This window comes from Sus scrofa, chromosome 13 (assembly GCF_054392235.1).
Source record: "Sus scrofa isolate SSC_HxYL_T2T_F1_AM1 chromosome 13, Sscrofa_HxYL_maternal_Yorkshire_Landrace_v2.0, whole genome shotgun sequence".
In the NCBI taxonomy this organism is placed as follows: Eukaryota; Metazoa; Chordata; class Mammalia; order Artiodactyla; family Suidae; genus Sus; species Sus scrofa.
Genome location: NC_139395.1, coordinates 94,498,007 through 94,564,949, shown reverse-complemented (window position 1 = coordinate 94,564,949; position 66,943 = coordinate 94,498,007). Strand labels below are relative to the sequence as shown.

At 39.8% G+C, this 66,943-nt stretch overlaps 1 protein-coding gene and 1 pseudogene across 1 annotated transcript; one reads left to right on the top strand and one right to left on the bottom strand.

Moving 5' to 3' along the window:
• Positions 1–24,000: 24,000 nt before the first annotated feature.
• On the top strand, positions 24,001–30,101 carry LOC110256523 (proline-rich protein 23C-like). The gene has a single exon (XM_021071252.2). The coding sequence runs from the start codon at positions 27,360–27,362 to the stop codon at positions 28,149–28,151; it is 792 nt and encodes a 263-aa protein (XP_020926911.1). The 5' UTR covers positions 24,001–27,359; the 3' UTR covers positions 28,152–30,101.
• A 21,283-nt stretch (positions 30,102–51,384) lies between these two features.
• LOC100739361 (citrate synthase, mitochondrial pseudogene) lies at positions 51,385–53,040 on the bottom strand (annotated as a pseudogene).
• Between the last annotated feature and the right edge of the window lie 13,903 nt (positions 53,041–66,943).

Here is a 66,943-nt window from a genome sequence, read left to right as displayed (position 1 = left end):
CAAATGGGGTTCCTTTATTCCCCCCTTTTTTTATATTGATCAAGCTTTCTCTGCATGTTTCCCTAAAATAGTGCTTCCCAATTTCTTTTGCATTATGGCACACATATACAAAAAATAGTGTTTTGTGGCATATTCAGTAAACTAAAGAAATATGAGGGTATATAGGGCTTGGTACAAGACATATTTTCTCGTATTACAAATTATGATTAAAGTATATGATAGTTGGGAGTTTCCATCATGGCGCAGTGGAAGCGAATCCAACTATGAACCATGAGGTTGCAAGTTTGATCCCTGGCCTCACTCAGTGGGTTAAGCATCTGGCGTAGCGTGAGCTGTGGTGTAGGCTGCAGACGAGGCTCAGATCTGACATTGCTGTGGCTGTGGCATAGGCCAGTGGCTACAGCTCCGACTGAACCCCTGGCCTGGGAACCTCCATATGCCACGAGGGCGGCCCTAAGAAAAAGCAAATAAAAAAAGGTATATGATAGTGAAGAAGTAAAGTTGAGGAACATTTTAAATATTGAATTTGTATAAAGCTTCCAAATGAAATGTCCTCATGTGTTTAATAAAAATTAGCTTGCTCCTTTGGAGTTCCCCAGTGGCACTGTGGGTTAAGGATCCAGCATTGTCACTGCTGTGGTGCAGATTTGTTCCCTGGCCCCAGACAAGCCAAAAAAAAAACCTAGCTTTTTCCCATATTCTTTTATTTATATCAGATTTTATGCTTAAAATAACTACACAAAGTTCCTGATCAAAATCTTTCATAATGATATTTTCAGTTTTTCATATGGATCTTCAATGAGAAATTTTGCTGGTACAGGTTGGTAATAAAAACTTAAGCATTTTTACAATTGCTTAAAAAGTACAAGTTTATATTTAAAGAAACTATCAGACTTTTTTGTTTCTTTTAACTTACGGGAGAAGTGTTACAATTTTTTGAGGTATAGTTGATTTAAAATACTGTATTATTTGAGTTCCCGCTGTGGCACAGTGGGTTAAGAATCCAACTGCAGAGACTCAGGTCACTGAGGAGGTGCGGGTTCCATCCCCAGCCTGGTGCAGTGGGTTAAAGGACCCAGTGTTGCCGCAGCTGAAGTGTAGACTGCAGCAGCAGCTTGGATTCAATCCCTGGCCAGGAAACGTCTATATGCTGTGGGTGCAGTTACAAAAAAAATACTGTATTACTTCCAGGTGTACAACATAGTGTTTCAAAATGTTTATATAGTATACTCTGTTTGAAGTTACTATAAAATATTGGTTATAGTCCCTGTGCTATACAACATATCCTTGTAGTTTATTTATTTTATACATAGAAGTTTGTACTTCTTAATCCCCTATTCCTGTATTGTCCCTCCCTACTTCACTCTCCCCACTGGTAACCAAGAGTTTGTTCTGTATATATGTAAGTCTCTTCATGTTTTATTATATTCACTAGTTAATTTTACTTTTTTGATTCCACATATAAGTGATAACACACAATATTTGTCTTTGTCTGACTTATTTCACTAAGTATAATACATGCCAGGTCCATCCATGGTGCTACAAATGTCAAAATTTCACTTTTTATACTGAGTAATATTCCACTGTGTATATGTGTGTATAATAGATGGATAGATAGATAGATAGATAGATAGATAGATAGATAGATAGATAGATAGATAGATAGGTAGATATAGGTTCTGTATATGTATATTTTCTGAATACTATATATATATATGTATATATGTATGTGTGTGTGTGTGTATATCTCACAACTTCTTTATCCATTCATCCATTGATGGCCATCTAGGTTGCTTTCATATCTTGACTAGTATAAGCAATGCTGCTATGAACACTGAGGTGCATGTATGTTTTTGAGATAGTGTTTTCATTTTCTTTGGATATCCACCCAGGAATGAATTGCTGGTTCACATTGTAGCTCTGTTTTTAGTTTTTTGAGGCACCTTCATAATGTTTTCTATAGGGGCTGCACAAACTTACATTCCCATCAACAGTGGACAAGGATTTCCTTTTCTCTTGCTAATATTTACTATTTGTGATCTTTTTGATGATAGCCATTCTGACAGGTGTGAGGTAATATCTCACTGTGGTTTCTGTTTGTATTTCTCCAATGATTAGTGATGTTGAACATCTTTTCATGTGCCTGTTGACTCCTCTCCGTATACTTTAAATCATCTCTAGATTATGCATATCTAATAAAATGTAAATAGTTATAAATATAATACAAATGCTATGTAAATAGTTGCAGGAACATAGAAAATTTAAATTTCACTTTTGGAAACTTTCTGGAATTTTCAAAATATTTTTAATTCCACAGTTAGTTGAATCCAACTATACTTTAAATTTGTGTAGAGGGTAGATCTTACCCATTCTTAAATACAGTAACTATGTAAGGTGATCATACATGTATGTTAATTAGCTTGATTACGGTGATCATTTCATTCTGTGTACATATATCAAAACATCAAGTTGTACACCTTAAATATATGTAATTTTTATTTATCTATTATACTTAAGTAAAGCTTTTAAAAAAAATAGAATCAGGAGTTCCTGTCATGGCTCCGCAGTTAACAAACCCGACTAGTGTCCATGAGGATGCCAGTTCAATCCCTGGCCTCGCTTGGTGGATTAAGGATCCAGTGTTGCCATGCGCTGTGGTGTAGGTCACAGATGTGGCTTGGATCCCACCTTGCTGTGGCATAGGCTGGCAGCTATGGCTATGATTTAACCCCTAGCCTGGGATCCTCCTTATGCCATGGGTGCAGCCCCCAAAAGACAAAAATAAATAAATAAAAATAAGTAAATAAATATATTCAGACAGCTGACTGAAAACTGTCATAACCAGCCAATAACCTCTGATAGCCTACAGCCTCTGCCCAAGACATTAGACCAAGACTCCTATGCAATTCCTGCTTTGCTTTGTATCTGCTTGCTTACAATCATTCTTCTCCTTTTCTCTACATCCCCAGTGTTATCCACCCACAATGGCCCTTTTTCTCTTTGTTTCCCTCCTTATTATAATTGTTAGGTCAAAGAAGACACATTCAAACACCATTCTTAGATTATCCCAAATGACAGTCACTGCCCTTAATCTTACTGCTTGCTCTGTATGCCATCCATCACCAGATTTCTACGCTAAAAATCTCTGGGCAATTTAAATCTTATCAAATGAGATCATAATAAATTACAGTCAATGGAATTTCCACTTACACCCACATGGACAAATTACCTTAAATCAACCAATGACTTTGCTAGTGTCATGATCTCCAGAAAGAGAACCAATTATTATAATCTACTGAATAAACCTTAGGGAATTCTAAATTTGAATTCAACAACCTTGATGGGCCAAATTCTTGATCACTGGAAGAAACTAATAAAAATCCAAATATGTAATCTAGGCTAAAGTGAGGCCTTGGTTCTTTTTTAGTACTGCACCTGAGGCATATAGAAGAACCCAGGCTAGGAGTCAAATTGGAGCCACAGCTGCCAGCCTATGCCATAGTCACAGCAATACTGGATCTGAGTCGATCCTGCAACATATGCAACAGTTCACAGCAATGCCAGATTCTTAAGCCACTGAGCGAGGCCAGGGCTCAAACCCTCTTCCTCATGGATACTAGTCAGGTTCATTACCACTGAGCCACAATGGGAAACCCAAGGCCTTGGTTCTGACCTTGTACACAACTCCTTTTTTCCTATATCTCTATATGACCCTACTAGATACTATTCCTCTGTAATCAGGATACCTGATCCTGTCTGTCTCAAGCTAATCATAACACACTTTAGGAGCATATTCTGACACTTGTCTATACACTGAGACCCTAATCCTATAAATCACCATGGCTTCCAATGTAAGCTCTAAAATGAGGCCACACTTGATTATTAGGCATTCAACTTGGGAGAATTATTGATTCATAGTTTATGCAAATAATGCAAACAGTGCTCCTAGTGATCTAATCCACTGGTGAGGATCAAATGATACAAAGTCCTAAAGAAACTTATCATTAACTCTGGCAAAATTATTAATTATATCTCCTCCATCCTGGATGGAATACAGATCAGTTTCAACTTTTTTTTGCACAGGTAATGATGAAAAATGCACTACTATAATTGGGTTTTTTTTAAGCTTTGTAGGGCTACTACACCTGCAGCATATGGAGGTTCCCAGGCTAGGAGTTGAATCAGAGCTACAGCTGCTAGCCTATCTCATGGCCACAGCAACACAAAATCTGAGCCACATCTGCAGCCTACACCACAGCTCATGGCAACACTAGATCCTTAACCCACTGAGCAAGGCCAGGGATCAAACCTGCATCCTCAAGGATCTTAGGTTTGTTACCACGGAACCACAATGGAAACTCGTAGATTTCTTATTAAGGTCATTATGGCATTTGTACCATTGCTAATATTTCCTGCTATACTTGAATCAATAAAAGACATAAAGTTGAACAGACTACCTATCACCTTAAAGAAAAAACTACTTGGCTCTCTAAAGTTGTGGGATTTGTTTTCTTGGCCTGTGTTGGGCCACTGGGGTCCCTAATAAAGTAACTGTTGATTGCTTTTGTTTTTGTCACAGTGGTTATGATGCTGGTTTGTTGTGTTATATCCATAATCTTCAATGCTTCCAAACAGCCATTCTTTCATCAGAAGATGGCCAATGGTACAAAAAGATCATGAAGATCTTGAGATACAACAAACTATGAAGATGAAGGAACAGTCCATAAGCAGTGAAGACTTCTTGCAGGCAAAAGAATGATCAAAGTTGGACAGAGTGGGTAGGCTGAGAGGCTGAATATACAAATCAACGATGACCAGCTCATACGTGACAATATAACATTAACCCACAGTCTCTGCAGCAACCAGCCCTGGAAGCCAAACCTCTACAGCTACCAGGCCCAGGACTTGGTCAATAACTGCCAGACAGGGGGCAGAATTTCAGCCCTCTCAGAGGAGCTGAAATTCCAGCTGCCATTACACGTTTTGAGATTTACTTCCTTCACTGAACCCCAGTGTCACCTGTGCACTTAAAGTTTTAAATCCCACTCCATTTTTGAACCTTGTAAAGTTTTTTAGTTATTTTGAGAGCTGACATTTATGTGTGATATAATGCCTGTCAATATTAACTGTCCAAAGGAGAGTGAATATTTCATCCCCATAATAATTAAAACCTTGACCAGAATTCACACTCACATACACACACTCACACTACACTATGTTCTCTCCCATCTGGCAGTTAATTAGCCTCAAGTTCCGGCCCAGGATGATGATTCTATTTCTTCAACCAGTGACTTCCATTTCTCCAGAGTATCACACCCTATGCATAAAGAATAACTGAAGACTTCCATTTTGGACTAGAATGGCCAAAAAAATCCTCATGAACAAAACATGGAAAAGTGCTGGATACATTTTTTTTATTACTCAAATGAATTTATCATATCTGTAGTTGTATAATGATCATAACAATCTGATTTCACAGGATTTCCATCCCACAGCCAGTGCTGGATACATTTTTAAACAGTCTTTGGAATCACCAAATATCTGGCTAATAAAGAAATACTGAGAGACCAAAGTGGTTACAAGTCCATGATGGCTTAGAGCTTTGATTTCATGAACCAAACGTGGGGATCAGGAGGCAAACCTAAGTGTAAACACAGGATGGGAAACTGCATTGGAAAACTCCTGAATAGATCTCAAATGCCCAATATGACTCCACCAGGAGGTAAGGTAAAAGAACCCAATCACCAGAGGGAAATGGTACCAAATTTTGCCTAACTCAACCTTGTCTTGAAGGAAGAGTGAAATTAAGGCTCCTCTGAAAATTTCAGTGAGGGCAGGGAAGAATATGCTTAAGACCAAGATAATCCATTGTTTACCAGGATTTCATTCTCCTTAGGAATTAGGGTCTTGGTCACTGACTAAGTAAGCCCCTTAGACCAAGAGAGGTGCAAACCAAGGGGGGTCTCCTCATGGAAACTTGGTCTAGATCTCACTGTGTATGAAAAAAGAAAGAGGGAAGTAAGAAGGAGAAAAAGAAAGAGGAAAAGTGAAGGGAAGGAAAGGAAAGGAGAGGTGAAAGAAGGAAATGGCCAGGAGAGACAAGAGAGACAGAAACAGAGACAGAGAGACTAAGAATGTAGTGGAAAGACTTCCCTCCTTGATGCTTCTGGAAACTTGCTCTGGGAGAATACTCCTTATCCCTAACCCTCAAAGTCCGTTCAAAAATACTCCAATAGATGGAGTTCCTGTCATGGATCAGTGGTTAACGAATCAGACTAGGAACTGTGAGGTTGCGGGTTCGATCCCTGGCCTTGCTCAGTGGGTTAAGGATCTGGCGTTGCCGTGAGCTGTGGTGTAGGTTGCAGGCGCGGCTAGGATCCCGAGTTGCTGTGACTCTGGCGTAGGCCGGTGTCTACAGCTCTGATTCGACCCCTAACCTGGGAACCTCTATATGCCACAGGAGCGGCCCAAGAAACGGCAAAAAGACAAAAAAAAAAAATATTCCAATGACAAGGAGGAGTGGGAAGGAGTGGGATGGATTGGGAATTTGGGGTTAATAGATGCAAACTATTGCCTTTGGAATGGATTAGCAATGAGATCCTGCTGTGTAGCACTGGGAACTATGTCTAGTCACTTATGATGGAGCATGATAATGTGAGAAAAAACAATGTATACATGTATGCGTAACTGGGTCACCATGCTGTACAGTAGAAAAAAAAATGTACTGGGGAAATAACAATTGATCACAATTTAAAAAAATAATCCAATGAGCACAGTCTCACAATCTAAAGTGGGACTTAGGTAACAAACCAGTGTAAACAAGAGAGAACTGAAAGAAAAAATAGTAAAATCATCTCCTCAAAAAATGAGATATATACTAGATCCATAATTTTTTATTTTTTATTATAGTTGATTTATGATGTTCTGTCAATTTCTGCTGTACAGCAAAGTGACCCAGTTATACATTATATATTCTTTTTTCCACATTATCTTCTATTATGTTCCATCACAAGTGATTATAGTTCCTTGTGTTATACAGCAGGATCTCATTGCTCATCCATGCCAGATGCAATAGTTTGCATCTACTAACCCCAAACTCCCAGCCCCTCCTACTCCCTCCCCAAATCCATATTTTAAAGGTACATATAATTTTTTCGACAAAATAAAAGGACAAAGTAAGGCTAAGGAACAAGAAACTATCAAAACTGATAAAAACTTTTTTAAATTGGTCAAAATGGACATCCAGATATATGCTATATAAATATTTTATTTTTTATATAAATATTTTAAAGGAATATAATTTATACATTTAAATAGATTAGAAACAGCTGAAAAGTTGGAGAAATTGCCTATAATTTATCATAGAATGGCACAGACACAAAAATAACAAAAAGAGAATACGAGGTATCAGAGGAAAGGAAGTTCTAACATAAGACTAGTGAAGCTTCAGAGGGTGGAAATAGAGTAAACATTATATTGATAAAAGAAAAAAATCATTATATATATTTTTGGAGGTTCCCAGGCTATTGGTCAGATTGGAGCTGTACTTTCTGGCCTACACCATAGCAACACTGGATCTGAGCCACATCTGCGACCTACACCACAGCCCACCAAAGCACCAGATCCTTAATCCACTGAGCAAGGCCAGAGATCGAACCTGCAAACTCTTGGATGCTAATCAGATTCGTTTCTGCTGAGCCACCATAGGAACTCCTCAATATATATTTTTGAGTGTCCACTATACAGATGAGAGTGTTCCAAATTTGGAAACACAGCAAAGAGTTAGTTAAAAATCACCGCCATCATGAGCTTATACTCTGGTGAAGAGAATACAGAAGGTAAACAAGATAAATAACGAAAATGCACAGTATGGTAAATACTTAAAAGTGCTAAAAATTAAAGGGAGGTAGAGGGTCAGAGATTACCATTTTAGATGGTGTGCTTGGGGAAAGCCTCAGAGATGAGGCCTTTTGAGTCATGGTCTAAAACAAACGAGGAACCATGCAGGTGGATGGGAGAATAAGAACAACTGCAAAATCTGGGAGTATGCCTGTCAATACTGACAAATTCTAGGAAAAAGCACAGAGGCTAGACAGCTATAACAGAAGGAGTAAGGGGGAGAGTTTTAGGAGGTACTCTCTGACATAATGGGGTGGGGGGAGTCCAGATCACATAGAGCCCTATATGCCCATACAAAAACACTGGCTTTGACCCGGAGTGAAATTGGATATGTTTGAGCAGAGGAGTGACATGATCTGACCTACGGTTTAACAGAGCCACTCTAGCCATGGCGTGAAGACTAGCCTGAAAAGAGACAAAAGATGAAAAGAGGCCATTTAGGAGGGCTCTACAGTAATTCACTAAAGGGATGAAAATGACAGCAGAGTGGCAGCAGGAAGGATGGTAATAAGTGTTGCAGTACAGGATATGAAATGTGAAAGAAAGACTTTCAAGGATAAATACAAGTTTTTGGCTTTGAGCAAAAGGAAGGAATTGCCAACTACTGTGATGGGTAACATTTTGAAAGGATCAGGTTTGGGGAAATATGAGGAGTCAAATTTGGACATAAAGTATAGGCTGCCTACTATTAGATTGACCTGTATAAAATTGGTAATAGTCAATTATTCTGATCTACAAAAATGAAAACTGTATATGATTCAACATAACAGATATCCAGGAGAAAATGCTGACAATGTAGCTGGATGTTCATGGAAAAGGTGTAGGAGGGAGACTCAGATCTGGGAGTCACCAGATCTGACTCCTACAGATAGCACTTAAAGGAAGACATAAAGTTGATTTTAAAAAAAATAAAGTCAACAATGGGGTCCTGGGGTAGGGCAACCTTCAGAAAGAGGAGAAAAGAGCTAAATAATGTGGGGGTCACTGATGAAGTAATGAGAGTGCTTATAGATGACTGGCATGGACAGAAGTGTAGTAAGAGTGGGTTCAAGAGAGAGTGAGAAGAGAGAATGCAGGCATAGGTGACTAATACAACAGTTTTTGTGTATAAGGAAGAATAAAATTGATGGAGAAACTGGAGGAAAAGGACAGTTTTTGTTTTGATGCATTTCCTGGTGGCTCAGCAGGTTAAGGATCCAGTGTTCTTACTGTTGTGGCCCTGGTCACTGCTGTAGCATAGGTTTGATCCTGGGCACAGGAACTTCCACATGCTGTGTGCATGGCCAATAAAAAAAAAGAGAGTTTTTGTTTAAGATGGAAGTGTTTACCTCTCAATTACATATTGAAGGGAGATGGGATTAAAATGGTGGAATAGAAGGACTGGAGCTCAACTTCTCTCCTAAAAGCAAAAAACTACAACCAAATGCTGAACAATCTTCAACCAAATGGACTGGAAACTTTCAAAAAGGCATCCTACTCCAGAAGACAAAGAGGAGATCACATCAAGAGGTAGGAGGGACAAATACACGATATAAGCAACCCCATACCTCCCGGGTGGGAAGCCCCACAGACAGGAAAGTAACTGTACCAGAGACTCACCTACAGGAGTGAGAGTCTGAGCCCCACGTCAAGTCCCCAATCCTGGGGATCTGGCATTGGGAGAAAGAGCCCCTGGAGCATCTGGCACTGACGGCCAATGGGGCTTGTGTGCAGGAGCTCCACAGGACTGGGATAAAATGAGACCCCATTTTTAAAAGGTGCACACAGACTTTCACATGCACTGGGTCCTGGGGTAAAGCAAAGTCTCCATAGGAATCTGCATAAGACCTGACTGCAGTTCTTAGAAGACATCCTGGGAAAACAGGGGGAGAATGTGGCTTCTTGTGGGGGAAGGGCATTGGAAGCAAAGGTCTTGGGAATATTCATCAGCATGGCTTCCTCTGGAGGTGGACATTTTGGGAAAACATGGCCCCACCCATCAGCACTGAGAAGACCTACAGCAAACAACAATCCAGGTGGGATCACAGCCCCACCCATCAGCAAACAGGCTGCCTAAAGACCCCCCAGGCACACAACTGCCTCTAATCCCATCCAGAGACAAAGCCCCAAAAACCAGAGAGATAGGAATCAGCTCCACCTACCAGTGGGCAGGCATCAGCCCTCCCATCAGGAATCCTACAGTAAGCCCTTGTACCAACTTCAGCCACAGGGGGGCAGACATCAGAAGTAAGAGAGGCTACAACCCTATTATCTCTAAAAAAAAGTCACCACACCAAAAACCTATAAAAATGAAAAGACAGAGAACTATAACTCAGATGAGGGAGAAAGGAAAAACCCCAGAAAAACAGCTAAGTGATCAGGAGATTCTCAGCCTCCAGGAAAAAGATTTTAGACTGTTGATGCTGAAGATGATGCAAGACATTGGAAATAAACTGGAGGCAAAGATGGATAACTTACAGGAAACACTGACCAAAGAAATACAAGATATAAAACTTAAAGAAGAAGAGATGCAAAATACAATAACTGAAATAAAAAATTCATTAGAAGAAGCCAACAGCAGAATACAGGAGGCAGAACAAATAAATGAGGTGGAGGACAGATTAGTGGAAATCACAGATACAGAACAGAAGAGAGAAAAAAGATTTAAAACAAATGAAGAGAGTCTCATAGAATTCTGGGATAACATTAAATGCACCAACAACCGTATTATAGGGGTGCCAGAAGGAGGAGAGAGAGGAAGGGACAGAAAAAATATTCAAAGGTATAATAGCTGAAAACTTCCCTAACATGGGAAAGGAACCATGGAAAATCCAGGAAGCACAATGAGTACCATACAAAATAAACCCAAGGAGGAACACCCTGAAATACATATTAATCAAACTGACCAAAATTAAAGACAAAAAGAAAATATTGAAAGCAGCAAGGGAAAAGAAACAAATAACATACAAGGAACCCTGATAAGGCTATCAGCAGACTTTTCAACAGAAACTCTGCAGGCCAGAAGGGAGTGGCATGATATACTTAACGTGATGAAAGAAAAAACCTCCAACCAAAATTACTTTACCCAGCAAAGCTCTCATTCAGATTTGAAGGAGAAATCAAAAGCTTTACAGATAAGCAAAAGCTAAGGGAATTCAGCAACACTAAACCAGCTGTACAACAAATACTAAAGGAACTTCTCTAGGCAGAAAAGAAAAGACAGCAGCGGGAAATAAAGTTCCACAAATGACAGGCTCACCAGTAAAGGTATATATACAGTAAAGAAACAAAATCATCCACACACAATTATGCCACCAGAATCAGAAATCATGAGAAGAAGAGGGTATGCATGCAGGACGCTGGAGATGCACTTGCAATTAAGAGACCAACAACTTAAAACAATCTCATATATATAGACTTCAGAGTAACTGCAAAACTTCAGAGTAACTGCAAACCAAAAATCTACAACTGATACACAAACAAATAAGAAAAAGCAACTCAAATACAACACTAAAGATAGTCATCAACCCACAAGAGGAGAGAACAAGAGAAGAAGGGAAGAAAGAAGAGCAACAAAAACAAATATAAAGCAACTAATAATATGACAATAAGAACATACATATCAATAATTACCTTGAATGTTAATGGAATAAATGCCCAAACCAAAACACATAGACTGGCTGAATGGTTACAAAAACAAGACCCATATATATGCTGTCTTCAAGAGACCCACTTCACTTCTAGGAACACATACAAATTGAAAGTGAGAGGATGGAAGAAAATACTCCATGCAAACGGAAATCAAAAGAAAGCTGGAGTAGCAATACTCATATCAGACAAAATAGACTTTAAAATGAAGCCTATTTTAAGAGACAAGGAAGGTCACTACATAATGATCAAAGGATCAATCCAAGAAGACGATATAAAAATTTTAAATAGCTACACACCCAACATAGGTTCACCACAATATATAAGGCAACTGCTAATAACTTTAAAAGGACAAATCAACAATAACACAATAATAGTGGGGGACTTTGACACACCACTTACAGCAATGGACAGATCAACCAGACAGAAAATCAATAAGGAAACACAGGCCCTGAATGAAGCATTAGACCAGATGGACTGAATAGATATTTATAGAAATTCCATCCAAAAGCAGCAGACTACACATTCTTCTCAAGAGCACACAGAATATTCTCTGGATTTATCACATCCTTGGCTACAAATCAAACCATGGTAACTTTAAGAAAATTGAAATCATATCAAGCATCTTTTCCGACCACAACCATATATGACTAGAAATCAACAATAAGAAAAAAAAACTGCAAAAACACAAACATGTGGAGAATAAACAACATGCTACTAAACAACCAATGGATCACTGAAGAAATCAAAGAGGAAATTTTAAAATACCTAGAAGCAGATTACAACAAAGATACAACACTCTAAAACCTATGGGATGCAGGAAAAGCCGTTCTAAGAGGAAAGTTTATAGCAATACAAGCCCACCACAGGAAACAAGAAAAAGCTCAAATAAACAAGCTAACTTTGCATCTAAAGCAGCTAGAAAGAGAAAAACATACAAGACCTAAAGTTAGTAGAAGTAAAGAAATCATAAACATCAGAATAAAGTCAATGCAATAGAAACAAAGAAAACCATACAAAAGATCAATGAAACAAAAAGCTAGTTCTTTGAAAATATCAAAAAAATTGATAAACCCTCAGCCAGATTTACCAAGAAAAAAAGAGAAAGGACTCAAATCAATAAAATTAGAAATCAAAGGAGAGGTAACAATGGACATCACCAAAATACCAAGGATCATAAGAGGCTACTATATGCAACTATATGCCAATAAAATGGGAAACCTAGAAGAGATGGACAAATTCTTACAAAACTACAATCTTCCTAGACTAAACCAAGATGAAATAGAAAAGATGAATGGACCAATCATAAGTTTTGAAATTGAAACTGTGGTTAAAAGACATCCAACAAACAAAAGTCCAGGACCAGATGGCTTCACAGGTGAATTCTATCAAACATTTAGAGAAGAGTTAACACCTATCCTTCTGAAACTATTCCAAAGAAATTGCTGAGGATGGGACATTCCAAACTCATTCTATGAGGCCACCATCACCCTGGTACCAAAACCAGACAAAGATTCCACAAAAAAAGAAAATTACAGACCAATTTCACTGATGAACATCAATGCAAAAATCCTCAACAAAATACTAGCAAACCACATCCAACAATACATTAAAAGGAGGAGTTCCCGTCGTGGCGCAGTGGTTAACGAATCCGACTAGGAACCATGAGGTTGCGGGTTCGGTCCCTGCCCTTGCTTAGTGGGTTAACGATCCGGTGTTGCCATGAGCTGTGGTGTAGGTTGCAGACGTGGCTCAGATCCTGCGTTGCTGTGGCTCTGGCATAGGCCAGTGGCTACAGCTCCAATTAGACCCCTAGCCTGGGAACCTCCATATGCCACGGGAGCAGCCCAAAGAAATAGCAAAAAGACAAAAAAAAAAAAAAGGATTGTACATCATGATCAAGTGGGATTTATCCCAGAGATGCAAGGATTCTTCAATATCTGCAAATCAGTGTGATATACCACATTTAAAAAATGAAGAATAAAAGAATAAAAAAATGAAGAATAAAAGAATAATAGACACAGAAAAATCCTTTGACAAAATCCAACACCCATTTCTGATAAAAAAAAAAAAAACCTCCAGAAAGTGGGCATAGAGGGAACCCACCTCAACATAATAAGGCCATATATGACAAACCCACAGCTAACATCATTCTCAATGGTGAAGAGCTGAAAGAACTCCCACTGAGATCAGGAACAAGACAAGGATGTCCACTCTCACCACGACTCTTCAACATAGTTTTGGAAGTCATAGCCACAGCAATCAGAGAAGTAAAAGAAATAAAAGGAATGCAAATTGGAAAGGAATAAGTAATATATCACTGCTTGCAGATGACATGATACTATATCTAGAAAATCCTAAAGACGCTACCAGAAAACTGTTAGAGCTCACCCATGAATGTGGCAAAGCCACAGGATACAAAATTAATACACAGAAATTGACGGCATTTCTATACACTAACAATGAAAGATCAGAAAGAGAAATTAGGGAAGCAATTCCATTTACCATCACATCTAAAAGAATAAAATACCTAGGAGTAAACCTACCTAAAGAGACAAAAGACCTGTACTCTGAAAACTCTAAGACGCAGATGAATGAAATCAAAGATGACACAAATAGATGGAAAGACATCCCATGCTCTTGGATTGGAAGAGTCAATTTTGTCAAAATGACTATACTACCCAAGGCAATCTACAGATTCAATGCAATCCCTATCAAGTTACCAAGGACATTCTTCACAGAACTCAAACAAAATATTTTAAAGTTTGTTTGGAAGCACAAAAGACCCAGACTAGCCAAAGACATCCTGAAAAAGAAAAATGGAGCTGGAGGATCAGGCTCCCTGGCTTCAGACTATACTATAGAGCAACAGTCATCAAAACCATATGGCACTGGCACAAAGATAGACATATCGATCAGTGGAACAGGATAGAAAGCCCAGAATTCAACCCACGCACCTACAATCAACTAATCTATGACAAAGGAGGCAAGAATATATAATGGAGAAAAGACAGCCTGTTCAATAAGTGGTGCTGGGAAAACTGGACAGCCACATGGAAAAGAATGAAAGTAGAACACTCCCTAACACCATACACAAAAACAAACTCCAAATGGATTAAAGACCTATATATAAGACCAGATACTATAAAACTCTTAGAGGAAAACATAGGCCAAACATTCTCTGACATAAACCACAGCAACATCTTCTCAGATCCACCTCTTAGAGTATTGACAATAAAAACAAAATGGGACTTAATTAAACTTAAAAGTTTCTGCACAGCAAAGGAAACCCTAAACAACACAAAAGACAACCCAAAGAATAGGAGAAAATCTTTGCAAATGAATCCACTGACAAGGGATTAATCTCCAAAATTTGTAAACACCTCTTACAGCTTAATACGAGAAAAAAAACAACCCCATCAAAAAATGGGCAGAAGATCTAAACATACAATTCTCCAAAGAAAACATACAGATGGCCAAAAAACACATGAAAAGAAATTCAACACCACTCATTATTAAAGAAAAGCAAATCAAAACCACTGTGAGGTACCACCTTACAAGAGCCAGAATGGCCATCATCAAAAAGTCTACAAACAATAAATGCTGGAGAGGAGGTGGAGAAAAAGGAACCCTAGTACACTGTTGGTGTGAATGTACATTGGTGTAACCACTGTGGAAAACATAATGGAGATTCCTCAGAAAACTAAACATAGAACTACCATTTGATCCAGCAATCTCACTCCTGGGCATCTATCCAGAGAAAATCATGGCTTGAAAAGACACATGTACTCCAGTGTTCATTACAGCACTATTTTCAATAGCCAAGACAATGGAAACAACCTAAATGTCCATCGACAGAGGAGTGGCTAAAGAAGATGTGGTACCTATACATGATGGAATATTACTCAGCCATTAAAAGGAATGAAATACTGGCATTTTTGGCAACATGGATGGACCTAGAATTTATCATGCTAGGTGGAGTCAGTAAGACAATGAGACACCAACATCAAATGCTATCACTTACATGTGGAATCTAAAAAAGGGACACAATGAACTTCTTTGCAGAACAGATACTGACTCATAGACTTTGAAAAACTTATGGTTTCCAAAGGAGACAGGTTGGGGGATGGAGGGATGTACTGGGGGTTTGGGATGGAAATGCTATAAAATTCGGTTGTGATGATCATTGTACAACTATAAATGTAATGCATTCATTGAGTAATATAAAAAATTATATATTGAAGATATTGATGCAGTGCAGGTAGCTAAAATTTGATAATGCTGGAGAGAAATGGGAAAATTGCTAGAGTGATGTTCTTGAAGAGGCAAGATGAGATGAGGTCAATTGCACAAAGGAAAGGAGTGGCTTTTACTACTAGGAATAAGATATTTCATCTACAAGAACAGGAGGGAAAGCAAAATATATAGTCCCAATGGATTTTGGTGAGATGTAATTTGGGGAACTGGAGAAAATATTTTCTGATTGCTTCTTTTGTGTCAGTGAAAAAGAAGCAAGCTGACTATCCAGGAGATAAAATAATGGATGATATATTAAGAGGTCTGCAGAGAGAATAGAAAGCACGTGATATTCACCTAAAAGAGTGAATGGAGTAAAGCAACATAGTAAGATCAGTGGGCAGCATTAGGAGCCCACCTGATGTGAATGATCATGAATATAAGGTGAGACCAGTCAATGGGGTGAGGCTTTTTCTCCAGCCCTCTTTAGCTGCAAAAGTCCAGACAGAGAGTAGCAGATATATCAACTAGGAAAGCAGGAAAAAGGAAAGGGAGATGAATACATAAACATGAGTAAGACTGATATCAAAGAAAGTACTGCTTATGTTTTCTCTAAGAGTTCTATGGTTTCAGATCCTCCATTGAAGTCTTTAATGCATTGCGAGTTGACTTTTGTGTATAGTGTGAGACAGTAGTGGTCTAGTTTCATTTTTTTGCATATGACTATCCAATTTTCCCAACATCACTTATTGAAGAGACTATCCTTTATCCATTGTATGCTCTTTGCTCCCTTGCCACAAATTAATTATCCATTTATGTGTGGGTTTATTTACAGGTTCTTAATTATGTTCCATTGATATATGTATCTAATTTTCTACAAATACCATGCTGTTTTGATTACTTTGACTTTACAAGTTTTTAAATCAGCCTTGTTCTTTTTTTTTTTTTTTTTTTTGTCTTTTTTGTCTTTTCAGGGCCACACCCACGGCATATGGAGGTTCCCAGGCTAGGGGTCTAATCAGAGCTATAGCTGCCGGCCTACACCACAGCCACAGCAATGCCAGATCTGATATCAAAGAAAGTACTGCTTATGTTTTCTGTGACCTACGCCACAGCTCACAGCAATGCCGGATCCTTTACCCACTGAGAAAGGCCAGGGATCAAACCTGCAACATCATGGTTCCTAGTCGGATTCGTTTCCACTGTGCCATGACGGGAACTCCCCAGCCTTGTTCTTTTTTTTAATCAGGTTTGCTTTCACTATTCAGGGTCCCTTATGGTTTCTGTGAATTTAAGCATATTTTATTCTGGAGTTCCCATAGGCCAGCAGCAACAGCTCCGATTAGACCCCTAGCCTGGGAACCTCCATGTGCCATGAGTGTGGCCCTCAAAAAGACCAAAAAATATATATATATTTTATTCTATTTTTGTGAAAAATGTCCTTGGGGTTTTGATTGGGATTGCCCTGAATCTGTAGATTGCTTTAGGTAACATGGACATTTGAACATTGTTATTTCTTCCAATCCATGAGCACAGAATGCCTTTCCACTTATTTGTCTCCTCAGGCAAGGGAAACACAAGCAAAATAAACAAACAGAACTACATCAAACTAAAAAGCTTCCAGACAGCAAAGGAAATCAGTAACAAAATGAAAAGAGAACCTACCTAACAGAAGAAGATATTTGCAAATACTATATCCAATAAAAGATTAATAGCCAAAACATAGAAAGAACTCACAACTCAACAATGACTAAAAACCAAACAACCTGATTAAAAAACGGGTAAAGGACATTTTCCAAAGAAGACGTAGATGGCCAACAGGCACATGAAAAGATGTTCAACATTACTAAGTATAGATTGATGCAAATCAAAACCACAATGTCTTGGAGTTCCCATTGTGGCTCAGCAGGTTAAGAAACCAACTAGAATCCATGAGGATGTGGATTCAATCCCTGGCCTCTCTCACTAGGTTAAGGACCTGATGTTGCCACAAGCTGCAGCATGAGTCACAGATGCAGCTCCAATCTGCTGCTACTGTGGTACAGGCCAGCAGCTACGGCTCCAATTCAACCCCTAGCCTGGGAAATTCCATGTGCCATGGGTTGTGGCCCTAAAAAGGCAAAAAAACACAATGTCTTAGAGTCTATATTTCTTAAAGTCTATTTTGTCTGGTATGAGTATTGCTAATCCAGCTTTATTTTGATTTTTATTTCATGGAATACCTTTTACCATCCCATCACTGTCGGTATATATGTGTCTTTAGATTTGAAGTGATTCTCTTGTATGCAGCATATATATGTCTTGTTTTTGTATCTATTCAACTGCTCTAGGCTTTTTTTTCAAAGCAAAACCTTTTATTGAAGTACAGTTGATTTACAATGTTGTATTAGTTTCAGGTGTACAGCAAAGCGATTACAGTTATATGTGTTCTATATTCTCCTTCAGATTATTTTCCATTATAGGTTATTACAATATATTGAATATAGTATAGTTCCCTGTGCCATATAGTAGATCCTTGTTTATCTATCACCCTAAGTCTTTTGATTGGTAAAGTAATTACTGATGTGTATGCTCATATTGACATTTTATTAATAGTTTTGGTGTTGTTTTATACTTCTTTTCTTCCCCTTTCTTCTTCTTTTATTCTTTCCTCTTGTGATTTGATATTATCTTTAGTGTTATATTTGATTCCTTCCTTTTTTTGTTGTTGTTGTTTTTTTTTTTTTTTTGTCCACACCCCCTGGCATGTGGAAGTTCCCTGGGCCAGGGATCGAATTTGCACCACATAGCAACTGAAGCCACTGCAGTGACAACACCAGACCTTTAACTCACTGCACCACAAGAGAATGCCTCCTTTCTTTTCTTCACATGTGTATCTATTACAGGTTCTTGGTTTGTGGATACCACAAAGTTTATATGCAATTGTTTTAAATTGCTAGTCTCAAATTTCAAATTCATTTTGACAACCCTGCAGCATTCATACTCTCCTCCCATCATGATTTGTTTCATGGTTTTTTTTTTCTTTTTTGGCCATCCCATAGCACATGGAGTTCCTGGGCCAGGAATCAGACCCAAGCTGCAGTTCTGACTTATGCCGTAGCTGCAGCAACAACAGATCCTTAACCCACTGTGCCAAAACAAGGATCAAACCTGTGTACCAGCAAGGCAGAGACACCGATTATCCTGTTGCATCACAGCAGTAACTCCTTATGATTACTGTTTCTGACATCATATTTTACATCTAATTGTTTTGCATGCCCCCAAACTGCTTATTGTAGATATACATGATTTTACCACTGGGGGTTTTAAACCTCCTACTAGCTTTGTACGTGGTTGATTTTTTTTTATCTTTACTGTATTTTTTTATCTCTCCTAAGAAAAGGGAAATATAAGCAAAAACAAACAAGTGAGACTTAATTAAACTTAAAAGCTTTTGTACAACTAAGGAAACCATCAACAAAATTAAAAGATAACCACTAAATGAGAGAAAATATTTACAAATGAAATAACCAATAAAAGGTTGATATCAAAGATATATAAACAGCTCATACAATTCAATAACAACAAGAAAAATGATTAAAAATGAGCAGAAGACTTCACAAGACATTTTTCCAAAGAATATGGTTGGCTAACAGGGACATGAAAAGATGCTCAACACAACTAACCATCAGAGAAATACAAATAAAAACAGCTGTGAAATATCACCTAATACCTCTCAGAATATCTAACATCAAAAAGACTACAAATAACAAATGTTGGATAGGTTGTGGAATAAAGGGAACCCTTCTACACTGTTGGTGGGGATGTAGTTTGGAGCAGCCACCATGGAAAACATTATGGCAGTTCCTCAAAAAACTAAAAATAGAACTACCATATGATGCAGCAATCCTACTCCTTAGTATATATTAAAACAAAATGAAAACCTTATTTTGAAAAGATACATGTACCCAAATGTTCACAGCAGCATTATTTACATTAGCTAAGATATGGAACAAACTTAGTGTCCATCAACAGATGAATAGATGAATGGCTAAAGAAGATATGATGTGATACATACATACACACATATATGTAGTGGAATACTATTTAGCATAAAAAAGAATGAAATTTTGTTATTTGAAGTAACATTGATGGACTTAGAGGGTATTATTCATAGTGAAATAAGTCAGACAGAAAAAAACAAATACTGTCATGTTACCACTTAAATGTACAATCCAGAAAATAAAACAAACTAGTGAATATAAACAAAAAAGAAACAGATTCACGGATATAGAGAACAAACTAGTGGTTACCAATGGGAAGAGGCAAGGTAAGGGATTAAGAGACATAAACTACTATGTATAAAGTACCTAAGCTACAAGGAATATAGCCAATATTTTCTAATAACTATAAATGGGACATAATCTTTAGAAATTATTAAGCACTATGTTGTATACCTTAAACTTATATAATATGGCAAATCAACTATACCTAAATTTAAAAAACTAAAAAAAAACCACAATGAGGTATCACTTCATGCCAGTTAGAATGGCTTTTATCAAAAAGGCAAGAAATAGCAAGTGTTGGTGAGTTATGTGGAGAAAAGTGAGCCCTCATACACTGTTGCTGAGAATGTAAGTTGGTATAGCCACTATGGAAAACGGTATGAAGATTCCTTAGAAATTTAAAAATAGAACTACCATATGATCCAGCTATCCTACTTCTGGGTATTTATCCAAATAATATGAAAACACTAATTTGAAAAGACATGTGCACCTCCATGTTCATCGCAGCATTATTTACCATTGTGAAGATACAGAGACAACTTAAGCACCCAGCAATGAATGAATGGATAAAGAAGATGTGACATACAATGTATAAAATATAGATATAGCTATAGATAGCCATAGAAAAAAATGATATCAGGAGTTCCCGTCATGGTGCAGTGGAGGTGAATCTGACTAGGAACCATGAAGTTGTGGATTTGATTCCTGGCCTCGCTCAGTGGGTTAAGGATCTGGTGTTGCTGTGTGTGAGCTGTGGTGTAGGTCGCAGACACAGTTGGGATCCTGCATTGCTGTGGCTGTGACATAGGTTGGCAGCTACAGCTCTGTTTCAACCCCTAGCCTGGGAACCTCCACATGCTGCAAGTGTGGCTTTAAAAAGCAAAAAAGAAAAAGAGGAAATCAGAGTTCCATTGTGGTGCAGAGGGTTAAGAACACAAGTAGTATCCATGAGGAAGGGTTGGATCCCTGGCCTTGCTCAGTGGGTTAGGGATCTGGCATTGCTGCAAGCTGCGTCATAAGTTGCAGATGCAGCTCAGATCCCATGTTGCTATAGGCTAGCAGCTGCAGCTCCAATTAGATGCCCAGTCTAGGAACTTCCATATACCAGAGATGAGGCCCTAAAAAGAAAAAGAAAAAAGATTAAATCTCTTTCCATTTGAAACAACATGGATAGACACTGATAGTATTATGCTAAGTGAAATAAGTCAGATGGAGAAAGCCAAATGCCATATGACTTCACATATGCACAGGATATAAAAAACAAACAAACACACAAAATAAAACATAGATACAGAGAAGAGAGTAGTGGCTACCAGAGGGGAAGTGGTGGGGAGAGGATGAAGTGGGTAAAAGGGATCAACTGTATGGTGAATATACAAACTAAATCTTTGGCGGTAAGCATGCTGTAGTGTGTACAGAAGTGGAAATACAATGTTGTCCACATGAAACTTATATAATGTTATAAACCAATGTTCCCTCCATTAAAAAATAGTTTTTTTAAAAAAGAAAAAGATATAGGAGTTCCCATCGTGGTTAATATGACTAGCATCCATGAGGACACAGGTTCAATGCCTGGCCTTGCTCAGTGGGTTAACGATCCGGTGTTGCCGTGAGCTGTGGTGTAGGTTGCAGACGCGGCTCGGATCCAGCGTTGCTGTGGCTCTGGCATAGGCCGGTGGCTACAGCTCCGATTGGACCCCCAGCCTGGGAACCTCCATATGCCGCGGGAGCAGCCCAAGAAATAGCAAAAAGACAAAAAAAAAAAATTGTGATTGTAGAGGGGTCACAATTTAGAGTAATTGTTACTGAATCAGTTTTATTTGCCCCACACAGCAAGACAAACTCTGAGATGCTGAGGTGTGTAGCAGAAAAAAAGGTTTATTCACAAGGCAGCAAGTGAAGAAACAGGAGAACAAATCTCAAATCTGTCTCCCCAAGGGCAAGAGGCAAGGGATATTTATGAGATGAAGAAGTAAGATGCCCTGAGGTTCAGGGACCATGGGGAAAGATGACTGGAATAAACAAAAAGGTGAGTTATCATCATTCTGGCCAGCTGCAACTAAGCTACAGGTTTCTTCATAGGATGCATGTTCAGAAAATGGTGGCATTTGCATGTTCTGAGGATAGCGTTTTGCCCTTCAGCACCAAAAGGTCACCAATCAGACACTCTAGCATGCCCAGGGAGAGGGTCAGTAGTCACAACCAGTCTTAACCAGCTATAGTTCAAACTGGATAATAACTCACTCCAAGTTTCAGAAAAACAACTTGGGTAAACATCTAAAGACTTTTATGGAGAAATACTATCTATGGGGATTGTGAAGGGTCTTGTAACTTACTGTTTAGGTTGCATGATGCTTGGAGGATATGCAAGTTTTTGTAAAAACAGTTAAAGTGAGCTTGATCGGTAAAGGCAGTTTACAGTTTACCATTATTAAGTTATCATTTAATGAATCTAACTGATGACTCACATCGATTTCATAACAAGGTTAAGAGTATGCTTCAATGAGGTAGGAAAGAGAACAAAAAACTGTTGAAGGGGAAGAGAATTCAGAAGCCAAGATTTGGATAAAGAAGGAATCCATGAGATTACTAAAATCACCACAAATTGCAACAGATAAGTCGAGCGCTAAAGTCTTCAAAGGCTATGATAGAGACTTTGCTACTGGTACATTTGATAAATGACTGATATGTAGTATGACTGAGCCCCAATTTTTTAAAACAATATTACATTTAATTACATATTGTGGCAAGACCATAAAGCCAAGAAGAGAGCGATGAGATAGAAAGTGAAGAAAGTCATTTCAAATAAAATGTTCAGCAGTGGCCTTTTTGAAAGGTACTCTCTGAGTTGGTCTCTGAAGAAGAAGGTACCAGCACTGCATACAGCTAGAGGAAGAAAGAGTTGAAATAAATTTTTAAGTTAAAATAATTTTTAAGTAAAAAATGTTTAACTTCTTTAAGTTAAAAAAATGTTTTAAGTTAGAGAGTTCCCTTCGTGGCTCAGTGGTAATGAATCTTACTAGTATGCATGAGGATGCAAGTTTGATCCCTGGCCTTGCTTAGTGGGTTGAGGATCCAGTGTAGCTGTGAGCTATGGTATAGATCACAGACGCGGCTCGGATCTGGCATTGCTGTGGCTCTGGCATAGGTCAGTGGCTACAGCTCTGATTCGACCCCTAGTCTGGGAACCTCCATTAGCCATGGGTGTGACCCTAAAAAAAATGTTCAAGTTAACATTTCAAGGAATTAGATATAAGGATGGATAATAAAGTATATGAAAAAAAATGATCTACTTTGCTTGGTAATCAGAAATGCAAAATGAATCACAATGAAATAGAATTTAACTATACCAGGTTTGAAAAGAGTTAAGAGTCTATTAATAAGAAATGTTTCCAAGGATGTAGTGAAATTCATACATACTCTGCTCACAAGGATATAAAGTTTGAAAAATATTTTGGAAAAAAGAAGAGGGATAATCATTACCTATTAATTTGAAAAGGCACACATAGGACCAATTAGCAATCCACTCGTAGATGTATACAATAAATATATTTAACAATCTATGGTTTAAAACTAGGTAAGTTTGCATTTGATGCCTTCATCTAACACAAACTAGGTATATATTTAATTTTTGAAAATTTACCCGACCACTCTGAGCTTCAGGTGTTGTGAAGACTAAAAAATATCATTTTTGGAACTCCCATTGTGGCTCAGTGGGTTAAAAATCCTAATTAGTATCGATAAGGATGTGGGTTCGATCCCTGGCCTTGTTCAGTGGGTTAACGATCCAGCATTGCCATGAGCTGTGGTATAGATCACAGATTCGGCTCAGATCTGGTGTTGCTGTGGCTGTGGCACAGGCTGGCAGCTGCAGCTCCAAATCAACCCCTAGCCTGGGAACTTCCATATGCCACAGATGCAACCTTAAAAAGACAAAAAATAAAATAGAAAATTAAAAAATACATCATTTTTTTTTCAAAAAGGGCAGGAGGAAACTTTTTCAGGTCATAGGTATATTTATGGCATTTATTGCGGTGATGGTTTCACAACTGTATACTTATCTGCAAACTCAAGTCATACACATTAAATATGTACAGCTTTTTGTATGTCATCATACTTCAACAAAGTTTTGGGCTTTCTTTTAAGAAAAAGATCATTTCCCCACAGCTCACATCATTCTGAATGGTGAAAAGCTAAAAGGATCTCTGCTAAGATCAGGAGCAAGACAAGGATGTCCACTCTCACCACTCTTATTCAACATAGTTTTAGAATTACTAGCCATGGATATGAGAGAAGAAAGAGAAATGAAAGGAGTCCTAATTACAAAAGAAGTAAAATGTCACTGTTTGCAGATAGCATGATACTATACATTGAAAATCCTAAATGCTACCAGAAAACTACTAGAGCTCATCAATGAATTCAGAAAAATTGCGGGATACAAAATTGATACACAGAAATCTCTTGCATTCCTATACACTAAAAACAAAAGATCAGAAAGAGAAATTAAGGAAACAATCCTAATTACCATCTATTCAAAAAGAATAAAATACCTAGGAATAAGCCTACCTAAAGAGGCAAAGGACCTGTGCTCTGAAAACTATAAGATGCTGATGACAGAAATCATAACACACGCAGATGGAAAGAAATACCATGCCCTTGGATTGGAAGAAACAAAATACTGTAAAGTGACTATACTACCAAATGCAATCTACAGATTCAATGCAATCCCTACCAAAGTGCCAATGGCATTTTTTCACAGAACTATAATTAAAAATTTTAAATTTGTATGGAAACGCAAAAGACCCCAAATAGCCAAAGCAATCTCGAAAAAGAAAAAGAGAACTAGAGAAATCAGGGTCCCTGACTTCAGATGATACTACAAAATTACAGCTATCAAAACAGTATTGTACTTGCATAAAAGCAGAATTATAGGTCAGTAAGACTGGATAGAAAACCCAGAGATAAACCCATGCATCTCTGTCAACTAATCTATGAAAAAAGGAGGTGTGAATATACACTGTAAAAGGACAGTCTTTTTAATAAGTTGAACTGGGACAACTGGACAGCTGTATATAAAAGAATGAAATTAGAATATTCTCAAACACCATACACAAAAATAAACTCAAAATGGATTAAAGGCATAAATGTAAGGCCAGATACTATAAAACTCCTAGAGGAAAACATAGACAGAACACTCTTTGATATAAATCACAGCAATATCCTTTTTTATCTACCTCCTAGAGAAATAAAAATAAAGCAAAAATAAGCAAATGGGACTTAAACTAAAAGCTTTTGCACAGCAAAGGAAACCATGAAAAAAAGAAAGAAAAGAAAACCCACAAAATGGGAGAAAACCTCTACAAATGAACTTAGTGACAAAGGTTTAATCTCCAAAATATACAAACATCTCATGCACTTTGTATCAAAAAATAAAACCTAATGAAAAAATGGTCAAAAGGTCTAAACAGACATTTCTCCAGAGAAGACAGACAGATGGCCAAAAAGCACATGAAGAGATGCTCAACATAACCAATTTATTAGAAAAAAGCAAATCAAAACTGCAATGAAGGAGTTCACTGGTGGTTCAGCAGGGTTTGATCCCTACCACCACCCAGGAACTTCTGCATGCCACTGGCACAGCCAAGAAAGCAAACAAACAACAACTAAAAAAAAAAAAAAACTTACAATGAAGTTATCACTGCATAGCAGTCAGAATGGACATCATCAAAAAGTCCACAAACAATAAATGCTGGAAAAGGTGTGGAGAAAAAGGAGCGCTCCTACACGGTTGGTGGGAATGTATATTGGCACAGCCACTACAGAAAACACCATGGAAGTTTCCCAAAAAACTAAAAATAGAGCTGCCGTATGATCTAGCAATTCTACTCCTGGGCATATATCTGGACAAAATCATAATTCAAAAAGATACATGCAGCTCAATATTCACTGCAGCATTATTTATAATAGCCAAGACATGGAAGCAACCTAAATGTCCATTAACAAAGGAATAAATAAGGAAGATGTGGAATATTAGAATATACTCAGCCATAGAGTCTTAGCCATAAAAAAGAATGAAATAATGCCATTTGCAGTAACATGGATGCACCTAGAGATTATCATACTAAATAAAGGAAGTCAGACAGTGAAAGACAAATATCATATGGTATCACTTATATGTGGAATCGAATTTTGACATTATACAAAAGAACTTATTTCCAAAACAGAGACTCACAGATTTCAAAATTAAATTTATGGTTGCCAAAGAGGGAATTCTGCGTATGGATAAATTAACAGGTTGTAGTTAACATAGACATACTACTATATATAAAATGGATAAATAACAAGGACCTACTGTACACCACAGAGAAATCTACTCAATATTCTGTAATATGGGTAAAGAATATGAAAAAGAATGGATATATGTATATGTGTAACTGATTCACTTTGCTGTACATCTGAAACTAACACAACATTGTAAGTAAATCATACTCCAATTTTTAAAAATCTTTTTAAAAGAAAAGGATCATTTTTTAAAACAGTAGAATGTTGGACATATAATAAATATTCAATAAAACGATTTATTTATACTAAGATTGTTTTAATTTTATAGCAGCTTTAGTCTTCAGGAACAAACTGCCACATATATTTTACTTAACATTAAGACAGAACTTTGAAATCAATATTTTCCATTTACTCCGAAATGAAGGGCTAAGCGTTAAAGATATTACATGGAACACTTAGGTGGGTCTGTTTATGTTGCCAGGAGTGGTCCATTTGAGTGGTATTTTCTCTAGAATGCCCGAAATCAAAGGAAACCGTGAGCCCTAAAGGCGAGTAATATTTAAAGTTCCATTATCAAAGTATCTTCTCTAAAAGTGAGATACACAAGTACTCTGCCCCCTGGAGGACTACGAAAGCATTTCCCTACTATGACCTACCAACCACAGCCCTGGCTATTGGGCATCGCAGATACCGCGATTTCTAGGAGGCGGAGCCTCCGAGGGGGCGGGGCATAGCATGATATTTTGCGACTTGGGTTCCACTGGCGTCGCTTGCAATATCTTCGGCCGTCTGGTGCGCAGACAAATCAGCGTGAAGAGCTGAAGATTCGAACGCAGGAGGCCCAGACCAGCGCCACACGCGCGGCTCCCCCAGAAGCCTGGACTGTGGGACTCCAGAGAGGCGGCCGCGGAGCTCCGAGGATTTGCCTCGCATCGCGGCGTCCTGCGCCCCAGCCGCTTGCCTCACCTGTCGCTGAGACCTGTCAGGGCGTGCAGGTCGAGCCCCTCGTCGTCCTGTGCCAGGCCCCGGAGACGCCTTTAGGTCGAGGTGATGGGCAGCCGGCCCCGCAGCCCCAGCGCCTACCCTGCGGACTGGTGGGCACCAGAGTCCGGAAGACAGGGCCTTACCAAGCGCCGCCGACCCGCGGAGCCCGCAGGCCCCGAGTCCGTGTCCGAGGCGCCGCCCTGCCCGGACAACAGGACAGAGCCCGCGGCCGCGCTCACCTCGGTGGTGGTCCTGGCCGCCGGCTGTGCCCTGCATCTGGCCCTGGACAACGTCGACGTGGTGCTGGAGCCGGAGCCCACGTCCGTGCTGCAAGTGTCTCTGGGAGATCGCACCCTCATTCTAGTCCCCGAGGCCCTCCTGGGCTCGGGCGTCGAATGCCCAGGAGAACAGAATCTGACAGAGGGCGCTTTCCTGAGCGCTCCCGGAGAGTCTCTGGCCCTGGGGGAGGGATTCTTCTGCGCAGCTGTCCCAGAGATAGCCTGCCAAGAAGAGGCCAATGAGGAGGACTCGGACACCGAGTTTCTGTCGCCTGCGATGGATGCTGCAGCCGGCTCAGTCCCTGGGCTGTGCAGTCTCGACGTTGCAAGGCGTTTGACTTGGGCGTCGGGCCCCAACGCGCAGGCCTTTGACTCAGAGCCCTCACTTCCGACCCCCATCTTTAGTCCAGAGAGGCGCTCTCCTCCCCAAGACTACAGCCTGGACTTGCACCTTCCAGAACCCTCCTCCGACTCACCACTCCAACCTCTACCTCCCTCTCCGAGTCCAGGTCCACACGAGCGCCCCCAACGCCCTCATGGTCCTGCGCGCAAGGCCCGGAAATGCCTGTTCCCAGAATGAACTGCACCCTACTACACACACACACACACACACCCACACCCACACATACACACTTCTGGATACCATCCTGGAGGCCCAATGGATTAGCCAGCGTCCTGAATGTCCTACAGCCCAGAAATTAAGCACTTCTTGTGCTAACAATTCCTTTTTCCCTCCAGACTTCTATTCCAGGAGAAGAGGTCAGGAAGAGAAAGCAGATTCTAGACCTCATCTTTGAAATTGAAAATGGAATACCAGACAACGTGTTTTCAGACGTCTGGATCTTTACAAGATCATTCTCATGCCTCTCCATTTTTCCTAGTTTCACATCAGTTATTTTCCCTCCTATTTCTCCCCAAACCAAGAAATTGCCAGATTTCTCATTCTGTGAGGTTTTTTTTTTTTTTTTTTACATGCTTTCTCATGAATTTATAGACTTAAAGCCATGGCTTTTCTCTTTCTTGGTGTGCCAAGCTCCTTTCCTGGAAAACTGCAAAACAGTATAATGGTTACTATACATAATAGTATGATGTTTGTTCATAGCTTCCTCTTAAACTGAGGACATTCTCTTCCAGTCAGTTCATTTTTCATTACAAATAAATGTTGGATTTTTATCAGATATTTTCAGCATGCATTAGGATGTGCATTTTTTTTAAATCTGTTCATCTGTTGATTCTGACAGATGGACTGATATAAAATGTTTGATTCCTGCTATTCCACATTATTTAAAAGTTTTAAATTCTACCCTGAGTTTTTTCTTATGTAAATCAAACCTCTAACTTTTAAAAAATTAATTTTTTACCATATTTGCTTCACTTTTTTTTTTTTAGGTCTGCACCCGGGCTAGGGGTCTAATCAGAGCTGCAGCTGCCAGTCTGCACTACAGCCACAGCAATGCCAGATCCAAACTGCATCTGAGACCTATACCAAAGCTCGGGTCAGTGCCAGATCCTTAACCCACTGAGCAAGGCCAGGGATCGAACCCCCATCTTCATGGGTACTAGTCAAGTTCTTAACCAGCTGAGCCACAACGAGAATTCCTGCTTCACATTTTTATTAAAGAGATAAAATCTACTGGTAAAGCTGAAGTCGACAAGATCATTTCCTCTTTTTAAACATCAATACTCTTCTCTACCTTTTTATTCTTATATTCCACTCTCAAAGTCTAGCTGTGATTTTCTTCTTGTTGAAGAATATCCTTTAATAGTTCTTTTCACTATATCCTATGTGTGGTAAACTATCTTGGTTTTGAAAACCTCAACATGTTTTTGTGTGGTGCACTCTCTTAGTCTTAAATGTCTGCAAGTGTTTTATTATATACCCATTCTTAATTCTAAAATGATATTTAAGTCCTTTATAGATATTACTCCATTGTTCTGCCTTTTTTTGTTATTGTTGCAGGCAAGAGGTCTCTTGCCAATCAAGTCGTTATTTCTTTTATATCTGATTGTTTATTTTAGCATATTTTATTTTTAAATTAATTTAATTTTCATTGACATATAGCTGATTTACATTGTTGTGTTCATTTCTGGTGTATAGCAAAACGATTCAGTTTTTATATGTATGTGTATATATACATAAATATATATATTCTTTTCCATTATGCTTTATTACAAGACATTGAATATAGTTTCCTGTGCTATACAGTAAGACCTTGTTGTTTATCCCATATATAATAGGATGCTAATCCCAAACTCTCACCCACCCATACCCCTTCCCCTTGGGAACTACAAGCCTGTTCTCTATGTCTATGAGTCTGTTTCTGTTTCATAGATAAATTCACTTATGTAATATTCTAAATTCCACGTATAAGTTATATCATATGATATTTGTCTTTCTTTGACTTACTTAGTTCAGTAATCTCTAGGTCCACTGCAAGTGGAATTACTTTATTCTTTTTATGGCTGAGTTTTATTCCATTGTATACATCTTTTTATTTTTGTATTTTTATTAAAGTATAGCTGATTTACAGTATTGTGTTGATTTCTACTATGCAGAATAGTGACCCAGTCATACATACATATACATTCTTTTTCTTGCACTATCTTCCATCTTGTTCTAGCCCAATAAACTGGATATAGATACTACATCTTCTTTATCCCTTCCTCTGCTGATGGACATTTATGTTGCTTCCATGTCTTGGCTATTGTAAATAGTGCTGCTGTGAACACAGGGGTGCATGTATCTTTTCAAATTAATATGCTCAAGAGTGATTTCTGGATCATATGGCAACTCTATTTTTTATTTTTTTGGCCACATCTGTTCCCAGGCCAGGGACCAAATCTGAGCTGAAGCTGAAACCTGTGCCACAGCTGTGCAAAACCAGATCCTTAACCTACTGCACTGGGCTGGGGATCAAACCTACACCTCAGCAGCTACTCCAGGCACTTCAGAGACAAAGCCAGATCCTAAACCTACCGTGCCACAGAGAGAACTCCAGGCAACTTTAAGTTTTTTGAGGCACCTCCATACTGTTTTCCATAGTGGCTACACCAATTTACATTCCCACCAACAGTGTGGGAGGGTTTCCTTTTCTCCACACCTCCAGCATTTGTTATTTGTAGACTTTTTAATAACAGCCATTCTGATTGGTGTGAAGTGGTTCCTCACTGTAGTCTTGATTTGTATTTCTCTGATAATTAGTGGTGATGAGCATCTTTTTGTGCGCCTATTTGCCATCTGTGTGTCTTCTTTGGCAATATGTCTATTTAGGTTTTCTGTCCACTTTTTGCTTGAGTTTGTTTTTGTTGTTGTTACTGAGTTTGTAAGAGCTATCTGTAAATTTTGGAAAATAATCGCTTGTCAGTTACATCATTTGCAAATATCTTCTCCCATTCCATAGGTTATATTTTCATTTTGTTTATGGTTTTGTTTGCTATACAGAACTTTATAAGTTTGATTAGGTCCCATTTGTTTATTTTTGCTTTTATTTCTATTGCCTTGGAAGACCAACCTAAGAAAATATCTGCATGATTTATGTCAGAGAATGTTTTGCCTATGTTCTCCTCTATGAGTTTATGGTATCATATCTTGCATTTCAGTCTTTAAGCCATTTTGAGTTTATTTTTGTGTATGGTGTGAGGGAGTGTTCTGACTTCATTGACTTACATGCAGTTGTCAAGCTTTCCCAGCATCACTTGCTGAAAAGATTATCTTTTTCCCATTTTATATTCTTGCCTCCTTTGTCAAAGATTAATTAACTACAGTTGTGTGGGTTTATTTCTGAGCTCACTATTCTTTTCCATGGATCCATATGTCTATTTTTGTGCTAATATCATGCTGTTTTGATTCCTATAGCTTTGTAGTATTGTCTGAAGCCTGGGAGGGTTATGCTTCAAACTTTGTTCTTTTTCCTCAGAATTGCCTTGGCAATTCTGGGTCTTTTATGGTTCCATATAACTTTTTGGATTATTTGTTCTAGTTCTATGAAAATTATCAGGGGTAATTTGATAGGAATCTCATTAAACACAGCTCTGGGTAGTATGGCCATTTTAACAATATTAATTTTTCCGATCCAAGAGCATGGGCTATCTTTCCATTTCTTTGACTCATCTTCAGTTTTCTTTATCAATGTTTTATAGTTCTCAATATATGTCTTTCACATCCTTGGTCAGGTTTATTCCTAAGTAATTTTTTGCATTTTAACACATTTGAAAACACTTCTTTTCCTTTGGCATCCTACAGTTTTACTGTAATATATCTAGGGGTAGAATATATTTTTATTTTGCTTGATGGAATTTGGTTAACTAACAATATGAGAAATTATCTCTTGCCTGGATGTCCACAAAATCTTAGGCTCTATCTACTGCAATTAATCCACACATCCCCATGTCTGTAAATCCAATCAGAAAAATAATAGCAGTGCTCACTCAATCTCTCATGACTCTTAACATCTTCATATCTTGTATATATGCCTTGTATATATGCCCAGTTTCAGTGTGTCATTCATTGATCAACCACAGGTAGAACCTTCAAATAGTGGTCAGTGCCTCTTCAACTTTTGATAATTGGCAGCTTTATTTATTCTTTGACTTTTCATCAAGTTTCCATATCCTGTTTATACTTCTATTATACTTCTATAAAAAATGTTTTTACTTCAAAGATTTTTTTCAAGATTTTACTTCCTTTTTCTTCTTTCAAACCTTCCCCACTTAGTACGTTTTGTTTCATGGATACTATTCCATCCTTTTCATTTTGAAATTTTTTAAACATTAAATAATGGCTCCATGAACTCAATTTCCTCAAGGTAAAACCTCCTACTATTTCTTTTTGTCACGCTGGATTTCCCCATATGCTTGGTAATTTCATTGGTGGGTGCCTTTTGAGTAGAATTCATCTTCTTTATCCCAGGGTTATAATTTTTATGTTTCCATTTCCTAATGGACTGCAACTTAGCACCAAGGCTTTTGGAACTCTGGGAAATCCAAGCAATTACAGATCACAAATCACAACTGGCCATTCCCAGTTTCAGTGTGTCATTCATTGATCAACCACAGGTAGAACCTTGAAATAGTGGTCAGTGCCTCTTCAACTTTTGATAATTGGCAGTGGGCTGATTTTCAGCCCCCTCAAAGGAAAAGACATCCCAGTTACCATTATATATTTTAGTCTCAGTGACAACAGTACATCAAAATATCAGCTGTCCATTCAGAGACCGTATTATCTACTCTATCTCTGGCCCCTGAAAGTTTGTGGCTTTATTTGAAAGTAAATGTATATTTAATATGGCTTAGTATTTCCTATCATTGCTCTATACCTCCATAGACAGAATCCCTGTACTACCGTCTTGTCCAAAATTTCCCCAACAGTTCAACAATCTGTCCTTAGCCCCATAACATAGCAATTAATCAGACACAAGTCCCAGTATAACTATCTGATTATTGTGAAGACAGAAGATGGCCCTGTTTGCAAAACTATGTCATCTATTGCAAGAGCCTCGTAATCTACACTAGAAATAACTGAGGGAACCCATTTTCAGCAACATGTGAACCAAACAGTCCAAAATACCCTCAAGAACAGCATGCTTGAATTTTAACTTTTTTTTTTTTTGTCTTTCTGTCTTTTCATGGCCACACCATGGAGGTTCCCAGGCTAGGGGTCCAGTCAGAGCTGTAGCCACCATCCTACGCCACTGCCACAGCAATGCCGGATCTGAGCCACGTCTGCAACCTACACCACAGCTCACCATAATGCTGGATCCTTAACCCACTGAGCAATATCAGGGATCGAATATGCAACCTCATGGTTCCCAGTTGGATTTGTTTCCACTGCGCCAAGGCGGGAACTCCAAATTTTAATATTTTAAAGGCATATCGCAGCTAGTAAAAATGTAAGAGAAATCTTCCAAAGCCAAAAATGATGACATATCACAGAGAGGAAATTGGATGCTAAAAAAAGAAAGCACATGGGGGTACCTAACATTCTATGATGATTTAGATCTTTGGTTTCCATGGCCCATTTATGTGGGAGAGAAAAGAAAATTCAGTGGTCACATAGTCCTGAAAAAACACTCAAGCTTCCAAAACATACCTCCAATAAGTAATGTAACAAGCCAAAAAAAAAAAACTCATAATACAAAAGGAGATGGGACATAAATGTATCTGTCTCAGACTTGGGCCAGGTAGAATGAAATACAATCTATCAGGGGGTAGGGGAAGCCAACAGTTTAGTTTAAGATATTCTCTGGTAGATGGTTAACCTGTCAAAACAAATTTTCTCTGAAAATACTTATGGCTAAGTATCTCCTCAGAGATGAACTTCCAGTGATTCTAAATTCATAATCCAAAATCAAAGAACACATAAGGAAACAAACCACCTTAAGTAAGAAAAAATGATGAGAAATATCCAAAACAAGGACACGACATATGGAAATTCATGAGCCAGGGATCAAACCCGCTCCATAGCAGTGACCCAAGCTGCAGTAATGACAATGCCAGATCCTTAAACTACGGCACCACCAAGGAACTCCTTAAATAAATTTAATATGATTTGAGGACACAAAAGAGAACCACATAAATGTGGCTAAGAAAAATATAAAAGATATGGGAACTCTAAAAAGGAACTTTAAAAAATTTCTATGGATTAAATACAGAAGCATGTAAGTGAGAAGGTCAATGAATGGGTTAAACACAGTTTAGACAAAATTGAAAATGGAGTCACTTGCAGCAACACAGATGCAACTAGGGATTATCATACTAAGTGAAGTAAGTCAGAAAAAGAAAGACAGGAGTTCCCGTGGTGGTGCAGTGGTTAACGAATCCGACTGGGAACCATGAGGTTTCGGGTTCGGTCCCTGCCCTTGCTCAGTGGGTTAATGATCCGGCGTTGCCGTGAGCTGTGGTGTAGGTTGCAGACGCAGCTTGGATCCCGCGTTGCTGTGGCTCTGGCGTAGGCCAGCGGCTACAGCTCCGATTCGACCCCTAGCCTGGGAACCTCCATATGCCGTGGGAGCAGCCCAAGAAATGGCAAAAAGACAAAAAAAAAAAAAAAAAGAAAAGAAAAGAAAAAGAAAGACAAATACCATATGATATCACTTATATTTAGAACCTAAAATATGGCACAAATGAACCTATCTACAAAACAGAAACTACCTCACAGACATAGAGAACAGACTTGTGGTTTCCAAGGGGTGGGAGGGGAGTGGGATGGACTGGGACTTTGGGGTTAGTATATGCAAACTATTACATTTAGAACGGATAAGCAATGAGGTCCTACTGTACAGCACAGGGAACTATATCCAATTTCTTAAGCTAGACCATGATGGAAGATAATACAAGCAAAAGAATGTGTGTGTGTGTGTACACACTTTGCTGTACAGCAGAAATTGGCACAACATTGTAAATCAACTGTAATTTTTTAATGTAATACAAAAAGAAAATGGGAGTTCTCTTGTGGCACAGCTGATTATAGATCCAGCATTGTCACTGCAAGGGCTTGGGTCATTGCTGTGGCATAGATTCAGTCCCTGGCCTGAGAACTTCCATATATCATAAGGGCAGTCAGAAAAAAAAAATCTTGCTATCAACATATATTACTGTGATAAATTCCCAAGAACAAACAAAAATTCACTTATTAACTTACTTTCAATAGATGTTACCAACACTTAATAAAATTACTGAAAATTATTTTTTTAAAAACAGAGTTCCCAATGAGGCTCAGTGAGTTGAGATTCTGACTAGTATCCATAAGGATGTGAGTTCAATCCCTGGCCTCCTTCAGTAGGTTAAGGATCTGGCATTGCCGCAAGCTGTGGTGTAAGTTACAGATGCAGCTTGGATCCCATGCTGCTGTGGTTGTAGTGTAGGCTGGCACCTGCAGCTCTGATTCAACCCCTAGCCTGGGAAACTCAATATGCCCCAGGTGCAGCCCTAAAAAGACAAAAGAAAAAGAAAAAAAAAAGAAAACGGAGGGAGTTCCCATCGTGGTGCAGTGGTTAACGAATCCGACTAGGAACCATGAGGTTGCGGGTTCGGTCCCTGCCCTTGCTCAGTGGGTTAAAGATCCAGCGTTGCCGTGAGCTGTGGTGTAGGTTGCAGACGTGGCTCGGATCCCGCGTTGCTGTGGCTCTGGTGTAGGCCGGCGGCTACAGCTCCGATTGGACCCCTAGCCTGGGAACCTCCATATGCCGCGGGAGCGGCCCAAAGAAATAGCAAAAAGACAAAAAAAAAAAAAAAGAAAGAAAATGGAAACACTGAACTAGAGAAATGATCCATAAATCTAAGGAGGGTGAAAATATATAAAATATGAAGAGACATTATTAGAGGAGAAGTTCTACTACATGACTGTTGGAGACAGAGGAAACACCAAAAAAACAGGAAGTAGCATTATTCACAGAGATGATGAATGAGAAATTTTCCAGATATCATAATAGAAAAAAATAAGTCACTCATTCATTCAACAAATATGTATTAAGAGCCAATTATGTACCAGGTAACTTTCCAAACTCCAGGAATACAGCAAAGAACAAAAGAGTTTAAAATCATTGCCTTCATGTAGTGCAATAATTTACACAGGACATTAAAGTAAAAGTAAGAGGAGTGATATGAAGTGGCATGTATTTGGATATATTTCTTTTTTTTTTTTTTTTTTTGTCTTTTTGCCATTTCTTGGGCCGCTCCCGCGGCATATGGAGGTTCCCAGGCTAGGGGTTGAATCGGAGCTGTAGCTGCCGGCCTACGCCAAAGCCACAGCAACGCAGGATCCGAGCCACGTCTGCAACCTACACCACAGCTCATGGCAACGTCGGATCCTTAACCCACTGAGCAAGGGCAGGGATTGAACCCACAACCTCATGGTTCCTAGTCAGATTCGTTAACCACTGAGCCATGATGGGAACTCCTATATTTCTTAATACAGAGAAAACAGGAATTCTTGATGTGAGAAGAAAGATTCAAGGATAACTCAAAGGATAACTTGAGGGTTTGGGAGCTGAGCAAAAAAAAATTGAACTGTTATTTTCTGAAACTTGAAAGACCTTGAGGGGTTATATGTAGGAAAATAAAATAAAATATGTTCAACTTTGGACATATGTCATTTCAAGTGCCTGTTACATACCCAGTGGAGATGTTTACTGTGAAGTGAGATATGGGAGTCTAGATTGCAGGGAAGTCATGCAGGATGAAGATATACCAGTGTTTTGGAAGAACTACCTAAGCGTATTTCAAAATCACCAAGAATTATCACATCATCAATACAGGAGAGAGAGAAAGAAATTCAAGAGTGAAAAATATTTAAGGAGTGAGAGAAAAAAACTCTGGATTTGGAAAGAGGATGGAAGAAAGCACTAAGACCAATTATAAAACGGTTATATGCTGATGATGTGAAATTTAGGGAGAATGGAGAAATGACTGGGAAACATCAATAAGGAGCAAGAACACATATTGCACTTCCAGACATGGGTACTAGGGAGGTGCAAGAGAAAACAGCCTCCACTTGAGAAGCCTCCAGGGAAAGAAGGGTATTCAGAAGAAACAGGTTTCAATCATAGTAGAAAGTTAAGAGGAATACCTTTCTTGCAAGTTGAAGATTTTTTTAGTTTTGTGATTGACTATAAGTTCCAGAAGATAGAATGCAAAGGAGTAGGAAATGGGGAAGGACAGGAGGTACTGAGAAAAGGCCATGTCTTGAGTATTTGAAGATTTTAACCTGAGCTATTAGGAATGAACAGCTTCCTACAATGAAAAGGAGTAAAAGGCATGATGAGATAGGTCTTCATGGTCTTATGGGAAAGAGAAGTGGCAAGACCTTCAGCATGGAAGAAGGGGAAAAGAAGCCTGTCTGCATGAATATACATACTTCAGGGACAGTGTCTTCATTTAGGAAGTACAACAACTTTCAAGATTGATACATTTTAAGAAATACACATTTATACAGATTATTATAAGCCCACAAAACACCAGATCCAAAGAGAATATTTTTTATAAATAGAAAGAAAAGACAACCACAATTAAAAGGCAATCGGATAACTGACTTCTCAGAAACAATAATGGAAGATGGCAAAATAATAATAGCAGTGGAATAATAGCAGTATTGCCAGAAAATAACTGTTTTGACCTGGAATTGATTGCTTAATAAAACCATTTTCAAAAGTGAGCATAAACAAAGATTTGGTGGACCAAGAAAACTTATTAAAATATGCCAATTTAGTATTATGTTATTATGTGTTAAATGTTTTGCATTCGACTTACTGTATTAAAATTATTAACTGTGAAATTCCTTCAGGTTAGACAATTATATCAATGCAACATAACAGAAAGATCAAAGACAGATGCACATATAAACAAAAAAGCAGAGAATGATCAAGATGGCTGGAGAGTAAGACATCGCACTCGCTTTCTCCCACAAACACATTAGAAAAAATATCTACATGTAGAACTATTCACAGAGAACATCTACTGAATGCTGGCAGAAGAACTTAAACCTCCCAAAAGGGCAAGAAATCCTCCACATAACTGGGTAGAACAAAAGAAAGAGAGAGAGAGAGAGAAAAAGAATCAGGATGGGACTAGAATTCCTGAGAGGGAGCTATGAAAGAGAAAAGGAACCCACACCCTGGGGAGCCACCTAACCTACAGGGAGATTATCAGAGACAGAGGAACCTCAAAGTCACCAAGGAAAGCACAGCAGCTGGACTGAGGAGGGCAAAGCAGAGTGACAGCCACACGGATCATCAGCACCACTGCCCCAGACACCACAGCTTGAGCTGCTCGGGCAGGGGCTGAGCCCTGAGACCCAGGCTCTGCAGTTCAGTTCTAGGGAGAGGACTGGTATTGGCTGTGTGGAGACAGCCTAAGGGGCTAAGGAGCGGTGTGCCATGAGCTGGGGAGCAGCACACTACCACCAAGAGAAACCGGGAGGAGGTCTGGGCCCATAGGAGAAGCAAGGTGCCTTTGTTGAGGAGGGTGAGAGGAGGAGTAGCTGAGTACCATAGGAATTTCTTTCCCTGTGCAAACGCAGGCTCTCAGAGGACAAGGCATCTCTGGCACAGGCTATGGGTAGCAAGAGGCCACTTGCTTGGGCTGAGGGAGACCAGGTGCTTCTTGTGTGGGCTATGGGCAGCAGGGGGGCTAAGTTCAACTCAGTGCCTCTTGTGTGATCTAGAGGTGATAGGGACAAACCACAGCAGTCACCTCAGAACCCAGTGGGGGCATGGCCTGCCACCACTAGGGGTCTGTGAATAGGCTCCACCTGAGGCCCCAGTGACCTTAGAGGTCAGCAAAAAAGAGGACAGGGCAACTGAGCATGACCCATTGTTAATCTCACTCCACAGGGAACACACCTGCCCAGCTGCTGTCATTGCCAAACACTCCAGGCAGCACCAGCACATACTTGATCACTGTCACTTCCCAGGACCCTGAAACTAGGAGCAGACTGTTCAGAAGCTCCTGAATGGGCTAAGCAGAATGGGGTGCTTCTTGCATAGTGTACAGGTGGCAGGGGCAAACCACTGCAGTTATCTCTGACTCCAAATGTGGTTGTGGCCTGCCACCACTAGTGATTGGTGAACAGGCACCACTTGCAGCCCCAGTCACCTCAGAGGGCACCACAGAGGAGGGCATTGCAACCAAACACCACCTGTTGTTGCTCTCACTCCCCTGGGAACTCACACACCCTGCCACTGCCACTGCCAAATGCTCTGGGCACTGCCTAAATCTGTCTGAGGCTCATTACTTCTTCACATGTCCCTGCAACTAGGAGTGGCCTGTGCCACCTTCCTGCAGGTCCTTGCTACTGTCAAGAGCCCAGCAACCAGGCACTTACTGCTAGCCCTACCCATTGTCTCCTCCTCCATGGAAACATACTCAGCACCCTGGGGATAACAGCCCACTCACACCAAAGAAAGAGGTAGCAAATATCCAAACTCCCATGCCAAAAATAAGTAGTAACCCCCCCAAAAAAATATACTTGGGTGCTCAGCAATAGAAATAGCCCTCCAAGATTATAGTTTGGTTTCCCAAACTCACAGAAAAAGAAAAATATAAGCAAAATGAAGAAGCTCAGGAACAATTCCCAGTTAAAAGAATAGGGGAATTCACCTGAAGTAGCAAACAATGAAACAGACTTCTGCAGTCTAATAGACACTGAGTTCAAAAGGGAGATAGGGGAGTTCCCATTGTGGCTCAGTGGTTAACTAACCCAACTAGTATCCATAAGGACACAGGTTTGATCCCTGACCTTGCTCAGTGGGTTAAGGATCTGGCATTGCCATGAGCTGTGGTGTAGGTCACAGATGCGGCTTGGATCCCATGTTGATGTGGCTGAGGTGTAGGCTGGCAGCTACAGCTCTGATCTGATCCCTAACCTGGAAATTTCTGTATGCCTCTGGTGTGGCCCTAAAAGACAAAAGACAAAAAAATTAAAAAAGGGAGATAGGGAAAATACAGAAGGAATTAAGGGTGACTCTGAAGGAACTAAGAGCAGATATAAATGGTAATGCAGATTACTTTAGAAAGAAGCTAGAAAATATAAGGAGGAACCAAGAAAAATAAGAAAAATCATTTGCAGAGATGCATCCTGAGCTAGCACTAAAGAGCAGAATGAATAATGCAGGAAAATGAATTAGTGACTTGGAAGATAGAATAGTGGAAATCACACAATCAGGACAGCAGGCAGAAAACCAAATGAAAAAAACATGAAAGCAATATAAGGGATCTATGGGATAACATAAAGTGGGCCAATCTACACATAATAGAAATTTCAGAAGGAAAAGAAAAAGAAAGGGGGATTGAAAATATATTTGAAGAAGTGTCTGAAAACGTTCAAAATCTAAAGAAAACAGATATCAAGATATAGGAATCACAGAAGACCCCAAACAAATTAAATACAAACAGGCCCACACCAAGACATATTATAATAAAAATGCCAAAAGTTAGAGGATTCTAAAGGCAGCAAGATAAAAACAAAGCATTAATTATAAGGGAACGCTCATAAAGCTATCGGTTGATTTCCCTACAGAAACACTACAAGCCAGAAGAGAGTGGCAAGATATATTCAAAGTTCTAAAAGGGAAAAATTTTCAGCCCAGAATACTCTACCCAGAAAGAATATCATTTAAAATAAAAGGAGAAATAAAGAATTTCTCCAAAACACAAAAGCTAAAAGAGTACAGCAATACTAAACCCATTCTAAAAGAAATACTGAAAGGGCTTCTCTAAATGAAAAACAAGTAAGAAGAAATAGGATGGAGGAAATCACAACTGGAAAGCAATCCCTTAAATAAGCCAGTATACATGTCTAAAAAGAAAAAAAAAGCTACTGTGAAAGTGATGATAAACACAAGGAACAGCAAAAGGACAAACATGAAGATGCTGAAAAAGAACTTCAAAATCACAGAATGCGGGGAAGGAAAGTAAGAAAATCCAGACTCTTTTGTTGTTGTTGTTGTTGTTGTTGTTGTTGTTGCTATTTCTTGGGCCGCTTCCGTGGCATATGGAGGTTCCCAGGCTAGAGGTTGAATCGGAGCTGTAGCCACCAGCCTACGCCAGAGCCACAGCAACGTGGGATCCGAGCTGCGTCTGCAACCTACACCACAGTTCACGGCAACGCCGGATCGTTAACCCACTGAGCAAGGCCAGGGATCGAACCCGCAACCTCATGGTTCCTAGTCGGATTCGTTAACCACTGCACCACGACGGGAACTCCTCTTTTTTTTTTAATAGTGTGTTTGAGCCTATACGATTATCAGGCTAAAGCAAGTAGATATAGGAAGGGGTTAAAATACTTAAAAATCAGGACACCACATATCAAAACCAAACATTACATTCACAAAAAGTAAAAATAAAAGTAAGCAAGCATAAAATAAATTGAAATCATCCAACCAAAAAAAGAAAGGATCAAAGGAGAAACATAGATTTAACTGGAAAACAATGTTTAAAATGGCAATAAATATATATTTATCAATAATTATCTTAAATGTCAATGGACTTAATGCTCCAAACAAAGGACAGAGAGTGGCCAATTGGATAAAAAAGCAAGAGCCTCCAATATGCTGTCTATAAGACATTCACCTTAAGGCAAAGGATGAATGTAGATTGAAAGTGAGAAGATGGGAAAAGATATTTCATGCCAATGGGAAAGACAGGAAAGCAGGAGTTGCAAAACTCATATCAGACAAAATAGAGTTTAAAATGAAGCCCACAAAGAAAGACAAAGAAGGACACTAGTTAATGATAAAAGGATCTATTCAAGAAGAGGATATTACATGTGTCAATATATATGCCCCTAATATAGGAGCACCCAAATGTATACAACAAATACTAACAGACATAAAAGGAGAAACTGATGGGAATATAATAACAGTAGGAGATTTTTAACACCCCACTCACATCAATGGACAGATCCTCTAGACAGAAAATCAATAAGGCAACAGAGATCCTAAATGACACAATAGAAAAGTTAGGCTTCATTGACACTTTCAGGACATTACTTCCAAAAAAATCAGAATGTGCATTCTTTTCAAGTGCACATGGAACATTCTCAAGGATTGAACACATACTGTGGCACAAAACTAACAAATTTAAGAGTATAGAAATTATTTCAAGTATCTTCTCTGACCACAATGGCAAGAAACTAAAAATCAACCACAGGAAAAGAAATGAGAAAAAACTGACTACATTGAGAATAAACAACATGCTATTAAAAAAACAATGGGTCAATGAGGAAATCAAAAAGGAAATTTAAAAATACCTCAAGACAAATGACCATGAAAACACAACCATTCAAAATCTTAAGGAATTACCATCATGGCCCAGTGGTTAACAAATCCGACTAGGAACCATGAGGTTGCGGGTTTGACACCTGGCCTTGCTCAGTGGGGTGAGGATCCGGCATTGCCATGAGCTGTGGTGTAGGTTGCAGACGCAGCTCAGATCCCACATTGCTGTGGCTCTGGCGTAGGCCGGCGGCTACAGCTCTGATTAGACCCCTAGCCTGGGAACCTAGAAAAGGCAAAAAAAGACCCAAAAAAAAATCTCTGGGATGACACAAAAGCAGTGCTTAGAAGTAAATTCATAATGATACAGACCTTTCTCAAAAAAAAAAAAGGAAGAAAAAGCTCAAATTGACAACTTTGAAGAACAAACAAAACCTAAAGTCAGCAGAAGGAAGGAAATCATAAAGATTAGAGAGGAAATCAATAAAATAGAGATTCAAAAAACAATAGAAAAAAAATCAATGAAACCAAGAGCTGGTTCTTTTGAAAGGGTAAACAAAACTGACAAACCTCTGGCCAGATTCATCAAGAAGAGGACAGAAAAAAACCCAAATAAACAAAATAAGAAATGAAAAAGGAGAAATCTCAATGGAATTGCAGAAATACAAAAAAAGGAGAATAATATGATCAATTATATGGCAACAAATTTGACAACCTAGAAGAAATGGATGACTTTCTAGAGAATTACAGCCTGCCAAAACTGAATCAAGAAGAAATAGATCAACTGAACAGACCAAGAACTAGAAATGAAATTGAATATGTAATAAAAATACTCCCTACAAACAAAAGTCCAGGACCACATGGCTTCACAGGCAAAAATATACCAAACATACAAAGAGGAACTTATACCCATCCTCCTTAAACTTTTCCAAAAGGTTGAAGAAGAAGGAACACTCCAAAGATTCTATGAAGCCACCGTCACCCTAATACCAAAACCAAAGATATTACTAAAAAAGAAAATTATAGGCCAATATCTTTGATGAATATAAACACAAAAATTCTCAACAAAATTTTAACCAACTGAATCCAATAACATATAAAAAAAGATCATACACTACAACCAAATGAGATTCATCCCAGGTTCACAAGGATGGTTCAACACACACAAATCAATCAATGTCATACACAACATTAACCAAAGAAAAGTCAAAAATCACATGATCATCTTAATAGATGAGGAAAAAACATTTGACAAGATCCAACATCCATTCATGATAAAAATTCTTACCAAAGCAGGTGTAAAAGGAACATATCTTAACATAATAAAAGCGATTTATGACAAACCCACATCAAATAAAATACTCAGCAGAGAAAATCTGAAAGCCTTCCTGCTAAAATCAAGAACAAGACAGGAATGCCCACTCTCACCACTTTTATTCCACATGGTATTGAAGTCCTAGCCACAGCAATCAAACAAAAGAAATAAAAGGTATCCAAATTGGAAGAAAAGAAGCAAAACTGTCACTGTATGCAGATGACATGACACTATATGTAGAAAACCCTAAGGACTCCACACAAAAACTTACCGAAACTGATCAACAAATTCAGCAAAGTAGCAGGATACAAGATTAACATTCAGAAATCGGTTGCATTTCTGTATACTAACAATGAAATATTAGAAAAGGAACACTAAAACACAATACCTTTTAAAATCGCACCCCAAAAAATTAAATACCTAGGAATAAACCTGACCAAGGAGGTGAAAGACTTATATACTGAGAACAAAACATTAATCAAGGAAATTAAAGAGAATTCAAAGAAATGGAAAGACATTTCATGCTTCTATGTTGGAAAAATTAATATTGTAAAAATGGCTATACTGCCCAAAACAATCTACAGATTCGATGCAATCCCTATCGAATTACCCACGACATTTTTCAAAGAACTAGAACAAACAACCAAAAATTTATATAGCACCATAAAAGACCCAGCATTGCCAAAGCAATCCTGAAGAACAAAAACCAAGCAGGAGGCATAACTCTCCCATACTTTAGGCAATATTTCAAAGCCACAGTAATCAAGACAGTGTGGTACTGGTATCAAAACAGATATATAGACCAATGGAACAGAATAGAGAACCTAGAAATAAACCCAGACACCTATGGTCCATTAATCTTTGACAAAGGAGACAAGAATATAAAATGAGAGAAAGAGTCTCATGAGCAAGTGATGCTGGGAAAACTGGACAGCCACATGTACATCAATGAAACTAGAATACACCCTCACACCATGCACAAAATAAACTCAAAATGGCTTAAAGACTTAAATGTAAGACAAGATACCATCAAACTCCTAGAAGAGAACATAGGCAAAACATTCTCTGACATCAACCATATAAAGGTTTTCTTAGGTCAGTCTCCCAAGACAACAAAATTAAAAGCAAAAATAAACCAATGCGACCTAATCAAACTTACAAGCTTTTGCACTGCAAAGGAAAGCATTAAAAAAACAAAAAGACAATTCACAGAATGGGCAAAAATAGTTTCAAATGATGCAGCTGATAAGGGCTTAATCTCTAAAATACACAAACAACTCGTACAACTCAACAGCAAAAAGCCAACAACCCAATTGAAAAATGGGCAAAAGACCTGAATAGACATATCTCCAAAAAAGATATACAAATGGCCCACAAGCACATTAAAAAAATGCTCAACATCACTGATTATTAGAGAAACGCAAATCAAAATTACAATGAGGTACCACTTCACACCTGTCAGAATGGCCATCATTAAAAAGTCCACAAATAACAAATACTAGAGAGAGTATGGAGAAAAGGGAATGCTCCCAAACTGTTGGTGGGTGTTTAAATTGGTACAACCACTATGGAAAACAGAATGCAGGTACCCCAGAAAACTTAATATAGAACTACCATATGATCCAGCAATTCCACTCTTGGGCACCTATCAGGCCAAAACTTTGCTTGAAAAAGACACATGGATCCCTATGCTCATTGCAGCACTATTCACAATAGCTAAGACATGGAAATAACCTACATGTCCATTGACGGATGAATGGATTAAAAAATGTGATATATATACACAATGGAATACTACTCAGTCATAAAAAAGAACAAAATAACGCCAATTGTAGCAACCTGGATGGAACTAGAGACTCTCATACTAAGTGAAGTAAGTCAGAAAGAGAAAGACAAATACCATATGATATCACTTATATCTGGAATCTAATATATGGCACAAATGAACCTTTCTACAGAAAAGTAACTCATGGACACAGAGAACAGACTTGTGGTTGCCAAGGGGGAAGGGGAGGGAGTGGGACAAACTGGGAATCTGGGGTTAACAGATGCAAACTATTGTCTTTGGAATGGATAAGCAATGAGATCCTGCTGTACAGCACTGTGAACTACCATCTAGTCACTTGTGATGGAGAATGGTGGAGGAAAATGTGAGAAAAAAGCATGTGATTATGTATGTATGTGTGACTGGGCCACCTTGCTGTACAGTAGAAAATTCAAAAAACTCTGTAAACCAACTATAGTGGAAAAAATAAAAATCATTTAAAAATTAAAATAAATAAATAAAATGTTTTAACAAGCAAAAAAAAAGTATACAACCCAGGAAATGATGCTGTTCAATGAGGAAAGAACTTTTCAATAAAAATATTGGGACAATTGGTTTTGCACGATCACACACACAGAAGTCTACCCAATATTCTGTGATAATCTATGTGGGAAAAGAATCTGAAAGAGAATGGATGTGTTACATATATAACTGAATTACTTTGTCATAAGCAGAAATTTTCACACCATTGTAAATCAACTATACATCAATAAAACTTTAAAAAATGAAGGAAAAAAACAATGTGGAAAACAAACAAACAAAAAAGACACTATAAAGAATGTGAATACAAATAAGCCAAAAAAATGGGAAAAGATAATTTCAACACACATAAATAAAAAAGAAGTTCTAAAACTCAGTAAGCAACAGGGCAAAAGTCATAAACATATATTACACAGAAAGTGTTACATGAGTGGCCTATATATGAAAACATGTCGACCTTATGAGTAATCAAATATAGCTTAATTACATGATGAAATACCATCAGATTAGAAAACGCTTAGAAATATCACCATACTAAGTGTTTGCAAGGATGTGGTACCAAGGGAACACTTATCCAGTACTCACAGAAATATAAATTAGGACAACTATTTAAGAAAGCAGTTTGGCTTTATCTCCTATTGTTAGGGTCCCACACTCTACTACCCAGGAATTCCACATCTAGGTTTTTTTGTTATAAGCATAAAGGTAAAAAGTCCAAGATCCCTGTTTTAAAGTTAAACATGTCTGTATTTAATTCCCCAGTACAACACAACCCAAGTATTTAATTTTGTAAAAATTTCCTTCTCTTCTCTGAGCTTCACTAATGAGGACTGAATAAGCTAATTTTTTAATATTATAATACGTCAATAGCACATTTGAATACAAAATTTTATGATAAAATTTTGCTACTGCTATTAATAATTACCACAGTATGGCCTTCAACAACAAAAACTGCAATCAGTCCATTTAACTTGAACATTTTTAAAAGCTTTTTTACCAAAGAAAAATTGCATTTCCAATTTGTCTGGAATGAAAACAGTTTCAAGAACATGTGAGTGGGGTTGGGAAGGAGTGACTGATAATGGGGTAAAGGCTTTTCATAACCTCAAGGGAAATCCTAGAAGACATTAGACATTGGCTACTTCTAAAAGTAAGCAGGAAATTTATAGGATTGTATTTTGGCTATTTTCCCAAGAATGAAAGTAACAAAGGTCGGGGGCACCATATGGGCATCCAAGGAGTACTCCCCTACACTTGCTTCAAAAAAAAAAAAATCTCCTGTACTGCATCGCACTAAACCTGACCCCTCCTCTCTGGCTGGAGGCGGGAGTTATACTGAGACATCCTGCAGCCCCAGGTCTTAATCTCGGTGCGCACACGGGTGAGCAGGAGGAGCTGAAGGTTCCAATCCGCGGACTCAGACACCTCTTCCCTAGAAGCCTGACGGCAGGACTCCCGAGAGGTGGCCCCAGAGCTCCGAGGATTCGCCGCTCGCCGCGCCGGCGCGCGGTCACGCCTGTCGCCGCCGAGACCCGTCCGGGCGTGCAGGACCGAGCCTCTCGTCGCCCTGTGCCAGGCCCCGGAGGTGCCTTCGGTTGGTCAAGGGAATTGGCGGACGGCCCGCGGCCCCAGCGCTGCCGACCCTGCGGGCCGGTGGGGACCAGAGCCCGGAGGACCCGGCCCTGCCAATCAGCGCTGACCCGGCGAGCCCGCGGGACCCGAGTCCGAATCCGAGTCCGAGTCCGAGTCCGAGGCGTCGCCCCGCCTGCACCAAGAAGCGGAGCCCGCGGCCTGCGCCGCCGCGGCCGCGCTCCCCTCCGTGGTGGACCTGCTGCTGGAGCCCGAGCCCACGGCCGCGCGGCAAGTGTCTGTCGGCGATCGCCTCCTGGTGCTGGTCCCCGAGGCCCTCCTGGGCTCGGGCGCTGAAGGTGCCTGGGGCCCAGGCCTGCCACCGGGCGCTTTCCTGAGCGCCCCGGGGGAGGCCCTGGCCCTGGGGGAGGGATTCTTCTGCGTGGCTGTCCCAGAGGTCGTCATCCAAGCGGAGGCCCAGGAGGTGGAGGACGCGGCCGCCCAGTTCCAGGCGCCTGCTATGGATGCTGATGCCTGCTCAGTCCCTGGTCTGTGCAGACCCGCCACCGCATGCCTGTGCGTCCCCACCGATGTCACCGACGACGAGGATGAGGACGCATAGGGCTTCGACCCAGAGCCCTGGCCTCCAGCTGGCAACACTAATTCTGAGAGATGCTCTCCTCACCTTGACTTCAAGCTGGACTTGCACCTTCCAGAGGCCCTCCTCGACTCACCACTCCAACCTTTATCTCCCTCTCCCAGTTTAGGTCTCCACCAGCTCCCCACACGCCCTCACGGCTCTCTGCTCAAGGCCCAGAGTTGCCTGATCCCAGAATGAAGTGCCTCCAAAATTCCTTGCCACTCAGCTTTGGCATTTAGTGATCTACCTAGACCAATGGTGAGCAGGTGCCATGGCTCACAAATGAAGCATATTCATTCATAGACAGTGGGCAGCTGCGGGTTTATTTTGGTTCTGTTTGTTTGGGGTTTTGTTTTTCAGCAAAATGCCTCGATGGTTAGCAGCAAAAACTTTTTTTTTTTTTTTCCTTTTTCAGCCCTACCCAGCAGCACATGGGAAGTTCCCCAGCCAGGGATCAAATCCCTGCCAGAGCTGCAACCCACGCCACAGTTACAGGGCTGGATCCTTAGCTCACTGTGCACAAGGGTGGGGGCAGGTGGTGGGGGAAATCCAACCTGAGCCTCCACAGAAACAAGCCAGATCATTAGCCCACTTTACAAAAGCAGGAACTCCAAGTTTTTTTTGTTTGTTTGTTTTTTGTTTTTTTAAAGCAGTTCTGGTAAGGACTTTTAGCAAGAATAGACCACATATAGACAACCATGGATGTTAAGATCCCTTGCCTCTGCTGCATGATCTGTTCATCTCCATGTATTCTGGTCTTTAACTAGCAGTAAAGAAATTATAATTTTCTTCAAATACGTCTTGAATTTTTGGATAAAGTCTGATCACCAATTTTCTCTTTCTTTTTGCTTTCCTAACTTTTCCCTGGACCTGGTCAACCAAGATAAATGCATATCAAATAAATAAGTGAATAAACAGCACAAACGTAATACATAGGACTTTTTGGAAACATTTCTAAATTTAAATTTAAAAATTAGTGAAAGCCATATCTAATGGGAGGAGGAAAGGGGAAGGTATGACTCTGTTTCCTTATAGAAGCAGTTTGTACAATGCCATATCTTCCTGTACTTTAACAACCAAATGGATATTTCCAAATTTCATGGCAGTCTGGGCTTTGCTTTAATTTCCCCTGGGAGTGGTAAGAAGAACAGCTACTCCCTAGGACGCACTCAGCTTCACATCATGAACATTTGGTCTAATTTCTTATTGATGATTCTTTCATGCTTATGAGCTCACTACCCAAAATTAACAGCTGCTATTTCTTAGTAGTAGTATTTTTTTTTCTTTTTTGGCCACCCCACAGCATACGGAGTTTCCAGGCCAGGGATCAGATCTGAGCTACAGTTGAGGCCTATGCTGCAGCTGCAACAACATCAAATCCTTTACCCACTGTGCTAGGTTGGGGATCAAGTCTGCGTCCCAGTGCTCCAGAGATGCTGCCAATCCCATTGCACCACAGTACTGTTTCCTTAAAATCATTTCTACTATAAAGAAAAGAAATTATTACAGATAATGTAGTCATATCCTTTGATCCCCATTTCCACCCATTTCTGAAGGATTCTCATATAAAGCATTTGGTGGGTATCATTCTAGTCAATATGTGAATGCTACATGTATGTAGATAAAAATAATCAGTTTATGTTTCTTTGTGGACAATTAAATTTTTATAACTTGCATTATATTTTTCAGTTTACTTTTTTCTTCAACATTACTTTGAAATCATGTATATATACATATATATATGATTCATTTCTCCAAAAGACTTCAATTTCCATCATATGAATATACCATATTTTATTCATTAATTTATTAATGCACAGTTTTTAGTATTACAGACAAAACTGCAGCAAACAGCCTCACACTTGTCATCTCATGCACCTGAGGAAGAGTTCCTCTAGGAAATAAAACTTAGTTGTATTGATGGGTAGCATGATATATATATTTATAGTTTTCTTACTTTTTTTGTTAATAAAAACATTTATTTTGCATTTTATACAGAACAATCTGAAGTCTGCACCATGACTTGACAGTTACCCAGAGGTTTACAGACAGTATTATCCATCTCAACAGTGTGGTTCTGGGGATTAGGGATCCACACAAACAAGCAGGAGTGGCAAAGGAGGAAGGGGGCACAGCAGGAGTGTATTTTAATCCCTTCTTAAAAAGAAAAAGAACATTCTGAGTCACTGGAAACCTGTGCACATGGGGCTTCTACAACAAACACTGTACTGTGAGCTCTTGGGGAAGGGCAGGATGAGGACCCTGATAAATAAAGGGATATTTGCTTATGGCAGAGGATGATGAGGGAGGTTTACTTGTTTTAACGCCTTCAGCCCTAGTACCTGATATTCAAAGGAGACCATGTCCAATCTTTAATCATTTCCCTGTTCAGAAAGAGGTGCTAGTTAGTACTCCTGAGATCTGGCCATGAAAATATCATGCTGGTCATTCCCAAGATCCTATTCTATAACCCACAGCATACTAGGGAAAAAAAAAAAAAAGGTGACAGGATAGTGGCTTGTATTCCGGAGAAAAGCTAAGTTCATGTTAAGCACTGATAAAGCCAAATAACTGGCAAAGACCACAGATCAGACACTGCTATATTATACAACCTGCTGGAAGAGGTCTCTAATAGGGACTGAGGCGGAAGATATAGAGCAATCTTGGCTTGAGGTGCAGCAGGTATAGAAAACCTGGAAAGAAGTGAGTGTTCAAGTAGTGGGGAGTAGAACACTTCCAGATCTTAATTTTAATAGGCTAATTTAAAGAAGAGAAATAAAAAAATCAAACACTGGGTGCCAGTCACAACAAATGCCACGACCTTTATGATCACCTGGTAGCATTAAAAAAAATAATAAAATTAAAAATAAAAAAGCCAAAGCAACCAATATAGGTCTTGCCTAGGAAGTGTCTTGTGTGGATGGGAGAGATTAATGGGGCTTGGTACAGCCAACAATCCAACATGATTCCTATGGAAATAGAAGGGGCAGAGTCCTGTTTGCTGGCCTAATAAGAGGTGGGCAGAGTAGAAAACCAAAAGCTCTGAAGTGACTGCAGATTCTCTGCAACCAGCTTTGACCTAGGGAAAGAGGAGCCAGATTCTTACTCTGGAAATAGTGTGGGGAGTGGGGATGGGCAAACCTAACCCATACCACATGCATTAGTGCTGGTCATCCTACAGTTGATGAGCAACTCAAACCAGGCAGGGTAGAGGAGCTGGTTAAGGAAGAAGGGGTTACTTTTCATCTCTTAAAATCTTAATTTATATATTTTAACCTCAAACTTATCATCGGTGCCTTAGATACAATTTAATCTTGTCTTTTAAAGCCCCCTGAAACAAAAAGGATACTTTTTCTGAAGATCCCTCACTTTCTGGTAGTTTCCTCCCAGTCTTCAGTTTCACCCTGACTTAGAGTTCACAAATTTCATCAGACCATCTGTGCTCATGGACTTGGGCCTCTCTAGAGGGAAGCCTAAGGCTCAGCTCCAGATGAGCTATGCTAATACACCCAGTGCCCGTGATACCCTGAACAGGACTGTGTAGTAGTTCATCTCCGTCATGCCATAGTACTGGAGCAGCACCCCACTGTGAGCATCCACATTGGGCCAAGGATTCTTGGCCTTGCCCTGCTCCAGGAGGACATTGGGCACAATCTCGTACAGCTGAGCAACCAGCTTAAACACGGGGTCATGAGGCAGGCGTTTCAGAGCAAACTCTCTTTTGACAGGTATCTTGTGGATCAGTCTTCCTTAGTACTGCATGGCCATAGCCTGGGACAACCTGTCCTGAGTTGAGTGTGTTCCAGATGTAGTCTCATAACTTCTCATCTGATACATCTTTGCCAACTTCTTTCTGTAGCTGTGTCAGCCAAACAAGCACTTCCTGATTTGCCTGCCAGTCCATGTAAGGGCCCTGTCAGCCCATTCATGGCTGCTGCAAAGGACAAGTAGGGGTCTGAAAAGGCACTGCCCACCAAATGGCTGGTATAAGCATTTAGACTGCCACCTTCATGGTCACTGTGGATGGTGAGGTACAAGGGCATGAGCTCCGTGAACTGAGCATCAGTATAGCCTAACATGTTGGTGAAATTGTGGGACCAGTCCAGCTTAGAATCAATGGCCCTAATACTGCTGCCCTACCAGTAGATTCCAGTAGATCTTTGCTGCAACACAAGGTAGCTTTGTGATCAGATCCATACAGTCTTCATAAATCAACTCCTAGTACTTAGTTCGGAGGACACCCCCTGCATATGCTCGGGCAAAGTTACTTTCACTGTTGAGGGCTGTAATGGCTGCACTAAGCTGAGACATGGGGTGTAGATTCATGGGAAAGTTGTCCAGCAGGTGACCACATGGGAAGGCAGAGCTGCCCTCTTTGCCCACTCTTTTGAGAGGCAAGTCACCTACCCCTCTGTTGGGATCTGTCCAATTACCAGCAGCCAAAAGAAGCCCTCTGGCAGGGGTTCTTTCCCACCCTTAGCCTTGGGCAGCAGTTTCTGGCATTCAGGGACACTGTAGCCTCAGAAACAGATGCTCTCATCAGGATCAAGAACCAACGTTTCATACACCAATCCCTTCATGCCTCTCACCATACATCATGTCCACAGTGATTTGGCCCACCACCATCTTGCCATGTTGCCGCCTGAAGGTCTTAATTCTGGTTTGCTCCTTAGGTATCAGGTCAGCCAAAATGCCTTTCAAGTTCGTGGAAGAAGCACTGGCATGCCAGGCAGCAAGAACAATACAGGATGCATTCTTGGCTCCAAAGAGCTGGGCGCTGCAGTAAGTAAAGCCATGGTGGTGGAATTTGGAGATCTGGTGGGGAGGGAAGGCGGGAAGAGAACTGTGGCAGGGCAGGAACGGGACCGCCGCCGCTGCCCCAGAGGCTGCACTAACTAGGAGGACAAGGTTGAAAGGAGGCTGCTAAGGGAAAAGGTAGATGAGTGGGCCTAGTTTTCTTAAATATCACCAAATTGTTCTCTATGGTGGTTGCAACAGTTTAAAATGCCCCAGCAGTCTTTCACCAAACCATATCATCAAATTTTAAATTGTCTGCCAATGGTATCTCATTTTTTAAATTTGCGATTACCTAACTACTAGTAAGATAGAGCAATTTTTCAAGTGTAAGGGGCATATTTTTAAAAGCAATTTCAAATACATTTTCATATATTATAAATCTATCTTTCAAATTATCACCCATCAAATCTATTGGCTTTAACCTTTTCAATGAGGTATCTGCTTTAACCCAGATAAAAGCAGTTAGCTTTCAGCTTAAAGTTTCAAAACTGACTCTTTCCAGTCCATTCCTTGGAAAGTGTCATGAGAATCAAATTTTCTCCAAGCAGAAAAAATTAAATTTTAATTTATTAAGCAACTTTTTTTTTTTTTTTTTTTTTTTTTTTTTTTGCTTTTTAGGGCTGCACCTGCAGCATATGGAAGTTCCCAAGCTTGGGTCGAATTGGAGTTAGAGCTGCAAGCCTAAGCCAGAGCCACAGCAACTCAGGATCCAAGCTGTGTCTGCAACCTACACCACAGCTCATGGCAACACCAGATGCTTAACCCACCGAACAAGGCCAGGGATCAAACCTACGTCCTCACAGATACTAGTCAGGTTCATTTCTGCTGAGCCACAATAGGAACTCCTTTAAACGATTTTTAAATATCAACAGCTGGAAGTCTGGAAGACTGAACGTAGAGTTTTAATAGAAATCATCATGCAGAGAGGACTGAGGAATTCTAACCAGATGAGAATAGAAAGAGGAAAAGGCTACTCTTACCCAAGAATAGAATGTGGAAAATAAAAGAGGGACAGCATAGAGAATGTAAGCATTCATCACTAACATGAATCATGATCTTCAGCTGCTATGAGTAAAACTCCTTAGCAGTAGTTGAAGAGAAGCCCAAGAAAGAGGAAAATTTTTCCTTACTTTCCACTTAAGAAACTGGGGCGGTGGGGGGGAAGAAAGATGGAGGATGGTACTCAGATCAGGTTAGTCTGCCCTCCACCATACACCAGCTACTATTCTGAAGAGAAGGAGAGGAGATAGTCCAAACAGGAAACATTTATAGAATGATATATGTGCTATTTGAAGGAGAATCAGAACCAAAAATGTCTGAGATTCACTTAACTGGAAAGTTTATAGTGTGCCTATTCCCCACCCCTCAACCCTAAATCCCCCATACCAATGAGATGGAGGCCCATGAGGAAGATAAAGTCAATTATGTAAATAAATAAGTTATACTTTCTTTGTACAACTGAATAGAAATATGTTCATTGATACATTTATTTCTGTTTATTGTACATTCATATCCTTGACTCTTTTTTCTATTAGACATATAAGACTTTTCTTTATCCATTTGAATTTTTATATATTCAAGATATTAATCCTTTATGTTTTATAGATTATAAATATTTCCTTCCAGTGTGCCACTTGTTTTCTAACTCATTTAACTCTACACACCCTTATAATTCTTATACAGTGAAATTTCATGATCTTTTATGGTCTGCATTTTTTGTGTCTTAAAAAAATCTTTCCTTGAGTTCCCACTGTGGCTCAATGGGCTAAGAACACAACTAGCATCCATGAAGATTCGGGTTCAATCCCTGGCCTCACTCAGTGGGTTAAAGATCCAGGATTGCTGCAAGCTGTGGCATAAGTCACAGATGTGGTTTGGATCTGGCATGGTGTGGTGCAGGCCAGCAGCTGCAGCTCCAATTTGACCCCTGGCCCAGGAACTTCCATGTGTCACAGGAGCGGCCCTAAAAAGAAGAAAAAAATCTTTCCCAATAAAGCTAATAAACATATTTCCCCCAGTCTTTCCTAATGGTTTATTTTTTTCCAATTTAGATATCTAATTTCTTAGGGGTTTTTGGTATATAGTTTAAAGTAGGGATTAAATTTTTAAGTATTAAAAGACACTGCCCAAAAATCAGTTATTGAATAATCCACCCTTTACAATTTATAATACCAATTCTGTTCTAAGCAAATTTCCACCATATGATGGCCAACTAAATACAATTTCAGATGAACAAAAAACTGAGTTTTCTTTAAAAAAATCCTATATTATGTACTTCAAGCTGAAGGATAGTAATTCCAAGGTGGAAGTTATGAGAAGTAGAACAAAGAAGAACAAAGAGAATGGTAAATATGTGAGTAAATATAAAGGAATAATGGCTGTCTTAAAGACTAATAATGTCTTAAAGGGATAAAAAGGGGGATAAGATTAAAATATGCACCAACCATAAATCGAGTGAGAAGACAAACCATAGTTAGGGAAAAAATATTTGCAAAAGATGTATTTGATAAAGGACTATTAGCCAAAATATACAGAGAACTGCTAAAACTCAAAAAAAAGTTTTGAAAAAGCAGTTATAAGGAAAGTTCATAGCAATTAAGTGCCTATATTAAGATACAAGAAAAATTTCAAAAAGTAAATAAGTTTACACCTCAAAGAATCGGTAAAAGGAGAAGAATCTAAGCCAAAAGTTACTAGAAAGAAGGAAGGAGATAAAGATTACAACAGAAATAAATGAAATAAAGATGAAAAAAATGATACCAAAGAATGAAACTAAGAACTGTTTTTTTAAAAAGATAAATGGGGGAGTTCCCACTGTAGCACAGAAGGTTAAGAATCTGACTGTAGTGGCTAGGGTTGTTACAGAGCCAAGGGTTCGATCCCCAGCCCAGAGCTGTGGGTTAGAGGATCTGGTGGTACTGTGGCTGCAGTGTAAGTCACAGTCATGGCTCAGATTCAATACTTGGCCCAGGTACCTCCATTTGCCACAGGTGTAGCCATTAAAAAAAGATAAATAGCAATTCCCTTGTGGCACAGCAGGTTAAGAATCCAGCACTGTCACTGCAGCATCTCAGGTGGCTGCAGTGTCTTAGGTTTGATCTCTGCTCCAGAAATTTCTACATGCTGTGGTTTGGCCCAAAAAAAAAAAAAAAAAAGGAAAAAACCCTACCCTACCCCCACAGAGCTTACAATGTAATGAGTTAAATTTGTATATGACACAACACATACATTAATCAAAATGAATAAATTTAATATATAGTATTTGAATAAATAAATTTAAAAGAACTTATCTATATAAATTTAAAACAAATCTAAAATAAAAATGAAATAGACTCATCAGGGAAAAAAAGAGAGGACTCAAAATCAGAAATGAAAAAGAAGACATGACAACTGATGCCACAGAAATAAAGATCCTAAGAGACTACTGTGAACTTCTCATAGGCCAAAAAAATGAATAACCTAGAACTATAAATCCCTAAAACTACCAAGAATGAATCAGGAAGAAACAGAATATATGAATAGGAGTTCCTGCTGTGGCTCAGCTGGTTAAGAACCCAACTAGTACACATAAGGATTCAGGCTCAAACCCTGGCCTCACTCATTGGGTTAAGGATCCAGTGTTGCCACAAGCTGCATCAAAGGTCACAAATGTAGCTCAGATATGGTGTTGCTGTGCCTGTGGCATAGGCCTCAGCTACAATTCCAATTTGACACCTATCCCAGGAACTTCCATATGCTAAAGGAGCATCCCTAAAAAGGAACAAGAAAATTTTCAAAAAAAAGAAAACATAAAGACCAATTACTACCAAGGAGACTGAAAAAGTAATCAGACAAAAGTTCAGGACTAGATGACTTCACTGGTGAATTCTACCAAACATTCAAAGAAGGATTAACACCAACTCTTCTCAAATTCTTCCAAAAAATAGAAAGGGAAGGAATACTTCCAAACTAACTTTATGAGGCCAGCCTTATCCTGACACCAAGACCAAACAAGAACACCACAAGAATAGAAAATTATGTGCCAATATCCCTGATAAACATAGATATAAAAATCCTAAACAGAATATTAGCAAACCAAATTTAACAATTCATTAAAAGGACCATACACTGGAGAAAAGGAAACACTCCCTTCTTACACTATTGGTGGGAATGTAAATTGGGGCAGCCACTATGGAAAACAGTATGGAGTTTTCTTTAAAAATTGAAGATAGAGGAGTTCCTGCTGTGGTACAGCAAGTTAAGGATCCAGTGGTATCTCTGAGGCAGTGTGGGTTTTATCCCCACCCCAGCACAGTGGGTTAAGGATCTGGTGTTCCTGCAACTATGCATAGGTCACAGCTGCAGCTTGGATTAGAGCCTTGGCCCGTGAACTTCCATATACTGCAGGTGCAGCCAAAAAAGAACTAAAATTAGAGCCATCATATAATTCAGCAATCCCACTCCAGGGAAAAGATGAAAAACCTAATTCAAAATAATACATGTACTCCAATGTTCATAGCAGCACTATTTACAATAGCCAAGACTGGGAAACAACCTCAATAAATGTCCATCAATAGAGGAATGGATAAAGAAGATGTATTACATATATACAATGGAATACTACTCAGCCACAAAAAAGAATGGAACAGTGCCATTTGCAGCAACGTGGATGAACCTAGAGATTATCATGATAAGTCAGACAAAGAAAAGCACCATATGCTATCCCTAGTATGTGGAATCTTGAAAAATGATACCAATGAACTTATTTACAAAACAGAAATAGACTCACAGATTTCAAAAACAAACTTATGGTTAGCAAAGGGGAAATGGGGGGGGGGGGTAAACTGGGAGTTTGGGATTGACAAATACATACTACTATATATAAAATAGATAAACAAGGGTGGGATCAAGGTGGCAGAGGAGTAAGAGATGGCACTCACCTTCTCCCACAAACACACACACAAAAATCTACATGTAGGACGACTGGTACAGAACATCTATTGAATGCTGGCATAAGACCATAAACCTCCAAAAAGGGCAAGAAAGCCTCCACCCAACTGGGTAGAACAAAACGAAAAAAAGAGAGGGAGAAAAAATGAATTAGGATGGGACCAGCACTTCTGAGAGGGAGCTGTGAAAAAGGAAAGGAATCTGCACCCTTGGAGGCCACCTAACTGACTGGGAGATTAGCCAGGATGGAGGAGGAACCTCAGATCCTCAGAGAAAAAGCACAGCAGCCAGACTGAGGAGGGCAAAGCAGAGAGAGAACCACATAGACCATCAGTACCACCACCCAGGTCACCACAGTCTAAGACACTCAGGCAAGGGCTGTGCACTCAAACTCAGGCTTCAGAGGTCAGTTCCCGGGAGAGGACTAGGGTTGGCTATGTCAAGACAATCTGAAGGGCTAGGGAGCTGTGCGCCACGGGAGTGGAGTACCACAGCTGAGGGAGCACAAGGGGAGGACTGGGACCCCAGGAAAAGCAAGGCGCCAGTGTTAGGAAGAGTATGAAGAGGAGGGGCAGGGCTGCCATAGGAATGTCTTCCTCTGTGCACTTGCAGGCTCTTGGGCAGATGGGTACCTCTTGCAGTGGGAACAAACAGCCACAGCCATCTAGACTCTAGAGTTGGACAGGGCCCACCACCACTAGGGGTCTGTGAACAGGCACTACCTGCAGCCCCAGTCACCTCAGGGGTCACAGCAGAGAAGGGTACTGCAACTGAGTGCCACCCATTGCCCTCACTCCCCTGGGAATACACACACCCTGCTTTTGCCACCGCCAAAGGCTCTGGACATTGCCTACACCTTCTTGAGAGTCAATGCCACTTCCCAGGGCTCTGCAACCAGGAGCAGCCTGTTCCACCTCCCTGAAGATCCTCACCACTGTCAAGGGCCCAGAAACCAGGAACTCCTATGGGCCCTGCTCATTGCTTCCATCTCTCTGGAAGCATGCGTAGGCCATGACCTGGCACTCCCCCATGAAGGGGAAAACAGCTTGCACACTCCAAGGAAAAAGACAGCAAGCATCCAAAGCAAAAGCAGCCCTCATGCCAAAAATAAATAGTAAGCCCTCAAAAGCTACCTAGGGGTGCTCTCACATACAAATACCCCTCCCAGACTACAGTAGATGGTTGTTTTCCCTAAACTCACAGAATAAGAAAAATATAAGCAAAATGAAGAAGCTCATTCCCAGTTAAAAGAAGAGGAGAATTCCCCTGAAGGAGCAAATAATGAAACAGACCTCTACAGTCTAACAGACACTGACTTAAAAAAGGAGACAGTGAAAATACGGAAGGAATTAAGAATGGATATGAACAGTAATGCAGATTACTTTAGAAAGGAACTAGAAATTATAATGAGGAGTCAAGAAAAAATAAAAATTCATTTGCAGAGATAAAAGCTGAGTTAAGGGCATTGAAGAGCAGAATTAATAATAAACTTGGAAGACAGAATAATGGAAATCCCCCAATCAGGACAGCAGGTAGAAAACCAAATGGAAAAAAACATGAAAACAATATAAGAGATCTATGAAATCATATAAAGTGGGCCAATCTACACATAATAGGGATTCCAGAAGGACAAGAAAAAGAAAATGGGATTGAAAATATATTTGAAGAAATTATGGCTGAAAACTTTCCAAATCTAAAAGAAACAGACATCCAGATAGTAGAAGCACAGAGGGCCCCAAACGAGTGTTAAAGATAAGGAGAGAGGAGTTCCCATTATGGCTCTGTGGTTAACAAACCCAACTAGCATCCACGAGGATGTGGGTTTGGTCCTTGGCCTCACTCAGTGGGTTATGGATCTGGCATGGCCATGAGCTGTGGTGTACGTCACAGATGTGGCTCAGATCCCGTGTTGCTGTGGTTCTGGTGTAGGCCAGCAGCTACAGCTCCCATTAGACCCCTAGCCTGGAAACCTCTACATACTTGCAGGTGTGGCACTAAAAGAGACAAAAAGACAAATAAAATTTTAATAAAGATTAGGAGAGGATTCTAAAGGCAGCAAGAGGAAAAACAAAGAGTTAATTATAAGGGAACCCCCATAAGGCTATCAGCTGATGTCTCTACAAAAACACTACAGGCCAGAAGAGAGTGGCAAGACACATTCAAAGTTCTAAAAGGGAAAAATTTACTGCCTAAAATACTCCGCCCAGCAAGATTATCATTTAAAATAGAAGGAGAGGAATTCCTGCTATGGTGCAATAAGATCAGCAGTGTCTTGGGAGCACTGGGGCACAGGTTCGATCCATGGCCTGGCACAGAGGGTTAAGGATCTGGCATTGCAACAGGTGTGGCTTGGGTCACAATTGCAGCTCAGATCTGATCCCTGGTCTGGGAGCTCCATATACCACAGGGTGTCCAGAAAAGAAAAAACTAATTAATTAATTAAATAGAAGAAGTAAAGAATTTCTCCAACAAACAAAAACTAAAAGGATAAAGCAATACATATATATATTTTTTTTTTTGCTATTTCTTGGGCCACATTATCTCCAAAAAAATCAGACTATACATTCTCTACAAGTGCACATGGAACATTCCCTAGGGTGGACCATATACTGTGGCACAAAACTAATTTCTACAAAGTTAAGAGAACAGAAATTATTTTAAGCATCTTCTCTGACCATGATGGCATGAAACTAGAAATCAACCAAAGGAAAAAAAATGAGAAAAAGCTGACTACATGGAGACTAAACAACATGCTACTAAAAAACCAATGGGTCAATAAGGAAATCAAAAGGGAAATTTAAAAATACCTTGAACAGGAGTTCCCGTCGTGGCGCAGTGTTTAACGAATCCGACTAGGAACCATGAGGTTGCGGGTTCGGTCCCTGCCCTTGCTCAGTGGGTTAACGATCCAACGTTGCTGTGAGCTGTGGTGTAGGTTGCAGACGCGGCTCGGATCCCGCATTGCTGTGGCTCTGGCGTAGGCTGGCGGCTACAGCTCTGATTAGACCCCTAGCCTGGGAACCTCCATATGCCGCGGGAGTGGCCCAAAGAAATAGCAAAAAAAAAAAAAAAAAAAAAAAAAAAAAAAGCAAAAAAAAAAAAAAAAGAAATGTAACTACAAATTAAAAAAAAAACTCTCTAAAAGAAAAAAATACCTTGAGACAAATGAAAATGAAAACACAACCATTCAAAATCTATGGGATGAGGACAGGATTAAAATGGCAGAATAGAAGGACGGGAGCTCAACTTCTCTCCTAAAAACAACAAAATTCACAACTAAAGACTGATACTCTTCACCCAAATGGACCGGAAACCTTAAAAAAGATACCCTACTCCAGAAGAAAAAGAGGAGGACACATCAAGAGGTAGGAGGGGCAATTGTGCAATATAAACAACCCCATACCTCCTGGGTGGGAAGCTCCACAGACTGGAAACTAACTGGTTCCCAGAGACTCACCTACAGGAGTGAGAGTTCTGAGCCACATATCAAACCCTCATATGTAGGGATCCGGCACTGGGAGAAGGAGCCCCCGGAGCATCTGGCATTGAAGGCCAGTGGGGCTTGTGTGCAGGAGCTCCACGGGACTGGGGGAAACAGAGACCCCATTCTTAAAAGGCGCACACAGACTTTCACGTGCACTGAGTCCCAGGGCAAAGCAAAGTCTCCGTAGGACTCTGGGTCAAACCTGGCTGCAGTTCTTGGAGGACATCCTGGGAAAACAGGGGTGAAGGTGGCTTGTTGTGAGGGAAGGACATTGAAAGCAAAGCTCATGGGAATATTCAGAGGCCATGCCTTTCTCTGGAGGTGGCCATTTTGGGGAAATCTGGCTCCACCTGTCAGTCAGTGCTGAGAAGCCCCAGGGCAAACAACAATCCAGGTGGGGTCACTGCCCCGCCCCTCAGTAAACAGGCTACCTATAGACCCCTCAGGCACACAGCTGCCTCTAATCCCATCCAGAGACTAAGCCCCACCCACCAGAGGGATTAGAATCGGCTCCACCTACCAAGGGGCAGGCATCAGCCCCTCCCATCAGAAGCCTACAGCAAGCCCCCATTCTGACTTCAGCCACAGGGGGGCAGACATCAGAAGTAAGAGAGGCTACAACCCTATTATCTCTAAAAAAAGTCACCACACCAAAAACCTATAAAAATGAAAAGACAGAGAACTATAACTCAGATGAGGGAGAAAGGAAAAACCCCAGAAAATCAGCTAAGTGAGGAGGAGATTCTCAGCCTCCAGGAAAAAGATTTTAGACTGTTGATGCTGAAGATGATGCAAGACAGTGGAAATAAACTGGAGGCAAAGATGGATAACTTACAGGAAACAGTGACCAAAGAGATACAAGATATAAAACTTAAAGAAGAAGAGATGCAAAATACAATAACTGAAATACAAAATTCACTAGAAGCAGCTAACATCAGAATACAGGAGGCAGAAGAACAAATAAGTGGGGTGGAGGAAGGATTAGTGGAAATTACAGATGCAGAACAGAAAAGAGAAAAAAGATTGAAAACAAATGAAGAGAGTCTCAGAGAACTCTGGGACAATGTTAAATGCACCAACATCCATATCACAGGGGTGCCAGAAGGAGAAAAGAGAGAGAAGGAGACAGAAAAAATATTCCAAGAGATAATAGCCAAAAACTTCCCTAACATGGGAAAGGAATCACTCACTCAAATCCAGAAAGCACAACGAGTACCATATAAAATAAACCCAAGTAGGAACACCCCAAGACACATACTAATCAAACTGGCCAAAATTAAAGATAAAGAGAAAATCTTGAAAACAGCTAGGGAAAAGAAACAAATAACATACAAGGGAACCCCAATAAGGCTATCAGCAGATTTTTCAACAGAAACTCTGCAGGCCAGAAGGGAGTGGCATGATATATATTCAATGTGATGAAAGGAAAAAACCTCCAACCAAGATTACTCTACCCAGCAAGGCTCTCCTTCAGATTTGAAGGAGAAATCAAAACCTTCACAGATAAGCAAAAGCTGAGAGAATTTAGCAACACTAAACCAGCCTTACAACAAATACTAAAGGAACTTCTATAGGCAGAAAAGAACAAGAGAAGAAGAAAAGGAAAAAGAGCAGCAAAAATGAATCCAAAGCAATTAATAAAATGGCAATAAGAACATACATATCAATACTTACCTTAAATGTGAATGGACTAAACGCCCCAACCAAAAGACATAGACTTGCTGAATGGATACAAAAACAAGACCCATATATATGCTGTCTTCAAGAGACCCACTTCACTTCTAGGGACACATACAAATTTCAAGTGAGGAGTTCCCGTCGTGGCGCAATGGTTAACGAATCTGACTAGGAACCATGAGGTTGCGGGTTCGGTCCCTGCCCTTGCTCAGTGGGTTAAGGATCCAGCGTTGCCGTGAGCTGTGGTGTAGGTTGCAGACGCGGCTCGGATCCTGCGTTGCTGTGGCTCTGGTGTAGGCTGGTGGCTACAGCTCTGATTAGACCCCTAGCCTGGGAACCTCCATATGCTGCGGGAGCGGCCCAAAGAAATAGCAAAAAGCCAAAAAAAAAAAAAACAAAAAACAAATTTCAAGCGAGAGGATGGAAGAAAATACTCCCTGCAAATGGAAATCAAAAGAAAGCTGGAGTAGCAATACTCAAATCAGATGAAATAGACTTTAAAATGAGGAATATTTTAAGGGACAAAGAAGGACATTACATAATGATCGAAGAATCAATCCAAGAAGATGATATAACAATTTTAAATATCTATGCACCCAACACAGGTTCACCACCATATATAAGGCAACTGCTAATAACCTTAAAAGGAGAAATCAACAATAACACAATCATAGTGGGGGACTTTAACACCCCACTCACAACAATGGACAGATCAACCAGACAGAAAATCAATAAGGAAACACAGGCCCTGAATGAAGCATTAAACCAGATGGACTTAATAGATATTTATAGGACATTCCATCCAAAAGCAGCAGAATACACATTCTTCTCAAGTGCACATGGAACATTCTCTAAGATTGATCACATCCGGGGCTACAAATCCAACCATGGTAACTTTAAGAAAATTGAAATCAGGAGTTCCCGTCGTGGCGCAGTGGTTAACGGATCCGACTAGGAACCATGAGGTTGCGGGTTCGGTCCCTGCCCTTGCTCAGTGGGTTAACGATCCGGCGTTGCCGTGAGCTGTGGTGTAGGTTGTAGACAAGGCTCGGATCCCGCATTGCTGTGGCTCTGGCGTAGGCCGGTGGCTACAGCTCCGATTCAACTCCTAGCCTGGGAACCTCCATATGCTGCGGGAGCGGCCCAAGAAATAGCAACAACAACAACAACAAAAGACAAAAAAAGACAAAAAGAAAAAAAAATTGAAATCATATCAAGCATCTTTTCCAACCACAACAATATATTACTAGAAATCGACAACAAGAAAAAAAATACAAAAAACACAAACGTGCGGAGAATAAACAACATGCTACTAAACAACCAATGGATCACTGAAGAATTCAAAGAGGAAATTAAAAAATACCTGGCAGCAAATGACAACAAAGATATGACACTCCAAAACCTATGGGATGCAGCAAAAGCCTTTCTAAGAGGAAAGTTTATAGCAATACAAGCCCAGTTCAGGAAACAAGAAAAAGCTCAAATAAACAAGCTAAATCTACATCCAAAGCGGCTCAAGTGAAAACAACAGACAAGACCTAAACTTAGTAGAACGAAAGAAATCATAAATATCAGGGCAGAAATAAATGAAATAGAAACAAAGAAAACCATAGAAAAGATCAATGAAATGAAAAGCTGGTTCTAGGAAAAGATCAACAAAATTGATAAACCCCTAGCCAGACTTAAAATCAAGCAAAAAAGAGAGAGGACTCAAATCAATAAAAATAGAAATGAAAAAGGAGAAGTAACAACGGACATCACAGAAATACAAAGGATCATAAGAGACTACTATATGCAACTATATGCCAATAAAATGGAAAACCTAGAAGAAATAGACAAATTCTTAGAAAACTACAATCTTCCTAGACTAAACCAAGATGAAATAGAAAAGATGAATGCACCCATTGCAAGAACTGAGATTGAAACTGTGATTAAAAAATTTCCAACACTCAAAATTCCAGGACCAGATGGCTTCACAGGTGAATTCTATCAAACATTTAAAGAAGAGCTAACACCTATCCTTATGAAAATATTCCAAAGAAATTGCTGAGGAAGGGATACTCCCAAACTCATTTTATGAGGCCACCATCACCCCGGTACCAAAATCAGACAAAGACACCACAGAAAAAGAAAACTACAGGCCAATTTCACTGATGAACGTCGATGCAAAAATCCTCAACAAAATACTAGAAAACCAAATCCAACAATACATTCAAAGGATTGTACATCATGATCAAGTGGAATTTATCCCAGGGATGCAAGGATTCTTCAATATCTGCAAATCCATCAGTGTGATACACCACATTAACAAACTGAAGAATAAAAACCATATTATCCTCTCAATAGACACAGAAAAAGCCTTTGACAAAATCCAACACCCATTTCTGATAAAAGCCCTCCAGAAAGTGGGCAAAACGGGAACCTACCTCATCATGATAAAGGCCATATACGACAAACACACAGCAAATATCATTCTCAATGGTGAAAAGCTGAAAGAATTCCCCCTGAGATCAGGAACAAGACAAGGATGTCCACTCTCGCCACTACTCTTCAATATAGTTCTAGAAGTCCTAGCCACAGCAATCAGAGAAGTAAAAGAAATAAAAGGAATCCAAATTGGAAAGTAAGAAGTAAAACTGTCACTATTTGTAGATGACATTATACTATACCTAGAAAATCTTAAAGACTCTACCAGAAAACTGTTAGAGCTCATCAATGAATTTGGCAAAGTCGCAGGATACAAAATCAATACACAGAAATCGACGGCATTTCTATATACTAACAATGAAAGAGCAGAAAGGAAATTAGGGAAGCAAACTCGTTTACCATCGCATCCAAAAGAATAAAATACCTAGGAGTAAACCTACCTAAAGAAACAAAAGACCTGTACTCCGAAAACTACAAGCCACTGATGAAAGAAATCAAAGATGACACAAATAGATGGAAAGATATACCATGCTCATGGATTGGAAGAGTTAATATTATCAAAATGACTATACTAACTAAGGCAATCTAGAGATTCAATGCAATCCCTATCAAATTACCAAGGACATTTTTCACAGAACTCGAACAAATATGTTAAAATTTGTTTGGAAGCACAAAAGAACCAGAATAGCCAAAGACATCCTGAAAAAGAAAAATGGAGCTGGAGGAATCAGGCTCCTGGACTTCACACTATACTACAAAGCAACAGTCATCAAAACAGTGTGGTACAGGCGTTCCCGTCGTGGCGCAGTGGTTGGCGAATCCGACTAGGAACCATAAGGTTGCGGGTTCAGTCCATGCCCTTGCTCAGTGGGTTACCGAACCGGCGTTGCTGTGAGCTGTGGTGTAGGTTGCAGACGTGGCTTGGATCCTGCGTTGCTGTGGCTCTGGCATAGGCCAGTGGCTACAGCTCCGATTCGACCCCTACCTAGCCTGGGAACCTCCATGTGCCACAGGAGTGGCCCAAGAAATGGCAAAAAAAAAAAAAAAAAACAGTGTGGTACTGGCACAAAGACAGAAACATAGGTCAGTGGAACAGGACAGACAGCCCAGAATTTAACCCACGCACCTACAGCCAACTAATCTATGACAAAGGAGGCAAGAATATACAATGGAGAAAGGACAGCTTGTTCAATAAGTGGTGCTGGGAAAACTGGACAGCCACATGGAAAAGAATGAAATTAGAACACTCCCTAACACCATACACAAAAATAAACTCCAAATGGATTAAAGACCTAGATATAAGACCAGGCACTATCAAACTCCTAGAGGAAAACAGAGGCCAAACACTCTCTGACATAAACCACAGCAACATCTTCTCCGATCCAGCTATCAGAGTATTGACAATAAAAACAAAAACAAACAAATGGGACCTCATCAAACTTCAAAGTTTCTGCACAGCAAAGGAAACCCTAAACAACACAAAAAGACAACCCACAGAATGGAAGAAAATCTTTGCAAATG

Coding starts and splice junctions, on each gene's coding strand:
- LOC110256523 (XM_021071252.2), top strand. CDS start 27,360: ATGGGCAGCCGGCCCCGCAGCCCCAGCGCCTACCCTGCGGACTGGTGG.